The sequence below is a fragment of the Eucalyptus grandis genome, chromosome 4, assembly GCF_016545825.1.
Source record: "Eucalyptus grandis isolate ANBG69807.140 chromosome 4, ASM1654582v1, whole genome shotgun sequence".
Lineage (NCBI taxonomy): Eukaryota > Viridiplantae > Streptophyta > Magnoliopsida > Myrtales > Myrtaceae > Eucalyptus > Eucalyptus grandis.
In genome coordinates this window covers 19719823-19780770 of record NC_052615.1, presented here as the reverse complement: position 1 = coordinate 19780770, position 60948 = coordinate 19719823, and the positions used below count along the sequence as shown (strand labels likewise).

General features: G+C 39.3%; 1 protein-coding gene and 2 long non-coding RNA genes across 5 annotated transcripts; all 3 read left to right on the top strand.

Moving 5' to 3' along the window:
• Positions 1–4598: 4598 nt before the first annotated feature.
• Positions 4599–8063, top strand: LOC104429234 (ankyrin repeat-containing protein BDA1). The gene is made up of 2 exons (XM_039310793.1): positions 4599–5117; positions 7263–8063. The coding sequence occupies exons 1-2, from the start codon at positions 4599–4601 to the stop codon at positions 8001–8003; spliced, it is 1260 nt and encodes a 419-aa protein (XP_039166727.1). The 3' UTR covers positions 8004–8063.
• Positions 8064–8702: 639 nt separating this feature from the next.
• LOC120292835 lies at positions 8703–11217 on the top strand. 3 transcript variants are annotated; one of them, XR_005550441.1, is made up of 6 exons: positions 8703–8852; positions 9032–9094; positions 9241–9339; positions 9952–9992; positions 10064–10132; positions 10808–11217. It is a non-coding gene; the product is annotated as an uncharacterized LOC120292835 (long non-coding RNA). The 3 variants fall into 3 exon arrangements; XR_005550442.1 differs by having other exon boundaries at positions 8714–8892; XR_005550440.1 differs by lacking the exons at positions 8703–8852; positions 9032–9094 and having other exon boundaries at positions 9111–9339.
• Positions 11218–15606: 4389 nt separating this feature from the next.
• LOC120292748 lies at positions 15607–16116 on the top strand. Its single transcript, XR_005550342.1, has 3 exons — positions 15607–15667; positions 15770–15970; positions 16053–16116. It is a non-coding gene; the product is annotated as an uncharacterized LOC120292748 (long non-coding RNA).
• The last annotated feature ends 44832 nt before the right edge of the window (positions 16117–60948 follow it).

Below are 60948 nucleotides of genomic sequence, written 5' to 3'. Positions count from 1 at the left end.
AATGTGATGCATGAGTTTTTTATTTGTTCGATGTCGTCCTAAAATTCATGTAATACAGGAACCAGTTTAAATAGGTTCCAAAAGTTCATTAACGATATTGAACAAATTAAAAGTTCATGAACCGTATTACACACTGAGTTAAAGTTTAAAGATATATCGAATAAATTAAAAATTTATAAACCACATTGCATATTGAACCAAAATTTCAGGATCATTTGTGTTATTTTCCTTTGTTGTTTATGATATGCATGACAGTCCTCTCATGCACTCGCCTGTTAATTTTAAGTCGGTGAAGTTGGTACCCGGAGCATTTCGTTCACTTTGAGTCGTTGAAGTTGGTGCCCGGAGCATTTCGTTCACTGGAGCGGAACCACCATCTCCATGGAAGTGTTCGCTGAGTGAGGTTATTATGCAGTTCATTTCTATTCTTGAGCACCCTGTCTGTCCCTCTGGCTGAGCATTAAAAACCATCCTTTCACTATCACTTCCCATCATGCGTCTTTTACTCATATTAAGACAATCTTTTCGTTCTCAGCTTGTAATATTTGTATCATCCCTTGGCAAATTTTCATCGACATGCATCCCGAGTGCAAGGAGGCCATTACCAAAATTTTAAAATGAGCGATTGAGCGTGTGGCCCCAATGGCATTAATACACCTTAATCAAGGATTGTTTTAAATAAGAAATCAGACGCTGAGTCTGTTCGAAATATTTAATTGGTAAAATTTTGTCAGTGGTCCCTGTGATAAGGTGGTTTTGGCATTGACTCTCTTTTGTACCTAATCCACTCGTACATCAACATCTGCCGGCCAGGAGAGGGAATTTTTTAAATCAGATAAAAAATGTTATCATAGTAACCTTCATTAATTTAATTAAACATTATTAAATTTCTATAAATTTTCTATCAATCGTTATTTTGTTTGGCTATGCCGACTTTCCTCCAATTCGTCCTTCGCCCCTTGCGAAAGCTAAGTAAGGATCGTTGTGTTCGTATGTATGTGAGAAATGATCTTGGCAAATCTGGCCAAGAGGAATCAATGCTCTCTTCCAAGTTTCGCTTTAGTTCGATGTTGCTTCTTTGTCTTCATTGTGAAGAAAGAGACCAGGTACAGAAATTAGCCGGTAGCTATGTTATAAATCTGTGATAAATCCGTTGCCTTTATTAAGATAAATGTGATCATCTTTCTCGTTTCACAGCTACATTACATGAATAACCCATCCCCAAAATTAGCTGGTAGCCATGTTATCTAATTTTGCAGTGTGGTTTTATTCTGATTTTCTAAAACAATATGTAATTATAATTCACGAGAGCATTCCTGAAATTTTTGGGTTAAAAGCTTTGAGATTGATAGTAAGTGGACTATTATAGCAGTCGTGTGATTTATTATAATGGAAAACTAAATTGCCAATTCATTAAAGAGGAACGAGTGACGAAAAACTACCGATAACTCATTGGTTTATTGATGTTGGATTTTAACAGGGATAAGTGTAGAAACAAGAGTTTTGGACAGTCGATTAATTGTGGTCTGAAATTATTATTTTCCAATATTGTTGGGAGTCATTTCTCCCCAACTACTTGAAGTCGGGTCATTGTTTATGATTTATCCGGTAGGATCAATGACGTTGGCTGGTGGGTCTTTCTCTGTCAGACAACCTACATGCAAACTTTCGCAATGCGTGAGCCAAGTCGTCGAGATAATTTAAATTAATTGAAGAAGTCTAATTAATCCTAAGCACATAATTTGTGGTTTGAACTTTAGCATCTTGGGTGTCATTCCTCCTAGGAAAATTATCAAAAAAATCTAAAACCTATTATACGTAGAGATGGCAACTCAATTATAAATTTTTTATTTTGTCAATAATTATAAACCTTTTAATTTTACTAATTTAGTCCTAAATTTATTGACAATTTACAAATTTAGTCATTTGGCTAATTTTGCCTAATTTGCTGAAGTAGACGCCAGATGTCCTATAAGGCACACAATTGGTGAACAACCGGCATTGACATGGACAATTTTTTTATGATGTATAATAATTTAAGATTTTTTGGATAATTTTCTCCATTTCTCTTTTAATACATGAAATTGTGAGGAGTAGCAGATGAGGTTGGCTTAATAAATCACAACTACACCCACCTGGTATGCAAAGGCGGTAATTAATTTAAATGTGAGGACGATAAGAATTCCAATGCTAGAATTCAATCGATCGATAGTTTTCCCCCCCTAAATTTTAAGTCTTCGAGTGGCCAAAACAAAACCTTAGTGACTTTGGATAATTTAGACTTCTTCAATCAATGTAAATTATCGTGGCTTACGAGTTGGGAATTTTCGCATTTAAGTTGTGTGACAGAGAAAGACCCACTAACCAGTTTAATTGTTCCTACGGGATAGATCATAAACAATGACCCACTTTCAAAAGAAAAGCCATTTTGGTGGCCATTTTGTTTTGCTTTTTTGGGTAAGAAAAGCCCTATTTTCACTCCTTAAAAGTCATTCTCTTCATCTTTAAGAATTCTTCAATGATTTTGTGGACGTTGCTGTCGATTTCCTCCACAAAAGAGGAGAGTTTTGTCCTTGTGAGCTCTAAAGATCGAAGTGTAAGCGTCTTGGAAGAATCTGCGCTCTCCAGATCTACTTGCTTGCTTTGACTCTAGGTGTTTGCTCTAGAAAGTTGAGCGCTCTGCAAGTCTACTTCTCTCCTGTAGCACAATGGGCTTATCTAAATGTGTTTTTATGATCAATTAATATCTATTTTGCAACTCTTCTTTCCCAATTTAGAGTTAGATTTGGATTTTGCTGTTATTCTATCCCAATCTAGATATAGATCTGGGATTTACAAGGCGTTATTTGTGCTCTTTCAATTTATCGGCGTTATTGTTATCTCTATACGGTAATAGTGTTGGGGACCCTAAATAATCTAGACACGTATTGCATTTTAGCATGTAGCTACTAGAAAGTGAAATCTTGGCATATGTTTATCAGTGATGATGATGTGAGTTTCAGTGATCGGCCGTCGATTGTGCTATGATGCCATGACAAATCCGTTCTTAAGGAAGGAGTGAGTCTCTGCAGGTGGTATCAAGTTAATTCATTTTTCAGATTTGCACTAGACGGCAACTCTCTGGATATGATTTTGTCTTGAAGTCATGTATCCCTCTTTCACGTGAAATGAACATTTTCCTTTCCACCAAAAAAACAGTGGCAAGAGTTCTTCAGCTTTAATGCTATAACCCAAAAAACCCTCGGGCATATGACATCACCACTGACAGAATAAAATCTTGACCTTACCCCGACCACACTAGTGCTCCTCACATGGATTCAGGGGATTATCCCGAAGATGGCTGAGGAAATTTAGCTCAGATGTCATTCCACGAAGAAATCGAAAACGAAACCCAACGTAGAGAGTGCCTCGGAGTAGAGAGGAGAGTGGCGAATTGCGAACGAAGTCGAGATCGAGGAGAGCGGGTAACTGAGAAGGAAAAATAAGAGAGGGAGAAATGGGAGAGAGAGGGGGGGAAGGCATCTGACACAAGAGTACGAGATCAACTTGAGATTAACAGTGAATCGGTTGAAAGCGGTTCAACCCTAGAACTAAGCCTTGGAAGGCCGGTTTTTCAGTAAAATCGATTGGTTCAGGGTATGGAATTGGAAATCGAATTAATCAAGACCAATTCCCAATATTTTTATCCGAAAATCAAACCGATTCTCATGTATGTGACTAGCTATTTCTCGGATTGAACTAATCCGATTGCTCTCTCCTAATAGCATCCATCTAATTTATGATTATGGGAAACTCAATTGCCAATTGTGTTAAAGAGGAACAAGTTACGAAGAACCCACTAATGAGTCACCAGTTTATAGATATTGATATAATCTTTGTGACCATAGAGGGGATAAGAGCAGAAACATGGCTTAAATTTGGGTATTTAGTCAATTGAACAGTCAAAGTTTTATTAAGCTCTAATCAGATTATTGAGTTTGCTGTAAGTGAAATTCAAGCAATGAAATCGGTATGCTTCACACAGTTTTAAGTAGATACCATCTTTGCAATGCGGGTGGGTGTAGTTGTGATTTATGGGGATGCCTCAGTTGCTACTCCTCACTACTTCATGACTTCAGTGTAGTTGCGGAGAAATGACACCGAACGACATAAAAATCGAAAAGATCAGACCGCAAATACTGGGCTAGGATTAATTAGAGTTCTTCGATTAATTTAAATTATCTTGCTGACTGAGCTCCCACATTGCGAAACTTCGCATATAATTTCTCCAATAGAGAAAGATCCCCAACTAGTTGCGTTGTCCCTACTTTATAAATCATAAACAATGACTCGCCTTATTAAATTGCGTTGACGATGGCGCTATTTATGATTATGCAAGTTCGCTACTCCTACTTCCATCCATCATCATCACCGAGCAAATCCCTCTCCTGCTACATTTCCCTCCTCAAACAATAACCCTTCAAGAAGCAATAAGAGTTGATAATGTTGATGAGCTATACAGCTTAATTGAGAGGGACAAAAATCTCTTAGATGATGGAGGCCCCTTCACAAATACTCCACTACATGATGCCGCAGAGCTGGGGAAAACTAAAGTGGCCATGGAGATAGCCACCTTGAAGCCGTCATTCACTCGAAAGCTGAATTGCAGGGGTTATAGCCCCATGCACTTGGCTTTGGAAAAAAAGCATTATGGCACTGCGAGGGCACTGATGACCCTCGACCCTGAAGTGATCCGAGTCCGAGGACGAGAGGGGTACACCCCTTTACATTTTGTAGCTGGGGAAATAATGGAGGCTCAAGAGGAGCTCCAAGAACTCCTGGCAGAATTCCTGTCTACTTGCAAATCATCCATTGAAGACTTGACAAACCAATGTGAGACTGCAGTTCACATTGCTGTCAAGAAGGGCAACACCAAAGCACTTGAGATTTTGCTTGGATGGCTTAAGCGAGTTCATCTAACAAAAATCTTGAACTGGAAAGACCAAAACGGTAACACTGTCTTACATATTGCTGTATCTGGACAGCAGCAACTACCCACGGCAGTATTCCGACAGCGGCAACTTCAGGCTGGACAGCAGCAACTTCCTATGCCTGTATCCGGACAGCAGCAACTTGAGGTATAGTTCATGCTAATATACTTCATCAATTTCGTTGTTGTACGTGCTTTTATTGTTCCAGCTTGAATTCGACATAATCTAATCCAAGAACAATTGTTATGGTAATGACATGGTAGGGACTGAAAATACATGGTTTTAGAAACATTCGAAGAGAAGAGACTTGAACGGAACCCCCTTGTTTGGTTTGTTTCGTAGGAGAGAAGAAAAGGAATTATGGAAGGGATGGATATCACTCCTTCCCTCCCAATTTTCTAATTCCAATTCCCTTCTTGACAATTTTCCCGTGCACAAGGTCATGGCAGGGTGGGCTCCACCCTTAAATTCAGTACGATTTTTACAGGTTGATCCATTCGTTTATCTTCATTTGTTTATCTTCGTTTGTTTCCATAGTGATTAATCATTTCATGTGTCTCCAAACCCCACCATCAATACATATATAGTTGACTTTATGCCATTCAGATGGGTTGTGAAAATTAGGTCAACAAGCAGTGTTTTTCTTTTGCTTTATAAATAAATCAAATACTAATATTGAGAAGTTGATCGTATTCAGTGATGTACTTTTCATGGTCATCTTATATTTTAATCGTTTTACTTTTCGGTTTTAGCACAACAAGCCCATAGTTTCATTTCAAGGCTGCCAGTGCGAAAACCAATTTCAGCTCTTGATGCTTCTATTATGAGTTCTTTTTTTAATTGGCCCAACAATGTTTTCGGTTGGAGCGATACAGAGAGATCGTATTGTTTAAAGTTTATTTAGTGGAGAAAAGATATTATTTAAATTGTTTCCCTTCGAACCCTATGAAACTTCGTTTTTAGTGAGCTCTAAGTAACTCCCAAGTCAGATTGTTTTGGATGAATAATTTCCTTTCAACTTTTTTCATCGTAATCATTCGTAGCTAACAAAACATTAACTTACTCCATTCAATCCAAATTATTGTGTTTCTCCTATTGATTAGCAAAATCTCTTTTCTTCTTTCTTAATCAGTCCATGTACGAAATAGAAGCTAACGACATGAAAGCTAACATGGACAACCCGACATGACCATAAAATAATGCCTTCATGGATGTTTTTTTTTTTTTTTTCATTTTCATAGTGGATATAGTTTTTGTCAAGCCAATTTCTACCTTAGCTATTCAGTTGAATCTCATGCATAAAGGGATATAAATAAACCTATCTAACGTTGTCTTTCTCTTCATAGCAACAAAAAAAAAAAACTCATTTAATTCAATCATTTTAATTGACCTGACAATGTTTTGGTTGGAGGATATACAGAAAAAGGAAGGAAAGAAATTGAGTGATATAGAGAGATCACCTGTACAGTTAGGGAAGTGGAGAGAAAAGTTTTGATTAAAATTGTTTCCTTCGAACCCCCATGAAACTCAATTTTCAGTGTGCTCTAAATCTCTAATTTTGATGGTTTTGGTCCTTTGGATGAATAATTTCCTCCAACTCTTGCCATCATAATCACTCCTACGTAAACAACAATAACTTAATTCATTCTTCACTATTATTTCATTTTTCCTATGGATTAGCAAAATCTTTTCCTTCTTTCAAAATGAGTCCATCGAAACATTGTACAGTCTAGAAGCCAGTGAAATGGAAGCCAACAAGGAACATTTGACACAACCATAAAATAATCACTTTGTAGATTGGAAAATTACTCCCAAATCAGTTGAATCCTATGCATCAAGGATATAAATATACGTGTCTTAGGAAGTCTTTCTCTTCATAACAAGAGACCTAATATAAAAATGTGATTGAATCCTAAAAGCCTTTCTGATGGGTTAATTAAGGCCTATGCTTTTATGAAAGATCATAGTTATTAGGGCCATCATTTTTGTGGATTCACCTATGTTAAAGTTCACCAAGAATATTCCTACCATGTAAATAATTTTGAGTGAAAGGACCAAATCGTACTTTCCAAAAACATTCAGGACTTCACTATATTGGTTGAAATAATTGAACTTAATAAATCGGATTTAGTGAAAAAATTTCCCTTTGTTCATGGATCGTTGCATCATTTGCATCATTCAAACTTATATGGCACGAGCTCACTTTGTGCACACTAGTAAATTCTACAAGAAAGCAATAATTGAAATTGAAGGGATATATACTTCATTTTGTTCTATTTTCAATACTTTCAGATCATCAAGCTATTAGTTGGGTATACGAATGTAAATGCGAAGAACTTCCTGAATAGGACAGCTTTGGACATCTTCCAAAAGAGTGTTCATTTTGATGAAGACGTTGCGAAGAGGCTATGCCAAAGATCTGCTTCCACCCTCTCTCTGTCACAGTTTTTTAGCAAGGAATTAACTGCTTTTGAGAAGTACACATATTTTTTCCGCATCCAAGATGAAGCCACTCGCAACATTATCCTCGTTGTGGCTACCTTAATTGCAACTGCCACGTACCAAGCCGTTCTCAGTCCTCCGGGGGGATATTGGCAGGACTCCTCTTTAAATCCCCCGAATAATTCCTCTGTCGTTACTGCCAATTCCAGCGGCATTGCTGTTGAAAAGCCACATCAAGCCGGAAACACTATATTGAGTGGCTTCCGTCTATATAAGTTCGTATATCTCAACAGCACGGCTTTTTTTGTCTCCATCGCCTCAATCGGGGTCGCTGCTCTTTCACTATGGCCCCACACTCACATCGTTTCCTTCTCTTTGCTTATTATAAGCGGTGCCTACTGTGTTTTCCTTGTAATTGAATTCCCCAAATCCGATAGGACCATAGGACTTATCCTGGGGGAGTTTTTTTGGATCTTGCTGGCCACCACGTTGTGGCTCCCCTTTCTCCTGTGGCCAATGCACATTCGAGTTTTACACCGAGTTGACGCCACAAGGAGACGGCTCAGCAGCATCCTAGGATCAAAGGAATAATTCGCATGTAATGTTTACTTTAACTACTCTTGTCGCGTGTGCATATAGTCTATGTTTGTAGTCTTGAGGTTTGTAATAGACAGTCGTCTTATTAGTTGCATGCAATGGACTTATCTATTAATTCCTTAAAGCCCATAAAGACCTTTAAGAGAGCTTTTTCCCTTACACAACTTCATTAAAATGACGGAAGCAGAAACGAAACGCACTAAGTAACGAATTAGAAATATGAATGCCCGAAACTAGGTGCACCTTTTTTTTTTTTAACTAGGTGCACCTTAAGCAAAGAGAGAAATACCTTGATTTTCTGTATTTCTTAAAAGAGGCGAATTGTGTGATTCTATAAAACATAACAAATATTCAAGATTGCAACCCTTTTTTTTTTTTCTAGAATTTACTACTTGACAAAGTAACAAAAAAAAAAAAAGAAATAGGAATATTATAGAAGCCCAGCAAAACCTTTAGAAACTACTAGATCATGTGGGATTTCCAATCAAAGACAAGATATGTTCGCGCATTTTGAAAATTAACAGATAAAAACATTAAGTTCAGCTACTATATGCTAAATGAACATAAAAAACTAACTTGATTAAAGAAGAAAATATCAAAATTCAAAATCCTAGATATCATCCAATAAAAGGCATAATTCCAAACTTGAGGTGCCCCACATCATTCTCACTTTATTGATTAAAAAAAAAAAAAGCCAGACCATGAGTTTCCTTGAAGTTTTTAAAATTTTCGATCGTCTGACAAAGCAAATCTACTTCGCTACTCTTGGAATTCAGAGCCATCTCTGCAAAATCAATTGAAGATGCCAACCAAAACTTCAACATCGATTCATCAAGTGATTCTGTAAATTTTCTTGTTTATTGAAATCAATTCTACATCTATGGTAATTCTTTCGATTTTCTATTGCTTCAAATTTCTCAGTCGAAATCTCACATGTATCCTAACTCATATCAACATGAGAGGGGTTCGCTCCATTTTCCTTGCGGTGATGTTTCTTTGATGTGGGTGGCTATTTTGCACAGGTCTGGGGGATGGAATTTTCGGGTTCTCATCCAGCGGCAAAGCAGACAGCTTGTTAAGTAAATGTCCGTCTCCGAATTCATCGTTTTCAGGCTGTTTCTGTGGATTTATTGCTTGGCAGTTCCATGTGGCTTCGGTTGCTTGCAATGTGTTATTTGCTACTTACTGCGTGATGATTATTTTGTCCTGGCAATCTGTGTATTTTCCTTAGTGAATTTGGGCAAAGGAGGGAAAGGAGATAAGACTGGCAGTGCTGCCAAAAGTTCCGCTCCCAAAGAACTGCCTCCTCTGGAGCTCAGAGTTGAGCAGGGTAGGTGTTTAGCTATACTGCTCCTTTTTTTTTTAGCGGCGCAGATTGAATATCTTACTTATGGTTTGCTTCAACCTCTGACTGTCGGGTATAACTACACGGGCGGAGCTTCGCTTGAATTGGTTTGTTTTAGGTATGAAAATCCACGACGAAATGAGATCAATAATTGACCTAAATTTTTTTATTTGAAATATTTGGGTTCAAGCGAGATGGGCTTGGCAAGAAGGTGGCAAGAAGGCATTTAATGCCAATGGAGAGACAGATGCCTTACAAATTATGTCTACCTTTAGCAGTTAATAAACTTACCCAATCATTGACTCATGCTTGTAAGCATAGGTCTGCATGTTGGCAACCTCTATGATTGATTCGTTTCTGACTTACTAGAGTCATACCGATTGGACTTCAGCAGGTTCATTTTGGACTGTGGAATCGTGGTTTTTCTTCTTCTGGCCAATGAGCAGAGTTGTATTGAATTTTTCAATTTATTGGGTATATTGGTGATGATGCTACGTGTGAATAATACTTTACCTTTTCGTCAATTTAAAGGTTTGGTTTAGACTAGTTACTGTGTTGAGTATGCTCCCTGATCTTGTCAATTTATTGAATTTATAGAACTCCCAAAACATGCCAAATATGGTGTCACTGAGGGCGAGGTACTAATCTCAACTTTTTGGGTAACATTTCTTAAGAAGACGCAGTGCCATTAGTCTCAGATTTGGTGCAGATATGTGTCATTGGGAATGTCTGTCCAGAAACTCCAGATGAAGTTTTTGCTCTTGTTCCATCCTTGAAGGTACTCTATGACCATACTTTAAGATCTTTCGCTTGCCATGGACAATTTTTGTAATGGCTGGTAACCTGCATTAGTAGAGACAATTTGGGCATCTCTGTTCAAAGCTGTTTTCATTCCCTGAAAGGCTTTTCTTTTTGTATGCTCCATGAGTGGAAAATTTGGCCTGTGCTGGATAATTGTGAGAATCAAGCATGACGAAACATGCTAATATCATTTTAAATAGAAGAATTGAATGCAAGTTCCAAGTTTTGAGTCAACATTTCATGCTGTGGATTCATAGGGTTCTTTTCACAACAGAGATTTTCATTTTGACTCACCAGTTAAAAGAAATTTAGATGATATCCAACTGGGGTCATTGAAGTTTAAGCTTTTTGTTTACAGTTCATGTAGGGGTAATATGTGTATAAATATTCCTGCATGCTGAAAACTAGAGACGTCATAAAAGTCTCTGTATATGTCATTCTGTCTCCTTATGGCATGTTTGCTATTCGGCTTTGCAAGCCATTTTTGTCAACTCATTGATTCCTTATTTAAGTGTTTAGAAAAGGAAATTCGTCTGTACAACTAAGATACCATTTGGAATCGATTCTGGTTGTATAATCCCTCCGGCTGCCTCCTTGTCATCATTACTGATACCTTGTCTTAGACAAAGTTTTGACCCCAAGTTTTGTGCAGTCTAAGAAGAGCAAGCTCGCTGAGCCTCTCAAAGATGTTTTGGCTGAACTAGTTAAGCTCAGAAAGGCAACGTGACACCCAGCAGAGATCTGCAGTAAGATACTGCAGTTGCTGATCGACTGACATGGCTTCTTCTCCGCTCTTGCTTTTCCTTGGTGCTGATTACCGACTGGTCTTTAATGTTAACTGCAGGTTTTTTTGTTTATAATATTTACTGTATTTCTGCTCTCGGAATTCAGGGTAGAGTTGTTCGGTGGGTTAGATTGTGTGTATAGCTTCACCTAGCAGAAAATGAAGCAGTATCCTCAGGACTTTCCTGCATCGTTTTGTCACTTGTTGGATTCAGTTTTGTACTTGAATCTAGAGATGTAAGGTTTATTCTTAAGGAAAGTGTTACTAATACTTTTGAAGTGTACTGTGCAATTTGTTGACTCCCCGAACACGATAGTGTCTTTTCATATGATATGCATGACGATCATCTCATGTACTCACCTCATCTTCACGTTGTGGAGCCAGTGAATTTGGTGCTTCCATTAGCATTTCGTTGTACCCAGACTGTCGTCTCAATGGTAGAGTTCACCGAGTGCGGTTTCTATGCAGTTCATTTCTGATCTTTAGCTCTCTCTCTCTCTCTCTCTCTCCTGCTGAACATAAAAGTCTATTCTTTCACTATTAGTTTTCCAATCATGGGTCTTTTATTACTAAAGGTCGAGTTTTAATAGTCACAGCATATAACCTCGTCTTTTGTTTCTATATCATTATGTAGTTATAATTCACAGAGTATTCCTGAAACTTTTGGGTTAAAAGCTTTCAGATCAAAAGCTGAGTGAACTGTTATAGCAGCCATCTTGACTTATGATTATGGAAAACTCAATTGCCAATGACTCGCCAGTTATGGACATCGATCTAATCTTTTTGACAGTAATAAGGATAAGTATAGAAGCAGGATTTAAGATTTGTGAAGTTGGTCAATTGACTATTCAACGTCTTGTTTTGGCCACTTGAGGATTTAAAATTAACAAAACTTAGTTCGCCATAGCTGTGATTTATCAAGAAAGCCTCAGCTGCTACCTCCCACTACTTCAAGTGATTGGGGAGACATCGGCTTCAGCAAGCAATAGAACATGACAATGTTGATGAGCTACATGGGTTAATAAAAGGATGAGCCAAATCCTGTATCTTAGGGCCTCTTCTCAGAGACTCCCTTTGCCACACATCACCACGGCCACCAGGAAAACCCCAATGGCCATGGTGATGGCCATGTTGAAGCCGTGATTTGCTCGGAAGGTGAATCAAGAGGGTTACGGCCCCATGCACTTGGCTTTGCAAACAAGCATGGGCACTAATGGCCCTCACCCTCAAGTTGATCCAAGTCCACGAACTACACAGGTTAAACCCCACTTTGCATTGTGTTGCCGAGAGAAATAGAGAGACATTGAGCCGGAGCTCCAAGCCGAGTTCCAATCTGTCTGCAAATTGTCCACTGAAAACTTGATGAGCTAGTGTGAAACTATAGTTCACATTGCCATCAAGAACCGCAACCTCCAAGCATTCAATGTGCAGTTTGAATAGGTTTGAGAGAGTCAATCTAACAGTCAATTTTGGATTGGAAAGACCAAGAGGGTAACACTATCTTACATATCGCTGCATTCGTAGGTTAGTTCATCAATTGCGTGGTTGTTTGTGCTTTTACTGTTCAATCCTTGAATTGACATAATCCAACTCCGGAACAAATGTAATGGTAACAAAGATAACGGGATCACCTTATTTGGTTCTTTTGATGAAGAGAAGAAACGAAACGGGAGGGATTACCATCACCCCTCCCAATCTTCTACTTCCTATTTTCTTTTCGTATTGAATACAGTTTTTACAGCTTGATCCATTCTTTTATCTTCTTTTTGTTTCCTTAGTGATAATCATTTGATTTCTCTCCAAATCACTCTATCCAAACTTGTAATAGACTTTTTATGCCATTCAATTGGATTGTGACAGTGAGGTCAAGAAGTAGCGTTTCTTCAAAATAGGAAAATTTAGGAACTCATATTAGGATAGTGAAAAGATGCGTATGTAGATTATTTTTTAAATGTATTCATTTAAGTTACTAGATACACATTGGCCTGTTTCAAAATCCAATTAGCAGATGGAAATTACAAAATGAATGAGATTAAATTTGCATGATAATCCTGACTAATATTCGGTTTAGAAGACTCAATTCGATCAAAACATTCACTTTGTTTTAGTCAGAAAACGTACTTCTCATTGCTAGGCTAAAGATTGTCGGTACAAAAACAAAGAAGAGCCCATTGGGCTTCAGAGGGTTTGGACAACCAATAAAGGCCAGGTATCTATTTTTATAGGCTTTAAATATAGATTATGTTTAGTAATCCGGATTTGAATCTAGGACAATTTATTATCATACTCAGTATTTGAGACTGCCACTTGGATCGAATAAACTAGGATATGTCCGGATAAAATGATGGATTAGAAATTCGAGATGAGGGTGAGATAGATCCGGATTGGATAAGAAAAATTTAAAAGAATTTTAAGAGGAACAACAACAACTTGCTTTCTCCTATGACGACCGGGGCCAATCATTGCAACACAATTTCTCCGGAGAGCGAGTTGCGCCGGTGGAAGAGTTCGTCAGAATAGCGCGATCCTCTGTAGTCCATGATTTCTCCGGGGATCCACGCTTTCACTGCAGATTGAGGGAACAAGGAAAGCGAAAAAGGTTATCTCTTTTCCTCAGTCGCTTCACGAAGTTAAGCGCCGCTGTTCATCGTTCCTGCGGCTGCTTCATCTTGCTCGTTATTTGATGGTTCGTTTGCTGCTACGCCATCGACACAAGTCTGTGCTAGAACTTCCTGATGCGTACGCTCCTGCCAACGACAATCCTTTCCCGTCGGCAACTGTTGACCCTAATTCCTCTTGCCTACATATTTTTAGTTTTTTTACGCATTACAATTTTTGCTTTATAATTTTCATATCTTTAGTTTTATTTAATTTTTACGTGTTTTCAGATCTTATGTTGAGTGTATCAAACACTTGATAGGATAAGATGTGTCCATCTTTACTATTCGGAGAATTTTATATCTTACTTTATCCTATCCTATTTAGATCCTTCTCCTAACGACAAAATGCAGAGGATAAGTGAGGAAAACATAATAGTGACATAGAGATCGCCTTGTTTATTGTCTATTAAGTGAATTGTAAAGGTATGATTAAAATTGTTTCCCTTCCAACCCCTTTAAAACTCATGTTTAGTGAGCTCTAAATTTCTCTAAGTTGGATGGTTTTGGATACATGATTTCCTTCCAACTCTTTCCATCATGAGCGGTAACATCTCTTTTGTTCTTCCAAAATTGATTTTTTTTTTTGACGAGAAACAAAGCTGATTATATTAAATAGTAGGTAAAGGTAATACAGCAAAAGCATCAGTACAAAGAAGATCCAGAGATCGAAGGGGACTAGTCGCCCGCATACTAGGAAGAAAATCAAAACGCCGGGCTTTTGCAACCCAAATAAGCAACCCGATTAGAATTCCTACTGCAGTGAGCAAAAGAAAGGCCGAGACATAGTCTTCAATTTGTGCTTGGCCCGGTCCACGAGGGGTTGCACTGACCAATTTAAGGTAGATGACGACAATAGACTGTCCACCATCAACCGACAATCAGATAAAAGAAGTATTTCTTTTTCTGGGGAATTGGGGATTAGGTTTTCAGAGATAAAATTTAGGGTTTCAACCAAAGCGACGGCCTCCGCTTGTTCAGGCGAACTAACCTCGATATTCTTTGCAAACCCATCGCGAATTTTACCAAAGGAATCTCTCGCAGACGCAAGCAATAGCCGCCCGAGGTCTTTTTCTTGGATGCCGAGGACCAAAAGAAGAAGGCCTTGTCTCGGTAGCCGAAGACGCTTCATTCGTCTCTCAGTGGAGTGATTGTGGCCAAATGCTGAAGAAAAAGCCGGATGATGGATGAGATCGGATCCGGGAAGAGAGGCTTCTTTTCTTCACCAGCACAACAAAGGTGGGTTGTTAATATCCTCTTCCCTCTCTTCGAACTCGCAATGCCTTCCCCGGTGGGTGTCGGTGATGATGTTGAGTTGCTGCCGCTGATTTGGGAGATCGATCTCGTAGATCCGATGTTTCTTTCTTTGGTTTTAGGGCCGAAATCATAGCTATGTCATTGCCAATGCCGGAGCCGAGAGGAAGGTCTTCTACCTCTTCCGAACCGCAAAGCTTGCCATGGTGGGCGTTATTTGTGGTCTTGCGATCTGCAATGTTTCGGAATTATAGATCCGGTGAAACCGAGCCTCCGTTCGTCCATTGCGGGGGGTGTCTTCTTCGCCGGCGTTGATTTCACAGTCATGGGAGCACGATTGGTGAGATCTGGTCTGGATTTCGGGCCTTCTTCCACAAAGACATGTACGATGGTTCCTTGTTTCTTCATCTCTTTCTTCCAGGTCGCAATGTGAACTGCGTTGAGCAGCGATTATAACTTTGAGATTTTGATGTATTCCTGGGAAATCAGATCTGGTAGATCTGAGGGTTCTTTCCTCCGTTTCAGAGGCAAAAGATCTTCGTTCTCTATGATCCGAGGTGCGAGGGTTGCCATGGTGAGCGGCTTTGGCTGGTCGTTTGTGCTGCAATATTGCAGGGTATAGATGTCCGGTTGATCTAAGGTCTCTGTATTCAGCTGCAGATGTTGGAAGATGGGTGTGTTGATCTTCCGATGCAGGAAGAGGGTGCAAGCAGCGTTGATTCGTCGGGTCGAGTGAAGGCAACCATTTTGCACAAATCTCAAAGGTGTGAAGCGTTGATTCCTCTCGGATGTGTTGGACTTCTTGACTCACGACCTGGTGAGATAGGTCTATGTTCTTTCTGTGGATAGCGTTCCGACGGCATGTTGTTATCACAACTAATTTCAAATGAGGCATCTATATTAACAATGAGAGTTCCAGGTGCTGGAGGATGCCATTTTTCAACTTCTCTTCGGCTGTGATTCTTTTTTGGGGCTTTTCTATTCCAAGCTGAGAAAGAGTCCTGTGAAGCCGTGGCTTTGAGCAGGGTTCGGTGTGGGTTTAAGGGCTGATGATTGAAGATGAATTGATTCCGATCCTTCCAAATGCACCAAAGAACTGTGGCAACCAGTTCAAACTTCTGTGAGTCTCCTTGCGTCACAAAATATTTAGATAACCAGTCATCAAACCTTGTTAAGCCAACACGATTTGTACATGTTTTCAGGTTTGGGTCTTTCCAAATGTGGGCTCTCCAGGGGCAGAGCAATAAAGTATGCTCAATCGTCTCAGTTCCAACTTGCATAATGGGCATATCGATTCAGGTGCTATCTTTCCCTATAAAGATTATCCAGGGTAGGAAGCGCATTTTGGCATGCACTCCATAGGAAGAATTTTATTTTCGGTTGTAGCAATGTAGTTCCGTATAAGCTTCCAAATGAGTGGTCGAACTGTGTGATGTCGTTGGCGTAGATTGTCTATGCATATGTGGTTTCCTCGTTTGAAAAGTAACCACTCTTTACCGTATATTTTTCCCGATTTGTTATCTGTCCAAACCAACATATCTTCACTAGTTGGGAGTCCGAAAGGTGTTTCCATAATTTCTGATGTTAAGGATTCATCAAATAGGGATAGCAATATGTCTTCCTTCCAAATACCAGCTTCAAAGTCAATCAAATCAGCAACTTTTGTTTGTTCATTGGACGCTGGCCTTCCTCCAATCCGTCCTGATTTGAGCCACTTATCCTCTCTAATGGAAATTTTTTGTCCATTACCCACTGCCCATATCATCTGAGGAGCAATCGCATTTCTGCCAGCCAATAAACTTTGCCATCCCCACGATGGGCGAGAGCCTTTCCCTGCTTGCCAGAAGTTACAGTTTGGGAAGTAAAGTCCTTTCATGAATTTGTTTAAGAGTGTGCTCGGACATTGAGAAATCCTCCAGGCTTGTTTACCTAACATAGCCGTATTAAAATCTTGTAGATCCTTGAAGCCAAGCCCGCCTTCATTCTTACGTAGTTTTAACGTATCCCATTTACGCCCGATTATTATAGCAGAATTCTTGTTAGAACTTCGCCACCAGAAGGTAGCGATTTTCCTCTCAATTGCTTTAATAATAGAGATTGGGATTATGAAGATTGACATAGCATATTGAGGTATTGATTGAACTACTGCTTTGAGAAGAATCTCTTTTCCAGCTCGTGAAAGCAAATTATCCTTCCAACTTTCCAACTTTGAGTTGACCCTGCCCAATATCCATGCGAACATATCTTTTTTTGAGGACCCCCAATCTGAAAGGATTCCCAAATATTTCCCAGTTTTCGCAATTTCGGGAATTCGCAGCACCGATAACATATTTCTTCTGAGACTATTTGGACACCCTTTGCTGAAAAACAGTCCAGATTTGTTGAGATTTACGGCTTGACCAGATGCGTAGCAAAGAGTGATTAAGAATAGTTGACAAGTTTTGACATTCCTGTACTGAGCAATCTAGGAAGAAAATAGAATCATCAGCAAATAGTAAGTGGGAAAGGGTTGGGCAAGTACGGTTCAGCTTGATGCCATGAATTGTATCCTCTGCTATTGCTTTCTTCATCATGTAAGATAGAACGTTAGCTACGATAATGAACAAATAAGGCGATAATGGATCCCCGCGAATACCCCGAGATGGCTTGAAATAAGGTAGAGATTCACCGTTGAGATTGATGCTATATGATACTGTGGTAATACACTGCATAATCCACTTCACCCAATCGGCATTAAACCCCATTTTATGTAAACATTCCTGTAAGAAATCCCATTCGATTCTGTCATAGGCTTTTGCATGTCAAGTTTAAGAATAGCCTGAAACTTCTTCCTCCTGTCTCGAGTCCGTAACCGGTGGATAACCTCTTGAACAATTAGAATGTTGTCTTGTATTTGCCGATTCCCGACAAAAGCACTCTGCTCTTCAGCAATAATGGCTGGTAAGAAAGGTTTAAGTCTATTTGCAAGGATTTTAGAAATGATTTTGTAACTAAAGTTACACAGACTTATAGGCTGAAATTGCTCTAACCTTTCTGGATTTGTAATTTTAGGGATAAGAGTGATTCGGGTTCTATTCATGGCTGGGTTGATGGTTCCAGAGTCAAAGAAACGTTGTACTTCCCTGAATATATCCCCACCTATGTCTTGCCAAGTGATGATGGAAAATAGGCCATTCGTACCATCCGGTCCGGAGCTTTGGTAGCCCCCATTTGGTGAGTAGCTGTATAAACTTCTTCCATAGTCACCGCTTCTGTTAGTTTTGTGTTCATAGCTGCATTAACTGATACTGGGATCTGATCAAGAATAGGCTGAAAATTTCGCGGTCCTACCGAAGTGTATAAGTTGTTGAAGTAATCCACCGCCATATGTTGAAGATTCTCATGATTTCTCACCCACCGCCTTCGGCATTCATTAGCATCGAGATACGGTTCTGTTTCTCCGTTGAATAGTGGTTGCATGAAAAATTTTGTATTTCTATCCCCCATTTCAGCCATTTGACTCAAGATCTGATTGCCCAAAACATTTCTTCCCGACGCCACAAGGAGTCGATTTCTTTATGAATATTCTAAATTCTGCTCTGATTAGACTTCAATATAGGGTTGTTCATGTGAGCGACAAGCTCATTTTTCAATCCCTCAATTTGTTTCGAAGCATTGGGGAATCGATTTTTGCTCCAGGCCGTCAATTGCATGACAACAATAGATAGTTTATCCACCATGTTCTTCGTGGGTGAGCGTCTCCCATGCCCTCTTGACAATTATCTTGCATTCATCATCCTCCGACCAAAATGGTTCATATCTAAACCGTCGCCTTTTACGTGATAGAACAGTAATGTTGACAAGAGAAGAGGACTGGATCTGAACCAATGGCTGGTAAGGCTGTAACTTCGGCATTCAGGTACGCTATCCTCCATTCCATCGTGCATAATGCTCTGTCCAGCCTTTCTTTGACATTTTCATCACCTTCTCTTCTATTTGTCCAGGTAAATGCGCACCCTTTGGCTTCCGTGATCCATTAGGGAACTAGCATATAAAAAATCTCCCGAATGCGATCAGGCGACAAGTTCACCATCATCTTTCCTACCTTTTCCCAATGATATAATATTTCATTAAAATCTCCGATGCATATCCAAGGGCTGTGATTGGAGATATTAATTCTTTGTATTTCATCCCAGAGTATAAGACGTTCATGAAATGCATTAGGAGCATGTAGGAAAGTGATTTGCATATTCCTTCTATTTTCATGCAAAAAGCAATGCACATTAATATAGGAAGTAGAATGAGAATTGATTGAAAGAGAAACATGATCATCCCAAAAAAGAGTCAAACCTCCTGATAAACCTTCTGGATTCACAACGAAACTGTGAGGATACTTAAGCCTTCTTCTCAACCGAATAACTTTCTGCTCTTGGTTCTTTGTTTCCATAAGAAATATAATATTAGGTCTTTCCTGAGTCGCAAGGACCCTAAGTGCTTGAATTGTCAGGGGAGACCCCAATCCCTGACAATTCCAACTCAGGAGTTTCATTGATGCACCGATGGCTTATTAGGGCCAGCCACCAAAGCCCATTGAGTAGATTTCTCTTCCTCGGTAATCGGGATTTCTATGAGTTGTAAATTTTCAGCATCGATTGCTTTTGTGGATTGAGCTCCATACGGGCAGAATCTTTTTCCTTTCTTGGATGTATGAAGTTTGGTAGCCTTAGCTTTACCTTTAGCTGAACATTTTACTAATGCTCCATAGGGCTGCTTCTCTTTTCCAGCTGCTTTGAGGTTTTCATTATGGAGAGTTAGCATAGATTCAGCATCCAAGCAGCTGCTGTCACGCTTTTGTGGAGACCTGCCCTCCATAATAGTCAAAGCTCGAGAAGATACGAGTTGGCGAGGATGTTGTTCTTCCTCATAAAGAGGCTGTGATTGGGGATGCAGAATGGCCAGCTTTCCCGTGTTTGATGGTTGCTGAGTTTCTTGGTTTTCCGCTTGAAGTGGAGTTGCTGGTACCATTTCCTCTTCTTCAATGAGTTGGGATTGTTTGCCATAGAAGATTTTGCCATACGGGCTTAGAGTTCGTGTGCTTCAGCTCGCAGCCAATTCCCAAAATTACCCGGAGGTCTTCATCCAACTGGGTAGATTCATAAGGAATTTCCTTGCAAGCAATGACATAGTGGCCAATTCTACCACAAGAATAGCAATAGTGTGGTAGCCTCTCATACTTGAACTCGATCCATAATTTTTTGCATCCTAAGTTAACAACTACTCCTCGTTTTGAGGGGTGTAGCTAGGTTGAGCTTAATTTTTGCCTTCCATCTTTATAAATGCCGTTTCCTTTGCTTCCAGCTTAACTTGTAGAACTTCTCCGATCTTTGATGCAATTTCTCTAACTACCTCCATCGTAACTCTGCCAAAAGGAAGGCCAAACAGATGCACCCAAAATGGGCAGTGGGAGAAATCATAACAAATATCAGGGATATCCGGTCACACTTTGTTGCAGCACAAGGAGGTTACTGAAAAGGACCAAGGCATGGCATCAAGGATTCGCTGTTTCTCAGCTTCGAGTTAAATGTGAACGAAAAGAACCTGGTTCTAACACGGTGCAGGACACATTTTCTGTCTTCCAAGCCCATTTCATAGTCTTAAGGAACGATGGGAAGTTAACATTAGGACGGGAATAAAGTTTGCCTAATAAGGTACGTCTGCATTCCGCAAGTTTTTCAGTCGAGATTCCTTGAGTAACGTTTATTACATCATCCTCAGACCATAAGTTGCCAAGACTCTTACATAGCGCCTCAAAACGACTCGACTCTGTACTAGGGTCTACCATTCGTTCAACTGTAATAACCCAAGGAAAGATGCAAACTGAAAACCTGTTCTGGTTGAGGTGCGCTCGGAATTTTACCAGCACATAGGCGTGAACAGAGCAGCAGAGGAAACCAAGCTCGCAGCAAGGGTTGAGAGCCACCAATCACAATGGCCGCGAGGAAAAGAAAGGAGCAGAAGGAAAACCCCGCGAAGGAAACTAAGAAATCGAGGGGCCCAGACGAGAAGCGTATGTGGACCCAAAATTAGGGTTATCGGATAAAGCTCAGAGATTAGTGGATGGACAGGTCAGTCCGTTGATGGCGATCTTGTGAACGGAAGAGATGGAAGTTCAACTCCAAGAAATTAGGTGGATCAAACAGGAGAGACACCGGGACTGGCCTCCAGTCAGAGAACACTTAGCTACGAAACTGTAGAGGAAAATCCAAAGAGGATTGGAGCTGAGATGACCGCTGAACTGCAATCGGTATCCGAATCCGCTAAGGGAGGCTTAATCAGGTGGAAATAGTCCAGAATCAGCCATGGGAAAAGATTTTTAGGTTCAAGCGAGTGAGATTTTGGGGAAAGAGGGGTAACTATCACGTACTGGATAGAGAGAAAACTCAACATACGTTGAGAGAGTTTTCGATAAACTATGTACTTTAGACTGCAAAACTCTTCCAAAATTGATTAGTCTGAACAGATTATAGGAGATAGAAGCTAACAAGTACAATCCGACACAGCAATAAAATAACTAATTTGTGGACAGGAAAATTACTCCCAATCAGTTGAATCTCGTGCATATAGGCTATCGGGATACCTCTCCAAGGCTGTCTTTCTCTGCATAGCCAAAAAGCTCGTGTACAACATGTAATTGAATTTGAAACTTTTCGATTAATGTGAATTTGCCTATTATGACTCACATACTAATATAATTTCAGGTGATTTGGACTAAATTGTACTTTTTGAATAGATTCAGGAATTCATTACATTGGTCGAAGTGATTCCATTCAATAAATAAGGTCTACATGCTTCGTTTCTTCTCCCAGTGCACGTGTCCGAACGGCACATCCAAGTTCTGAACCGAATCGATGTCACCAGGGAACATTTCGGCAACTTCCTAGGATCAAAGGATCAGAAATAACTCCCAAGTATTATTAACTGTAGCTGTTCTTGTCGTGTGTCTGTATAATCTATCTTTCCAGTCTTTTAAGGTTTGCTAAAGTACTCCTTTTTATCAATTGCATTTGACGGACTCATCTTTTAATTTCTTGATTCCTTAAAGACCTCTAATCTTTCTTGAAGTCGGGCTTCAAATAGCTTTTTTCCTATTTCTATCTCATACAATGCTAAAGGGGAAACGAAAAGCGCCGAGTCGCAGCTTGCAAACATGAACACTCGCAGCTTACATGCACAAAACACGTAGAGGACGATTTCTCAATTTTCTGTACCTCTAGAAAGAGGCAAACCATGTGATCTGACAAAACACAACTAATCTGCACGATTGTAACTCTTTTTCTAGAAATTTCTACTCTATAGAGTTAACATAAAAGAAATTGAGAACATAACAGAAACCTAGATAAACCTATATTTGAAAAAAAAAAAAAAAAAGCAAAAAAACAAAACAACTAGATCCTATCGCTTCTTCCAATAAAGAATAGGGGAAAAGCCACCAAAACCCCCAACTTTGCCTCGAGTGACAGATTTACCCCAACTTTATTTTGTGATGTGAAAACCCCGAAGTTTGCTAACGTGACACATTTACCCTAAACTTTTATTTGTGACACAAAAAAACCCCGAACTTTCATTTGTGTGACACATTTACCCTAAATCATAAGGGCATTTTTACTTTAAAAACTTTTTTCTTTTTTTTTTTTCTTTTTTTTCTTCTTCTTCCTTCCCTCCGCCGGCCATGGCGGAGCCGGCGGAGGGAAGTCGCGTCCGGCGAGGGCACCTCGCCCGACGCAGGCGAGGGCCTCTCGCCTCGCCAAATCTAGCGAGGGCACCTCGCTCGACGCCGGCGAGAGCACCCTCTCCCGGATCCGGCGAGGGCACCCTGCCGACGCGAGCGAGGGAGGCCCTCGGCCGACCCAGGCTTGAGGGCCTCCCTCGCCCGACGCCGGCAAGGGCGACCTCGCCCGAGCCGCCGGCTTCCTCTCGTCGGCTCTGCCATGGCCGGCGGAGGGAAGAGAGAAGAAGAAAAAAAAAATAGAAAGAATAAGACAAAAATACCCTTAATGGGGTAAATGTGTCACAGTTAGCAAATTTCGGGATTTTTCACGTCACAAAACAAAGTTCGGGGTAAATCTATCACTCGAGGGAAAGTTTGGGGTTTTTGGTGGCTTTTTCCCTAAAGAATATGATATCTCAACACTTTTAAGAAGTTAATCTAATAAAAAACAATAAATTGAAGTATTATATGCGAAGTGAATATTCTAAATCAAGCTAATTGAAGAAGGAAATAGCAAAGTTCAAAATCCTAAATTTATCAAATAAAAGACGTAAATGGGCCTGAGCTGCCCCACGTCATTGTCCATTTAAAAAAAAAAGATTAATCATATCTGCAAAATCACACAAAATTTCTTGCTTTAGAAACCTAGAAAAAGATCTCAATCAAACTTCAAGATCGATCTATCAATTCATTCTTTAAATTTCTGGGTATAATGAAACCAATTTTGGATCTACTATTATCCTTTCCATTTTCTTTCACTTCAAATTTCTCCATTGGAATTTCATCGTGTTTCAAATCAGATCAACATGAGAGAGGGCTTTTCTCCGAATCATCTCTCCAATTGGGATTTGCACTAAAGATAGGGGATCTTGTTTAGGGAATTAGGTCTCAGCAAGTGAAGTATCATGGCAACCTTGTAGTGGCAACCTTAATTGCGGCTGCAACTTAGCAAGCTGTGCTTGCTCCTCCGGGAGGATACTGGCAAAATTCCTCTTAAAATCCCACAGCTGATTCCACTGTTGATACATTTACATATAGAAGGATATCTTTTGGTCTTTGCAATGCACCTGCTACTTTTTAAATATGCATGATGGCTATTCTTTCTAACATGATAGAGAAATACATTGAAATTTTCATGGATGATTTCTCTGTTTTTATTCATGTTTGCATAACTTGGCTTTAGTATCACAAAGATGCAAAGAGACTAACATTGTGCTAAATTGGGAGAAGTGTCATTTTATGGTGCAGAATGGAATAGTGTTAAGCCATAAAATCTTTGCTAGAGGTATTGAGGTGGACCAAGCCAAAATTGAAGTTATCTCCAAATTACCACCCCCTACTTCTGTGAAATTACTTCAAGAATTTTTAGGACATGCAGAGTTTATGGGTGATTTATAAGGGATTTATCGAAGATTGTATCAATACCACTCACAGAATTGCTTAAAAAAAGATGCTAAGTTTAATTTTAACTATAATTGTTGGCAGGCATTTGAGACCTTGAAGGAGAAACTAATTTCGGCTCCTGTAATGACGTCACCAGATTGGTGCTTGCCTTTTGAATTAATGTGTGGTGCTAATAATTATGCCATTGGAGCTACGCTTGGTCAAAGAAATGATGGAATTTTTCGATCTATACATTATGCTAGCCGAATCCTTAATGGAGCCCAACTGAATTATGACACCACTGAAAAGGAGCTTTTGGTAGTCGTTTTCGCTTTTGATAAATTTCATTCTTATTTGATTGGCTCCAAAGTAATTGTCTATATTGATCATACAACTTTAAAGTACTTGTTGGCAAAGAAGGATGCGAAACCAAGGTTGATTTGTTGGGTCTTATTGCTTCAAGAGTTTCATTTAGAGATCAAGGATAAAAAAGAGACCAAGAACCTCATGGCCGATCACCTATCTAGGTTGCCAAATGCCCCTAGTGATGAGGTACCGATCTTGGATGACTTTCTTGATGAGGCACTCTTTTCATTGAAAACTGAAATTTCATGGTATGCACATATTGTAAACTATTTGGTAAGTAACATCCTTCATCTTGACTTGAATTATCAACAAAGGAAGAAGTTTTGCTCCAATGTTAAACACTACTTTTGGGAAGATCCTTACTTGTTTAAGGTATGTGCTAATCGAGTTATTAGACGTTGTGTTGCTAAGGAAGAAATCCCTAATATTCTTTTTCATTGTCATGATGGAGAGGCAGGTAGTCACTATGGTGCCATCAAGACTGCTGCTGAGATCTTACAATGTAGATTTTATTGGCCTACTATTTTTAAGGGTGCATATGCTTATATTTCTCATTGTGATAGGTGTTAAAGGACTGGGAACATATCTAGAAGGCATGAAATGCCCTTAAACAATATTATAGTGTATGAATTGCTTGATGTTTGGGGCACTGATTTCATGGGGCCGCTTCTACCTTCTTTCGATAACACTTACATATTGGTTGCTTGTGAGTATGTGTCTAAATGGGTAGAAGCCCTGGCTTTGCAAGCTAATGATGCTAGAGTTGTTTGTAATTTCTTGAAAAAGCACATCTTTACTCGGTTTGGTACACCTAAGGCCATTATAAGTGACCAAGGCACACACTTCATGAATAAACAATTTGAGTCACTTTTACATAAAAATGGAGTCACTCATAAGGTAGTTACTGCTTATCATCGCCAAATTAGTGGCCAAATTGAATTTTGAAAAACTATGAGCACTAATATGAAAGATTGGGCAAGAAAACTTGATGATGTTCTGTGGGCTTATAGAACTACTTTTAAAACTCCTATTGGTATGTCACCTTTTTTGGCTTTTGTATGGTAAAACATGTCATCTACCTGTTGCATTAAACATAAAGCATATTGGGCTTTGCAGAAACTTAACTTTAATATGCAGGTAGTAGGTGAGAAAATATTGCTTCAATTGGATGAGTTGTAAGAGACGCAATGATGCATATGAAAGTGCAAGAATTTACAAGGAATTTACAAGGAAAAACAAGGAGATGACATGATCGACACATCTTAAGAAGGAGTTTCATATAGGTGAAAAAGTTTAATTATATAACTCCCATCTTCGTTTATTTCTAGGTAAGTTGAAGTCTAGATGGACCGGTCCTTACGCTATCACCAAAGTATTCCCTTTTGGAGCCATTGAGATTACTGATGAGAAGGAAGGGACTTTCAAGGTGAACGGTCATAGGCTCAAGCACTACTTTGAAGGAAGTTTTGATGCCCAAACATCTTTTATCACCTTAGTTCTACCTACTTAAAAGCAAGGGAAGAGTTCGACTGCGAACTATAAAGTAAGCTCTTCTTGGGAGGCAACCCAAGTTTCTAGTCTTCTATTTCTTATGTTTGTTTGGTTTATGTGTCGTCTATAAAAAAAATTATAAAAAAAAAAAAGTTAAAAAAGAATTTTTGTGGCAACAAATTTCTATTTGGTAGGGATAGCAATGTCCATGGGCATGAGGCAAAGTGCATACTCTGTCGCCTTACCATGCACCATAGAGGTAGAAGAGGGGTTAGGGACACGACTATGCGACCTTACAAATAAGAAATTTTCTTTGAGTAGCCTCTAATCACAGACCTAAGCCAATCATCACCCTACTGGGCCTAAATCAACATGGACAATTAGCATTTTCACATATTCAAGAGAGTATCTCTAACCTTCCTCTACTCTAATTTGGTTGCCTCATTGCTCGTGTTTAATTCTTTATTCTTAAGCATTGAGGACAATGCTTCATTTTAAGTTGGGGGCAATTGATAACTCTACTCTAGATAGAGTATTTTTACTAATTTAAGCTTGGTATTTGCTAATTTTTTATGAATATTTGGTGAATTTATTTGCTACTCATGTAATTTTACTGAATTTGTAAGAAACGCGACTTTCAGATTTATAAGAGATAGTGCGTCAATTGCAGAACGTGAGGACCAATGCGTAATTTTTCCATGTGTTTGTGCTGGATTTGTAGATTAGTCCATACGCCTCAATATTTTCTAGAATATTATAATATCTCTAAGGATATTTCTTAGTTAGCTTTTATATTTTTATTTTCTTAGCGGAATTGGCACATGTCAATGAGAGAAGAATGAGGCAAACCTAAATCTATTTGCGACTCAAATTGTTGAATTTGTTTAAATTTAGCATTATGTTTTCTTCAATTTTCATTGTTAATTTAGCTTTAATTATATTCTAAATTTCTTTTGTTTAGAGCTACAATGGCTCTTAACCATGATTGATTGACTTTCAAGACTTGTTCATGCAATATAATTATTTTGATTGTGGCGTTCTCTATCATGATCTTAATGCTTTTAGAAGTTTGGCCAACTTTTAAATGATTTTTTATGTATGCATGATACCGGTGGGGATTGTATACATGAGAACTAGTGATATTGAACCATAAATTAAATCTAGGTCAATGTACACTAGATTGTTTGTGTGGTTGGGGTAGTAGATCTAGGTTGGGATTACTTAGATTAAATTTGGGAATTTCCACAAGAACTTAATGCTTTTAGGTAGTTTAAATTCACCTATGGTTAGTGTGGGTTAACAAACCTAATTAAAGGATTATTAGACCGAGATCGGCTTGTAATCTAATTTAGGGAAATTTCAGCAACACAATTGGAAATTAATTTATTGCATGACAAGTTAATAGAATTGATTATGAGTAGTTAAGTGAAGTCGGATGCTCTAACACTTTATCTCTTGGTTAAAATCTTGAAATTTATGTTGTTAATTTTTGGTTTACTTTAGATTAGGTTTATGTTGCAATTTTAATTAGCTTTCGAATTCTTTAAATTTCAACTCTTTTATAGTTCAGTCCTTTAATTGGTTTAATTCACTTTTTATTTGCCTTTTCGACTTGATTAGCTAAATATTTAGATTGATCACTTTTGATAAGTAATTGTATTATTAGAGACAATCCTCGTGAGAATGATACTCACTTATCACTTTATTACTTGTAGATATTGTGCACTTGCAATTCACTTAACAGTATTTGATGTTAAGTCGAATTGATGTTATGAGTCAAATTGATGTTACGAGGGTTTTCAATCGATATATTGAGAGTGTGTATCAACCTATAATCGAAATAGAATTACACAAACAATGACCTAATATTTGTCTCTCAAAACAAACCACATCCTATTGTAAATCCTTGGGGCTCGTTCAATTTTGAGCGAAATTTTTTTTTGATAAAAGATTTGCGCACATTGTAAAAGAAAATTACGCAAGATCTAATTTCTAAGCTTTTTCCTAATTTTTAGAAAAAATAAAATCTTTTTCTGAAATTTTGAGATTTTTAAATTTTGTTAATGCTATATTACGAATCTTTTGCATTCGACTCGAGTCGAACGGGCTCGAGGTCCATGGCTGGAATGGGCTCTGAATGAGCCTAGTTCGGTGACCGTAAAATAAAATCTATAAAAAAAAAAAAAGACAATAAGCTTGGCCTGGGACGTCAACTGTGACATCTTGATTTTTGAGTCTGATTTCGATAAGATGAAATGAGCTTTTCATCGACGTCTCTATAGCCTTTTTCTTTGAATTGGCCACTCACGAGTTAACTAGCCTATCAGGTATAGCTATTAAGAAATCTAAACGCAATAGACATAAGAATTCGACCAGAAATCGACTGCTCGACCGTGCTAATCTGTAAGGGTCATTACGACACTGTAAAAAATGATCAGAGACCGGAGATAGGTCGATTCAATAGATGTATGTGATTAATGTGTGGATGATTCCACCTAATTGCAAAATTTCTGTCAAACGGTACTAGATCGATTTTTATCATTTTCGTACCTGATGTCCGTATTTGAAATCTTGAGATTTTCACAACAACTAAGAGTCGTTAATATGTCGAAGATGCACGTTGTGGCTCGAAAATAATCGACCACGAGTCAATTGTATTAAAAATTCATAAAAGCTACCTAGTAGGTTAGGACGCACTAAAATCATGTCAAATTGAAATTAACCGCGAAATTGAACTCGATTTCATAAATTGAAAGTTTTTTCATGTCATGATTCATTTCAAAAACGTCGACTCACTTTCCAAAAAAAATTCGGAGATTCCGAGATTTTTACGGAAAAACGATTCGGAAAACAAATGGAAATTCGGACGGACCCGTTTGAAGGAAATTTGGACTTCCAAGTCGGGCTATGTGCTGATGGGAATTTATAGAATTTATGTGGACTTTTCTTCAATGAAATTGGACTTCGAATTGGAGGAATCAAAGAAGAAATTGAAGGCGAAGTTGAGTGCCAAAATGTGAAATTCGGATTTAAGCCTGGGGCTACATTTTGGCATCAATTTGATTAATTCGTGGATTATATTTGCTAAAAAGATTTTTTTTTGGGGGGGGACAAGGCTTTAGTGCCTAGCTATTTATCTTTGACCAATTCCTTTGTTCCAATCTCCTTAGCCAATCCATCCAATTACTCTCCACGGACGCAGCTTCTCTTTCAATTTCTTTCGGTTCAGCTTCTTCCACGTCGTTCCTCTCTCCTCCTTCTTCACGGTGTTGCTTCGCTTTCATTTATCTCTCGCAGTCTCTGCCCTTTTTCTTCTATTTCGTTTCTATCGAAGACTGCTGCTTCAAGGAATTTGATTAATTCATGGATTATATTTGCTAAAAAGATATTGTGTGTGTGTGTGAGGGGGAGGACAAAGCTTTAATGCCTAGATATTTATCTTTGACCAATTCTTTTGTTCAAATCTCCTTAGCCGATCCATCCAGCTGCTCTCCACGGACGCAGCTTCTCTTTCAATTTCTTTCGGTGCAGCTTCTTCCACGTCGTTCCTCTCTCCTCCTTTCTTCCACGGTGCCGCTTCGCTTTCATTTATCTCTCTTAGTCTCTACCCTTTTCTTCTATTTCGTTTCTATCGAAGACCGCTGCTTCAAGGAATTTGATTAATTCATGGATTATACTTGCTAAAAGATATTGGGGAGGGGGGACAAGACTTTAATGCCTAGATATTTATCTTTGACCAATTCCTTTGTTCCAATCTCTTTAGCCAATCCATCTAGCTGCTCTCCACAGACGTAGCTTCTCTTTCAATTTCTTTCAGTGCAACTTCTTCCACGTCGTTCCTCTCTCCTCCTTCTTCACGGTGCTACTTCGCTTTCATTTATCTCTCTCAGTCTCTGCTCTTTTTTCTTATATTTCGTTTCTGTCGAAGACTGCTACTTCAAGGAATTTGATTAATTCATGGATTATATTTGCTAAAAAGATATTGTGTGTGTGTGTGTGTGTGTGTGTGTGTGTGTGGGAGGGGGGGGACAAAGCTTTAATGCCTAGATATTTATCTTTGACTAATTCCTTTGTTCTAATCTCCTTAGCCAATCCATCCAACTGCTCTCCACAGACGCAGCTTCTCTTTCAATTTCTTTCGATGCAGCTTCTTCCATGTCGTTCCTCTCTCCTCCTTCTTCACGGTGCTGCTTCACTTTCATTTATCTCTCTTAGTCTCTACCCTTTTTCTTCTATTTTGTTTCTATCGAAGACCGCTGCTTCAAGGAATTTGATTAATTCATGGATTATACTTGCTAAAAAGATATTGGGGAGGGGGACAAGACTTTAATGCCTAGATATTTATCTTTGACCAATTCCTTTGTTCCAATCTCTTTAGCCGATCCATCTAACTACTCTCCACATACGTAGCTTCTCTTTCAATTTCTTTCGGTGCAGCTTCTTCCACGTCGTTCCTCTCTCCTCCTTCTTCACAGTGCTGCTTCGCTTTCATTTATCTCTCTCAATCTCTGCCCTATTTCTTCTAGTCCGTTTCTGTCAAAGACTGCTACTTCAAGGAATTTGATTAATTCATGGATTATATTTGCTAAAAAGATATTGTGTGTGTGTGTGTGTGTGTATGTGGGGGGGGGACAAAGCTTTAATGCCTAGATATTTATCTTTGACTAATTCCTTTGTTCCAATCTCCTTAGCCAATCCATCCAACTGCTCTCCACGGACGCAAATTCTCTTTCAATTTCTTTCGGTGCAACTTCTTCCACGTCGTTCCTCTCTCCTCCTTCTTCACGGTGCTGCTTCGCTTTCATTTATCTCTCTTAGTCTTTGCCCTTTTCTTCTATTTTGTTTCTGTCGAAGACCGCTGCTTCAAGGAATTTGATTAATTCATGGATTATACTTGCTAAAAAGATATTTGGGGGGGGATAAGGCTTTAATGCCTAGATTTTTATCTTTGACCAATTCCTTTGTTCCAATCTCCTTAGCCGATCCATCAAGCTACTCTCCACGGACGCAGCTTCTCTTTCAATTTCTTTCGGTGCAGCTTATTCCACGTCATTCCTCTCTCCTCCTTCTTCACGGTGCTGCTTCGCTTTCATTTATCTCTCTCAGTCTCCCCCAACGCAATATCTTTTAAGCAAATATAATCCATGAATTAATCAAATTCCTTGAAGTAGCGATCTTCGACGTAAAACGAAATAGAAGTCTCGCTCCCCCAACGCAATATTTCTTTGTTCCAATCTCCTTAGCCGATCCATCCAGCTGCTCTCCATGGACGCAACTTCTCTTTCAATATCTTTCGGTGCAGCTTCTTCCACATCGTTCCTCCTCCTCCTTCATGGTGCTGCTTCACTTTCATTTATCTCTCTCGGTCTCTGCCCTTTTTCTTCTATTTCGTTTTCTCGAAGACCATTGCTTCAAGGAATTTGATTAATTCATTTATTATATTTGCTAAAAGATATTGTGGGGGAGGGAGGACAAAGCTTTAATGCCTAGATATTTATCTTTGACTAATTCCTTTGTTCTAATCTCGTTAGCCAATCCATCCAACTGCTCTCCACGGACGCAGCTTCTCTTTCAATTTCTTTCGGTGCAGCTTCTTCCACGTCGTTCCTCTTTCCTCCTTCTTCATGGTGCTGCTTCGCTTTCATTTATCACTCTTAGTCTTTGCCCTTTTTCTTCTATTTTGTTTCTGTCGAAGACCGCTGTTTCAAGGAATTTGATTAATTCATGGATTATACTTGCTAAAAAGATATTTTGGGGGGCAAGGCTTTAATGCCTAGATTTTTATCTTTGACCAATTCCTTTGTTTCAATCTCCTTAGCTGATCCATCAAGCTACTCTCCACGGACGCAGCTTCTCTTTCAATTTCTTTTAGTGCAGCTTCTTCTACGTCGTTCCTCCGTCATGCTTCTTCACGATGCTGCTTCGCTTTCATTTATCTCTCTCGCCTCTGCTCTTTTCTTCTATTTTGTTTCTGTCGAAGACCGCTACTTCCTTTTGGATTCGACGCCACCGAAGCCGCTCATCCCCTCCACCGAAACCGTTTATGCTTAGCCCCTGCCACACGCCCATTTCCCCACGATTTCCCTCTGCAATGTCCAAGTCTCCACCAAAATTCTCCTCTGTGGCTTGTTGACCCAATGATTCCACGCCTACAAGCCCAGCGGAGAGGACAACACCTTGCTTTACGCCCTTATATCCCTTCTTTGTGATGCTTACCTTGTTTCTCTCACAACCCCAATTATGGGATAAACAAGTGTCATAACTTGGCACAAAGGGACACTTAAGTACCATAACTTTCGAAAGATACACTTAAGTGCCACATTTGCAGAAAAGTGAGATACCTGAGTGCCACCTCCGACGAAGCCGACCGGAAACCATACGTGGTAATTAAATACTAATATTTCTTGCTGAGATGGCTCGCCGGAGAGTTGAGTTAGCTCTAATTCACCCAAAACGACTTCTTCCACGTCGTTCCTCTCTCCTCCTTCTTCACGGTGCTGCTTCGCTTTCATTTATCTCTCTTAGTCTTTGCCCTTTTTCTTCTATTTTGTTTCGTCGAAGACCGCTGCTTCAAGGAATTTGATTAATTCATGGATTATACTTGCTAAAAGATATTTGGGGGGATAAGGCTTTAATGCCTAGATTTTTATCTTTGACCAATTCCTTTGTTCCAATCTCCTTAGCCGATCCATCAAGCTACTCTCCACGGACGCAGCTTCTCTTTCAATTTCTTTCGGTGCAGCTTATTCCACGTCATTCCTCTCTCCTCCTTCTTCACGGTGCTGCTTCGCTTTCATTTATCTCTCTCAGTCTCCCCCCCAACGCAATATCTTTTAAGCAAATATAATCCATGAATTAATCAAATTCCTTGAAGTAGCGATCTTCGACGTAAACGAAATAGAAGTCTCGTCTCCCCAACGCAATATTTCTTTGTTCCAATCTCCTTAGCCGATCCATCCAGCTGCTCTCCATGGACGCAACTTCTCTTTCAATATCTTTCGGTGCAGCTTCTTCCACATCGTTCCTCCTCCTCCTTCATGGTGCTGCTTCACTTTCATTTATCTCTCTCGGTCTCTGCCTTTTTCTTCTATTTCGTTTTCTCGAAGACCATTGCTTCAAGGAATTTGATTAATTCATTTATTATATTTGCTAAAAAGATATTGTGGGGGAGGGAGGACAAAGCTTTAATGCCTAGATATTTATCTTTGACTAATTCCTTTGTTCTAATCTCGTTAGCCAATCCATCCAACGCTCTCCACGGACGCAGCTTCTCTTTCAATTTCTTTTCGGTGCAGCTTCTTCCACGTCGTTCCTCTTTCCTCCTTCTTCATGGTGCTGCTTCGCTTTCATTTATCACTCTTAGTCTTTGCCCTTTTTCTTCTATTTTGTTTCTGTCGAAGACCGCTTTCAAGGAATTTGATTAATTCATGGATTATACTTGCTAAAAAGATATTTTGGGGGGGCAAGGCTTTAATGCCTAGATTTTTATCTTTGACCAATTCCTTTGTTTCAATCTCCTTAGCTGATCCATCAAGCTACTCTCCACGGACGCAGCTTCTCTTTCAATTTCTTTTAGTGCAGCTTCTTCTACGTCGTTCCTCTGTCATGCTTCTTCACGATGCTGCTTCGCTTTCATTTATCTCTCTCAGTCTCTGCTCTTTTTCTTCTATTTTGTTTCTGTCGAAGACCGCTACTTCCTTTTGGATTCGACGCCACCGAAGCCGCTCATCCCCTCCACCGAAACCGTTTATGCTTAGCCCCTGCCACACGCCCATTTCCCCACGATTTCCCTCTCGCAATGTCCAAGTCTCCACCAAAATTCTCCTCTCGTGGCTTGTTGACCCAATGATTCCACGCCTACAAGCCCGGGGAGAGGACAACACCTTGCTTTACGCCCTTATATCCCTTCTTTGTGATGCTTACCTTGTTTCTCTCACAACCCCAATTATGGGATAAACAAGTGTCATAACTTGGCACAAAGGGACACTTAAGTACCATAACTTTCGAAAGATACACTTAAGTGCCACATTTGCAGAAAAGTGAGATACTGAGTGCCACCTCCGACGAAGCCGACCGGAAACCATACGTGGTAATTAAATACTAATATTTCTTGCTGAGATGGCTCGCCGGAGAGTTGAGTTAGCTCTAATTCACCCAAAACGACATCATTTTGGCATAATTTGAATTTTAATATAATATAAAAATTAATTAAATTAAATTTAAAACAAAATAATAATATAATTTATATTTATTATTATTATTATTATTTTAAAAAAGAAATGAGGAGGAAGGCAGCCAGCAGCCGGAGTGGCCGAGCCCTCGCCACCGCCGCCTCCTCACCATCGCCGAAGGTGGGGGAGGGGGCCGCCGAGCCCCGGCCGAGGGCCGGTGGCCCGTGCCACGACCGACAACGAGGGCACGCGGTCCTCATCGTCGGTCAACTAGAGCCGCCGGCTCGACGGCCCCAGCCCTCACCGCCGACTACCTCCTCTTCCTCCTTCCCCCCGGCTACCGGATTTGGGCGAGGGCTGCGAGTTCAAATTTAAAAAAAAAAAAAAAAATGTAGAAAAGGCTTAACATTGAGCACTTAGTCAATTGAAGAGTCAAATGTTTATTTTGGCTACTTGATGACTTCAAATTTAAAAAAAAAAAAAAAAAGCTCTATTCAAATTATTGAATTTCCTATTAGTAGAGTTCGAGCAATGAAATTATTATGCTTCACACAGTTTTAAGTAGATATCATCTTTGCGAATGGGATTGGGTAGCTATAATTTATCAAAACTGTTGAGGCCGTTTCGATATTACACCAACCAATGTTAACAAAAAAAAATAAAAATCAGACCACAAATTATTGGCTAAGGATCAATTACATTTGTTAGATTAATTTTAATTACCTTTGACAACTTACTCCCGGCATTGTGAAATTTCGCATGCAAGTTCTTACTTTGGCTCTATTTATGATGTTTGCAAGTTCGCTACTCCTACTTCCATCCATCATCAACAAGCAAACCCACTCTTCTCCTACATTTCCCTCCTCCAACAATGGCCCTACAAGAAGCAATAGCAGCTGATGATGTTAATCAGCTATACAGATTAATTGAGGGGGACGAATATCTCATAGATCGTGGATCCGAGGGCCCCTTCCCATATACTTTTGCACTACACGATGCTGCAAACCGGGGGGAAAACTAAATTGGCTATGGAGCTAGCCACCTTGAGGCTGTTGTTCACTCGAAAGCTGAATTGTGGGGGTTATAGCCCAATGCACCTGGCTTTGCAAAATAAGCATTATCCCACTGTGAGGGCACTGATGTCCCTTGACCCCGAATTGATTTGAGTCCGAGGACGAGGTGGGATCACCCCTTTGCATTTTGTAGCTGGGAAAATAGGAGACAATGAGCAAGAGAAGGTGGAGCTCTTGGAACTCCTGGCAGAATTCTTATCTACTTGCAAATTGTCTATTGAAGACTTGACGAACCAATGCGAGACTGCAATTCATGTTGCTATCAGGACGGGCAATACGGAAGCATTCAAGGTTTTGTTCGGATGGCTTAGGCGAGTCAATCTGACACAAATCTTGGATTGGAAAGATCAAAATGGTGACACCATCTTACATATTGCTGCACTCAAAAAGCAGCCTGAGGTATATAGTTCATTGATTTCGTAGTTATTCATGCTTTAATTGTTCAATCCTTCAATTCAACACAATCTTATCTGGGAACAAATATAATGGTAATAAGTTCCTGCTTTTGGAAAACATTCAAAATGAGGAGATTTGAAAGGGACCACCCTGTTTAGTTTCTTTTGACGGAGAGAAGAAAAGGATTCAAGAGGGAGGGTTATTACTTATTAGTCCTTTCCTGCCAATCTTCTACCTCCACTTCTCTTTTGACAATTTTCTCGTGCATTTGATCCGAAGAGGGTTGGCTCTACCCTAGTATTCAATGCAGTTTTTACATAGGTGGATCCATTCTTTTTATCTTCATTTATTTCCTTAGTGATTAACCTAATCATTTCATTTCTCTCCAAATCACTCACTATCCAAACATTTAACATACTTTTTATGCCATTCAGATGGGTTGTAAAAATTAGGTCAACAAGTAGTGCTTTTATAATTTTAAAAAAAAAAGTCAAAAACTCATATTAAGATAGTGATTACATGAGTATGTAGATTGTTTTTAATTGTTTCGTTTAATTTAACATATACATTTTGGCATGTTTGAAACTTAAATTAAGTGCTTAAAATTAAAAATTTAGTAATGAATGAGATTAAACTTGTATTAGTTATTGACTTAAAAGACTGATTTAGTCAAAACATTCACTTAATCTAGTAATCAATATAATTGATAGTAATCAAACTCTTCCCAATTATATTGTTAAACCTATCAATAGTAACAACAATTCCATGTTTGGTAGAAAATAAATCAAATTTAATGATGTATTTTAAATAATCAAGAAAGAATTTTTTATTTCTATTGTCAACATTTAAGATTATCAATACTAGCACTTACTTTTCAATTTCATCAAAACAAGCCTTTCACTTCAAAAGTGGGAAAACTATTTTAAGCCCGCAATGCTTCCAATTTGTGTTTGATTTAATTGGCTTAACAATGTTTTGGTTGGAGGTTATAGAGGAAAAGGAAGAAAAGAAAGGCAGCGATATAGAGAGATCACCTTGTCTATAGTTTAGTAAATGGAGAGAAAAGTTATGGTTAAAATTGTTTCTCTTCGAACCCCAATAAAACTCAGTTTTTAGTGTGCTCTAAATCTTTCGGGTTGGATAATTTTTTATGAGTAATTTCCTTCCAACTCATTACGTCATAGTAACTCCTACCTAACACAATGATAACTTAATCATTCTTTTCCATCATTTCATATTTCCTATGGATTACCAAAATCTCTTTCCTTCTTCCAAAATCAATCCACCAGTACATATTGTATGAGATAGAAGCTAGTGAAATGGATGCTAACAAGGACAATCCGATGCAACCGTAGAATAATCACTTTGTGGACAAGGAAATTAATTCTTGATCAATTGAATTTATTCATAGAAGATATACATATATATATATATATATATATATATATATATGTATAAACACGCACTCACCTGTCTAAGGTAGCCTTTCTTTTCATAGCAAAAACCACATGTACAAAATATAATTAAATCCCAAGCCTTTTTAGTTGACGTGATTAACTCCTAAACTTTTCTGAAAAATCATAATCATTCCAGCCATCACTTTTGTGGAATTCTCTATGTCGCGACTCACATGGAAAATTCCTAGCTATCACGTGAATAATTTTTAAGTGAAAGGACTAAATTGTACTTTTTGAAAAAGACACTTCCTTATATTAGTTCATACAATTTGCATTTAATAAATAAGGTTAAATAGACTTTTCCCCTTGTACATTCGGCGTTGCATCACTAGCATAATCAAACTTATATAGTTATATGGCATGAGCTCACTTTGTGCACAATAAAAAAGCTTGTGACAAAGCAGTAATTGAAAATTAAAGGGAAGCATACCTCATTTTGTTCCATTTGCATTCTTCTAGATCATCAAGCTCTTGATTGGATATACGAATATATATGCGAAGAACTTCCAAGGTAACACAGCTTTGGAAATCTTCCAAGTGAACCCCAGTGGCGATCCAGATGTTGCAGAAAAGTTTCACCATCAAGGACATCAAGCAAGACGTTTTATTACTACACTCTCTCTATCACAGTTTTATAGCATGGAACTAACTTTCTTTGAAAAGTACATAAATTGGTTCCGCCTCCAAGATAAATCCGCTCAAGAAGTAATGCTTATAGTGTCAGCCTATGAAGCACAGACACGTTGCCCGTGCTTCCGTGTCGTGTCCGACACGTGTCGGAGCGTGTCAGACACGTCGACACGCTCGGACACGCGGTCAACGCGTGTCAGATTTTCTGACACGCGGTCAACTTTTCTCGACACGCGTGTCGACGCGTGTCCGGAAGACTCCGGGTGGAGAAGAAGGAGGGGGAAGGAGCAGAGGCCGCGAGCGACGGCGAGAGACGGCCAGAGAGAGGAAGAGAAGAGGAAGGGATCGGGGCCCGAGGGGGCGCTGAGCGGCGGCAGCGGCGGCGGCGAGAGACGGCCAGAGAGAGGAAGAGAAGAGGAAGGGATCGGGGCCCGAGGGGGCGCCAAGCGGCGGCGGCGGCGACGACGACATCTCCTCCTCCTCAGCGTCGCATCCGCTCCATCGTCGGAAGTTGAGAAACAATACGAGGTGCGAAAGAGGGGAGCGAGGTCTGCTATCTGCGTGTTTGTCTTGGTCCAGTGTTTTTGTGCGAGCAGTAGAAAGAGGAGGAAAAAGAGGTTCGCTAGGGTTTGTGATAAAGGAATAAAAAATAATAAAAAGAGGGGGACGATGGCGTGTTTTTGAGTTTTGGGGGAGGGAAGTGAGGCTGACAGCCTATCTGTCAGTGATTTTGGGGGAAAAAGTAAAATAAGTTTGGGGTGGAGGGAAATGGACAAAGGAAAGGAAGAGTGGATTTGAGAATTTTTTTTTTATAGAAAAATTAAATAAATGAAATTGAAAAATAATTTCGAAAAGTAAAAGTATTGAATTTTGAATAATGATAAATTTTGATCATTCTAAAAAATCATGAATTTATTTAAATAAATTGATTCTAATGTGCCTTAGTTATGAATATATCTTTCAAATTTCAAATGAATTGATTTATTAATATTATTAGTGTAAATTTATTATAGGCTTTATTTATTTATTTATAAATTTGAATTAAATTAATTAAAAATAAAAATATTCATTTAATATTCAACGTGTCGCAACGTGTCGGAATTCTATTTTTAGAAATGACGTGTCGACGTATCGTGTGAGTGTCGGACACTCGTGTCGTGTCGCGTGTCCGTCTTACATAGGTGTCAGCCTTAATTGCAGCTGCAACTTACCAAGCTGCGCTTGCTCCTCCAAAAGGATACTGGCAAGATTCCCCTTCAGATCCCTGGGCCGATTCCACTGTCGTTACCACTAATTCCAGCAGCATTGCCTCTGGAAAACCACATCAAGCCGGAGACCTTATCCTGAGTGGTTTGGATCTATATATGTACGCGATCTGCAATAGCCTGGCTTTTGTCTTCTCGATTGCCACAATCTTGGCCACCGCTCTTTCATTGGGGGTCGGCTCTTTCGTGTGTTCCATCTATGGGCCAATATGCCTTCTCTGCTGCCTTACCCACTTATGTTCCTTGTTAATCCAAGTTCCGAAAGCCAATGCGGCGGCAGGAAGTTTTTTAGGGGTAATTTGGATTTTATCTTGGTTCGCCGCGTCAAGTCTCAACTGGTACGTGACGATAAAGCTCCAAAGAGATCGACGACGAATCGACGCCACGTGGAGACGAGTATAGGATCGAAGGGTTCAAAGTAATTTCGCAAGTATTAGTTACTTTAATGCTTCTTGTCGTTGGGCATCTAATCTATGTTTCTCGTCTTGAGATTTGCAAGATCCAACTTTGTTGCCTGTAATGGATCCGTTGATTCCTTCGTCACTGAAGACCTTTATTCTTGCTTGAATTGAGGACTCTGAATAGCTTTTTTCCTTATCCAATTTTATGAAATGATGCAGTGAAAGTCACAACTCGCAAGATGGACACACAAAGCGTATAGGCACAAAGCGCAACGAGCAACATATCTTGATTTTCTATAATTCTGAAAAAAAAAAAAAAAAAAAAAAAAAAAAAAAAAGGAAAACTGAGTGACCCAATAAAACACAACAAATAAGTACAGTTGCAGCTCTTTTTTCTAGAAATTACGACTCAGAACAGAAATACTAAGAATGTAATTATCATCACCTAACTTTTCCGTTCGAAGAGGAAAAGACATAGGTTTTGAGGTATAATCTAAAGGCATGCCCAAGGCACTCAATTACATGTAGGCTCTCTTAAACCACGTGACGTTTGAATATTCAATATTAAGTCAAATCGATGTTATTAGGTTTTTCAATCAATATATTGAAAGTGTGTATCAAGTAATAATCAAAATAGAATTGCACAAATAATGACCTACTATTTGTCTCCAAAAACAAACCACATCCTATCATAAAACTTGAAGGGCTTGTTCATTTCGAGTGAAAAAAATTTTGATAATTTTTTTTCACATATTTTAAAAGAAAATACACAAGATCTAATTTCTAAGCTTTTTCCTAATTTTTAGAAGAAATAACATCATTTTCCGAAATTTTTCAGATTTTTAAATTTTGTTAATATTATATTACGGATCCTCCGCATCCTCCCCGAGTCAGGACCGGCTCAGGCCCATGGCTGGACTGGGCTCAGTGAATGAGCCCAGTCCAGCGACCCTAAAAAACAAATCTGAAAAGAAAAAGACATTAAGCCCGGCCTGGGACATCAACCTAGCCCAACCACTAAACATTAACAAACAACAGCCCGGCCCACAAACTAAACTAAGCTCATAAAACAAAAATTGGCCCAACCAATACAAGGCCGGCCCCCCAACTGAAGCCGAGTAATCCTCGTAGTGGCAACCTTAATTGCGGCCGCAACTTACTAAGCTGTGTTCGCTCCTCCGGGAGGATACCGGCAGGATTTCTCGTCAAATCCCACAGCCAATTCCACTGTCTTTGCCGCCAATTCCAGCAGCATTGCTCTTGAAAAGCCACGTCAAGCCAGAAACATTATCTTGGCCAGTTGGAAACTACTTTTGGTACATGTTCTGGAATAGCCTGGCGTTTTTCACCTCCATCTTCACAATCTCGGGCACCGCTTTTAATTTAGAGGACAGCACTTTGCTTTACACCCCTGTGTCCCTCCTCTGTGCTGCGTACATTGTTTCTTTCACAACTCCAATTCGTAAATCCAATGCCGGGACAGTAATTTCCGTAACAGTACTTTTTGAATTCGTTTTTCTCGCCTCTCCCCGCGTACATGAGAATAAAGCACCTAGAAGTTCGACGACAAATCGATGCTGCAGGGAGATGCGTCGCCAACTTCCTAGGATCGAAGGATTGAAAGTAATTCGCAAGTATTGCTTACTTTAACAATTCTTGTCTCCTGTGCATCTAATCTATGTTTCTTGTCTTAAGGTTCGCAAGAATCAGACTCTTTTATTTAAGAGAAAAAGCCACGAAAAATCATGAATTTTGCCCAAAGTGACACATTTATCTCAAACTTTTTTTTAGACGTGAAAAATCATAAACTTTGCCAACCGTGACACATTTACCCCCAAACTTTTATTTGTGACACCAAAAATCCTGAACTTTTGTTATGTGACACATTTACCCCAAAATTATAGGGCATTTTGGTCTTTTTCATTTTTAAAATTTTTTTCTTTTTTTATTTTTATTTTTTCCTTCTCTCTTCCCTCCGCCGGCGTCGAGCGGCCCTCGCACACACTGGCGAGGGGTGCCCTCCCAGATCGTGCAAGGGCCGTCCTCGCCCGACGCCGAGCGAGGTCGGCGAGGGTGTCCCGCCCTCGCCGGCGTCAAGTGGCCCCCTCGCCCGCATTTGGCGAGGGGTGCCCTCACCCAACGCCGGCGGGGGAACCCTCACCCGAGATCCGGCAAGGTCGCGTCCTCGCCCGACGCCCGCGAGGTCGGTGAGGGTCTCCCCGCCCTCGCCGGCGTCGAGCGCCCTCGCTGCGTGCCTGGGGAGGGGTGCCCTCGCCGGATCCGGGAGGGTCGTCCTCCCAACGCCGGCGAGGGTGTGTTAGAAGATGCCCTAAAGCTGCTAAGGATTATGTTATTTTAATTAATAATTTATCCATTTAATTAATTAATTAAAGCTTCATGCATGTGCACGAATTCGTGCACATGCACGGCGTAATGGTCAGCGGTTGCTGACCATTATGCACAAAGCATGGATGGTCAGCAACCGCTGACCATCATGCCAGATCGTGCATGAGCAACCGCTCATGCACGATCGTATAATATGGATGATCAGCAACGGTTGCTGATCGTCCATTGATTAGCAACCGTTGCTGGTCATTTTTAATATAAAAAAGGCAATTGAGGATGAGAGAAAAAAGTTGCTGTTGAAAAACAGAGAAAAAGTTAGTGTGGTTTTGGTTTTGTTCGAGAGAAACACAAGCGAGATATCAATGATGCTTTGCTGAAAATAGAAAGCAAATAGTGTGCATGTTCTTGTGTCTTTGAGACGCAAGAAAGAAGATCATTATCTCGTTCGGGCCGTGGCTATAATACATTGAAGATACGTTGGATCATTTCCACGTGATTGCTAGCACAATCGAAGTGGAGAATATCCGAAGGTTCTCTCTTCCGTTCGACGTTCGTTGTTGGTGTGTCGAACTAGAGGTCCGACGCTTGTGGGACTCGAATTGTAGAACAACCGAACCGACTCGTTTCAAAGCGCGCTTCGAGAGGTATTTCGTTTAACTCCCTTTTATGTTTAGATTTTTTATTAAAACGCACGAACAACGCCTAAGGAAAATCATGTGTAATATTTATCCTTGTTTCCGCTGCGTTTATTTTGTTGATTTTTCTTATATATGATTCATGAAAACCCAACAAAGGTGGTATCGAGCCAACCTTAGGCGTTTTCGTGCGTTTAATTGATTTGTAGTTCAAATATATTTTTGCGTTCTAATGGCCAATTTATTTTTGTTAAGAGAATTGGTTCTCTTACTCTTATGTGGCCTATAGAAGTTGATTAATTTATGTGATAAATTGAATCAACTAAGCAAAAATTAGAACTAAATCAATTTTGAATCAAAAATCTATAACTTGTTATACTTTGTGTTTATATTCTACAAGTGATATGCAGAATTTTATGCATGCCTTCCAGAGCTTTAAATTTTGAATTTATGGCTCGTAAGGAAAGGTGGTGATCATGGAAAAATCCCTAATTATTGTGATTGTTGTATGAATGAATGTATGATGATTACAGGTATTCTTTTTGGGGATGTAATTATTAAATGGAGGCTGCGTCCTTCCTTTTATATTTATTTTTATGAAATGTAATTTTAGTATAGTTTAGTATTTCAATTATTAATGTAAATACTACAAGAGAGGAGGAGCCATTGGAGGAGCCATTAAACTGGTGAGCTCTTTGGGCCCGGTCTTTGAAGAGTTCAAATATTGAAGAAAAAGTGAAGAGCATGTCCATATAATTAAAACATTAAAATGGCTAAATGGGTCTCTTTGGCTCGAGACCCATTGAACCATAATTCCATGATCACCACATAGGATAGATATTATGTGATATCTATTTATTTATTGTGTTTATGATATCGTGCATGTTAAACCGGTTAATGTGTAAAGTGAGACCGTTAATAACGACCCAAATCTCCTTACAAAGAATATTAAGTCGAAACGGGTTTCGAACTCGTGGCCTTCCATCGTCGTGGTTTGATCCAATATTATAGTGGTTAATTAACCGGTTATGGATACATAGGGGTTAATTACCATTTATAATATTGGACCACTCCATTATGCATATGATGCTGTGGGGTTGGAGCCAAATGATTTCCAATAACTGTTAGGTGAGGGAATCATTTGTGTTTTCAATACTTGCATGAGACGATGGGCTAGACTTAACTATGATCATGATGCCAATAACTGTTAGGTGAGGCTTTCATGGTCTAGAGGCCGAGTTATGATTGGGACTCGCATATGATGCGTTGAACAAGCTGGTTCACTCACTAAGTTCATAGGACACCAATAACTGTTAGGTGAGGTGGACTTTGGGCTAGTGGGACTCCAATCCCCACTAGTAATCTTTACCCAACGAAGATTACTGCTTCCCATCTTAAGAAGTATGGGATTCGAATATAAATTTAGTGGGAGGATCTATTTCATTTAAAGACCAAAATGAAATAGTTATTATGAAAAGTACAACGGCTAACAATTTATTTTCTGCAATAGATATATTATTACTCTGAAAAATGGTGACCACAAACCCACTCGATTCTATACTTGACAAGAATTGTTTGACTGGACCCAATTTCACCGACGGGTGAGGAATTTGAGAATTGTTCTCAATTCAGAAAAAATTGGGTATGTGCTTGATGAAAAGATGCCAACCTCCTTTCCGAGGGTGGGACCCAAGAGGAGCGTGTCACTTATGATAAGTGGCGTGATGATGACTTAAAAGTTAGGTCATATATGCTTGCTTCTATGAATAATGAATTACGTAAGAAGTATGAATCTATGGAAGATGCTTTGGGTCGATCATTTTGCACTTAAAGGAATACTTTGATGAGAATGGCCGAACCTCTAGATATGAGATATCTAAGGCATTGTACCGTATGAGGATGGCTGAAGGATCATCTGTTAATGATCATGCTTTGAAAATGATCGGCACATTGAAGAATTGGCTAGGCTGAATCTCATTATGGACAATGAGTTAGCTGTGGATTTGATCCTCCAATCTTTACCCGATTCCTTCTCTGGTTTTGTCCAAAACTTCCACATGCATAAGATGGAGAAAACTCTTGCTGAGTTACATAGCATGTTGGTAGTTTATGAGAAGGAAATGCATAACACGAGGCCAAATGTAGTGGCTATGGCTAAGGCTTCTTCTTCAAAGGGTAAGACCATTTTAAAGAAGAATAAATGGAAGAGGCCTGCCAAACCTGTTGTGCAACCAAAACCCATGATTGATAAAGGGAAATGTCATTACGTGGTGTCAAAGGGCACTGGAGGAGGAACCGCAAGAGGTACCTCGCGAGCTTGAAGGTCAAGCCCAAGAACCGACCTTATGAAGGTATGGTGTCTATGCTTATTGAAACCAATCTTATGGTTAGTGCTGAATCCAGCTCATGGGTTCTAGATTCTGCTGCAACTTCACATATTTGTATGTCTTTGCAGAATCTGGAAATAAGCAAGATGCTAAGGCGAAATGAGATTGTCCTGACGTTTGCCAATGGAGCAAGAGTTGCTGCATTAGCTATAGGGACTTTTCGTTTATGTTTCCCTTCTGGACATGTAATGGTTTTAAAGAACTGTTTGCATTATAAGAATGCTGTTAGGAACATCATCTCTATACCTCGTCTGGGTAAAGAGAATTATGAATTTTCTTTCGCTGATGATGTATGTTCTATTTATCATAATAGAATATGTGTTGGTTCTAGCTTATTAACCAACAATCTTTATACCATTACAATGTCCGGTAATGCGATTACCAATGTCAATAAGCAAGATAGAATTGATATAAATGCCATAACTAATAAACGCCCTAGAGACGGTCCAAATAAAAAGTATGTTTGGCATCTCCGATTAGGTCATATTGGAGAAGACAGAATTAACAAGTTGAGTAATGATGGATACATTGATCCTTTAAATTTTGAGTCATACTCGACTTGTGAGGCATGTCTTCTAGGAAAAAATGACCAAAGCGCCTTTTGTGGGACAAAGTGCGCGAGCCGACATATTAGAATTAATACATACAGATGTATGTGGACCAATTAATGAAACTGCTAGGGGTGGTTATAATTACTTCATTACCTTCACCGATGATCAGTCACGGTATGGTTATTTATACCTCATGAAGTATAAATCTGAATCCTTTGAAAAGTTCAATGAATTCAAGGCTGAAGTTGAGAAACAAACAGGAAAATGTATTAAGGCTCTTCGATCAGATCGAGGAGGTGAATACCTTAGTATTGAATTCCTGGACTTTCTTAAAGAGAATGGCATTTTATCACAATGGACACCTCCTGGAACTCCAGAACATAATGGTGTATCTGAATGAAGAAATCGTACTTTATTAGATATGGTACGGTCTATGATGAGTTACACCGATTTGCCAATATCCCTTTGGGGATATGCCCTTGAGACTGCTGTATATATATTGAATAGAGTACCGTCCAAATCTGTTTCAACTACGCCCTATGAGATATGGCATAGTAGGAAACCTAGTCTTAATCATATTAAGATTTGGGGTTGTCCAGCTTTCGTGAAAAAGCTGAAAATGGAAAAATTGGAGGCAAGATCTGAACAAGGTCGCTTCATTGGATATCCAAAGGAAACTCTTGGATATTATTTCTATTTTCATTCAAACCAAAGAATTTTGGTATGCAAGCACGCTTCTTTTTGGAGAATCGGTTCATCCAAGAAAGTGGTCTGGGCGGAAAATAGTCTTACAAGAAGAAAATAATGAAGTGCCAAACTACCGAGTTCAGATACCAATCTCTGATTCAGTGGGAGCTTCTGATACACAACCTCTTAGGAGAAGTGCGAGAACGTCTCGCCCACCTGCTCGTTATAGACACTCGGTTGATCATATTGAACCATTATTCATTGTGAATGATAGTGATCAACCCGGTGATCCTAAAACCTATGAGGAGGCGATGTTGGACATCGATTACTGGTAAATGGCTAGAGGCCATGAAATCCGAAATGGATTCAATGTATTCCAATGAGGTTTGGACCTTGACCGACCCGCCCGATGGTATTGTACCAATTGGCTGTAAATGGATCTTCAAGAGGAAGATGAATGTTGAAGGTCAAATTGGAATTTACAAAGCACGGCTGATGGCGAAAGGATATCGTCAAAAAGAAGGAATTGATTATGACGAAACTTTCTCACCGTGGCCATGCTAAAATCCATTCGGATTATGTTGGCTATAGCTGCACACCTTGATTATGAGATATTTCAAATGGATGTCAAAACGGCTTTTCTAAATGGTTTTCTCGATGAGGACATCTATATGGAACAGCCACAGGGTTTTGAATCCAATAGTGAAAAACAAAAGGTGTGTAAGCTTAAGAGATCCATTTATGGACTCAAACAAGCCTCCAGAAGTTGGAACATTCGTTTTGATGAGGTAGTCAAATCGTTTGGCTTCATCAAAAATCCGGATGAACCTTGTGTATATAAGAAGATCGGTGGGAGTGCAATTGCATTTCTGGTTTTGTATGTCGATGATATACTTTTGATTGGAAATGATGTACCAATGATATCATCGATAAAACTATTCTTGTCACAGAAATTCTCCATGAAAGATTTAGGAGAGGCAACCTACATTTTAGGTATCAAGATCTATAGAGATAGATCAAGACGATTGATTGGCCTCTCACAATCTACGTACATAGACAAAGTGTTAACACGGTTTAACATGCAATGTTCCAAGAGAGGATTATTGCCTTTTAGGCAAGGGATCCGTCTTTCTAAGGAGATGTGTCCCAACACTCCTGAAGAAAGAGAGCGGATGGCAAATATACCATATGCATCCGCTATTGGAAGCATAATGTATGCTATGCTATGTACTAGACCTGATATTGCGCATGCTGTAAGTATTACTAGCAGATATCAGTCCGATCCAGGAGAAGAGCACTGGATAGCAATCAAGAATATTCTTAAGTACTTGCGAAGGACTAAAGATTTATTCTTGATATATGGAGAAGGAGAATTTAAAGTTGTAGCTTATACGGATTCCGATTTTCAATCGGATCCTAATGATTATAAGTCTACGTCCGGGTTTGTCTTTACATTCAATGGTGGTGCGTTAGTTGGAAAAGTTCCAAACAAAGCATAACTGCCGATTCCACCACCGAGGCGAGTATGTAGCTGCTTCGAAGCAGGAAAGGAAGCCGCTTGGATGAAGAAGTTTATTTTTGAACTTGGAGTCGTTCCTTCAATTGAGCAACCGATCACATTGTTTTGTGACAACAATGGGGCGATAGCTCAAGCTAAGGAACCAAGGTCTCACCAAAAGTCAAGCATATTGAGAGACGCTTCCATCTCATCGAGAAATTGTTGAGAGATGTGATATCGTCTTGCAGAAAATTGCCTCAGCGAAAACGTGGCGAGATCCCTTCACTAAGGCCTTACCTCGCCTTCTTTTGAAAGACATATTGACAAAATGGGTTTGAGGTACCAGACAAGTTGGCTTTAGTGCAACTGGGAAATTGTTGTATGCCCTAAAGCTACTATGTAATAGTTACATATTAGGGATTTCAGTTGTACTTTCATTATTATTATTTAATTAATGGCAATGACGTATTCATTCATTTGTCCAATTATTTTATATTGATGAATGATTCCATGAGATCAGTTGCAACTAGACCTATTCTTGAGACGTCAAGAATATATGTGACGGGTTCATAGTTAGACTGAATCTTTAAATTGTTCTCGATCGATGGATTATTAAGTGGATATTAATAATCCTGTTGAGACCGGTGTGTTCTTAACTTCGCCATTAAGTATTTGATACTTAAGGGAATGATGAGTCACATGTCATTGGGTATTATGATGCCTGAGTTAGAACACAGGTGTTTGTATTAGACAAATTCACTGAACGTGACACATATGGAACGATTAGCGACATGGAAGCTTTTAGCGCGGTCAATGTCTAATTGTTCATGCTTTGGTCTTGTGTAAATAATCCTTAGACCTGAGGCACAGTGTTAACTTGTGTATTGAACAACTATGGTTCACGGGTGCACATAATGCCGGGTCGTCGATCCGTCTTTATACTTGATGGTCATAGTTTGTTCATATACGAAGTTACACGTGTGCGCAATATGGAATCTGTTTCCTTGTTATATGCAAGGTATGATAATGATGTCCTATGCGATCTAATTGTGACACTGCATTGAAATCCTCGGCCGGGGTTGTAATCGAGAATAAATTGTTTATGTCTCAAATAAAATGCATGTCAATTAGATTTGTGCATATGATCGAATTAATGACTTGACAAATATTCTATGGTCTTTGTTTGATCGGGACATAGTAAGACAGAGGATTGAATTACACCGTAGCCAAGGCGACGGGTTCATTATGTTCTTAAAGTATTCACACTATCGGGTAGCCATGACATATTACTAGATGTCAATCGTGGCTTGTAGGACCTAAAAGATTAATCGGGACAATTAATTCTTTTGGAAGTACTAATGTGTTAGTACAAGTCTTACTACCAGCTTAATGATGAACCTAGGGATGTCACACACCATAAACAACTAGGATGACGTGGAACAAGAGAGAAATATTTATTGCAAATGTGTTTGCAATTACTGCAATCGAATTGAGTCGATTTGAAATTAAATTAAATGAGATTTAATTTAATTTGTATTATAGTCACGAGCCTACTTGCATATGATGCACACGCATGCCCAAAGTGGATATATGTTAACATACCAAACAAGTTAGCTTTAGTGCAAGTGGGAGATTGTTAGAAGATGCCCTAAAGCTGCTAAGGATTATGTTATTTTAATTAATAATTTATCCATTTAATTAATTAATTAAAAGCTTCATGCATGTGCACGAATTCGTGCACATGCACTGAGCGTAATGGTCGGCGGTTGCTGACCATTATGCACGAAGCATGGATGGTCAGCAACCGCTGACCATCATGCCAAGATCGTGCATGAGCAACCGCTCATGCACGATCGTATAATATGGATGATCGGCAACGGTTGCTGATCGTCCATTGATTAGCAACCGTTGCTGGTCATTTTTAATATAAAAAAGGCAATTGAGGATGAGAGAAAAAGTTGCTGTTGAAAAACAAAGAAAAAGTTAGTGTGGTTTTGGTTTTGTTCGAGAGAAACACAAGCGAGATATCAATGATGCTTTGCTGAAAATAGAAAGCAAATAGTGTGCGTGTTCTTGTGTCTTTGAGACGCAAGAAAGAAGATCATTATCTCGTTCGGGCCGTGGCTATAATACATTGAGGATACGTTGGATCATTTCCACGTGATTGCTAGCACAATCGAAGTGGAGAATATCCGAAGGTTCTCTCTTCCGTTCGACGTTCGTTGTTGGTGTGTCCGAACTAGAGGTCCGACGCTTGTGGGACTCGGAGTTGTAGAACAACCGAACCGACTCGTTTCAAAGCGCGCTTCGAGAGGTATTTCGTTTAACTCCCTTTATGTTTAGATTTTTATTAAAACGCACGAACAACGCCTAAGGAAAATCATGTGTAATATTTATCCTTGTTTCCGCTGCGTTTATTTTGTTGATTTTTCTTATACATGATTCATGAAAACCCAACAGGGTGCCCCCGCTAGATCTGGCGAGGGCCGTCCTCACTTGACGCCGGCGAGGTCGGGCGAGGGTGTCCCCGCCCTCATGGCGTCGAGCGGCCCTCGCCCGTGTCGGCAAGGGGTGCCCTCGCCAGATCTAGCGAGGGCCGTCCTCGCCCGACGCCGACGAGGTCGAGCGAGGTGTCCACGCCCTCGCCGGCATCGGGCGGCCCTCCCGCATCCGCGAGAACGACCCTCGCCCGACGCCAGCGAGGCGACACCGCTTCCCTCCGCCGGCTCCGCCATGGCCGGCGGAGGGAAGAAGAAGAAAAAAAGAAAAGGAAAAAATAGAATGAAAAGACAAAAATGCCCTTGATGTGTCATAGTTTGAAAATTTTGGGGCTTTTCACGTCACAAAAAAAGTTTTGGGTAAATGAGTCACTTTGAGCAAAGTTGAGGGTTTTCGTGGCTTTTTCTCTTTATTTAATTGCATGTTATGGGCTCATCTATTAATTTCACTGAACGCCTTTAATCTTGCCTGAATTCGGGACTTCAAATAGCATTTTCCCTAATTCAACTTTATAAAATGTTGCAATAGAAAGGAAAAGCACTAAACCACAACTTGCAAAGATGATCGCCCTACACATATACGCACAAAACGCAAAGAGCGAAATTTCATTGATTCACTGCATTTCTGAAAAGAGGCAAATTGCCTGTGTCTAATAAAACACAACAAATAAGCACAATCGCAACCGTTTTTCTAGAAATTACAACTAAACGAAAGAAATACTAAGAATATAACAAGACCCTAGCTACACGTAAAAGAATGACTAGATCCTAAAATATCTTAACGCGTTTAAAAAGTTAAAATAATAGAAACAGTAAATTCACATATTCTATACCAAATGAATGTCGTAAATTTATTAAAAGGAAATTCTAAATCATCAAATAAAAAATGTAAAAATTGCTCGCGACACCTATACCCTTGTAGAATGGCTACTTGATTTTAGTTTCACTCGATTTAATTTCAAGAAGCTAAATTGGTCTCATATATAGGGCCACTAAAGTCTATATCCTTAAATTAGCTTATTTCTCCCATTAATGCACTAACATACTCAATAATATCATTTCAATTGGGTAGGATTGTTTTGATAACATTTACAATCAATACTTGAAATCGGACTGAGGTTTGTGGCTAGGTTCGACTAGAAATAGCCTTAGCGTGACTTACGCGAATTTGAACAGCATTGGTGGAGCTCGCGTGGCTAGACTTGAACTAAGTTCAACACCTATCCAGCGTTTTACGCATGACCTATATTTGAGTCCGATCAATCCATGGATGACCCTCGGTTATCATGTAATCAAATAGAATCGATCGACCTGCCCTGCACTCACGATCGCTCGGAATTGGATTAGGGATGGCGCATTGACCATGTGACATCACTTGCAACCAATATATACTCAAGCCAATTCGAACTATACTCGTCCATTGATCGACTCATGACAGCACATGATCGTCCACATCGACCCTTATAGTCGAACGGTCCTTTCATGGTCGAACACTCTAGTCTATCGCAACCCTGATTCTAAGTTGTCTTGCCCCTAATCAATTAGTTGGCTCGTAAGCATTCTCCAAGATCGACCCACAATTTATTCTCATCATTGATGTACCAATCCTTATTCAAAATTCCATGGTTTGAATATATGTCCAAATTGAGGATGTCACAAAAAATTTACAAAATATCTAGTGCATGGGTGGCAAGGAAGAGTATGGAATCCACTAGATTTGTGTAGAAGAGACCACAAAATTATCTCTGCAAATGGCAGAGATATGTGCCCTTGAAAGTCAGTTTACATGCTCAATAATAGCGCCGACTAAAGCTGAGAAAATCTCTGACTTGAGCAGAGAATTTTGCATGGGCAAGTCGGTGATATGCGCCTATATGGGCTTGGCGGACATCCGGTCTTACTTAGAAACTAGCATAACTCTCCTCCTTCCTTGATATTACCCACCAAATGGATAAAAACCTTCATGCTGTTCCCTGTGCTCCCCTTGCTGCGAAAGTCTGCCTTCATTTACACACTCTCTCTTGTACCCTTGCCAAGAAAAATCTCACATGCTCACCTAAAAATATCACTATTAGCTTCCACAAACCATCATACCTGAATTTAGAGATGCAAGGTTTGTTCTCGAGGTAAGTGTTGCTGATATTCTTGAAGTGTACTGGGCATATGTATTGGCTCCTTGAGCACCACAGGGGCTTTTTATGATATTCATGGCAATCGTCCCATGTATTGATGTTATAGATGAAGCCAAATATATATATATATATATATATATATATATTTAGGGGCTTTTTGTCTTTTCTATTAGATTTTCTTTTAGATTAAAAGTGATACCTTTATATTAGCGATGGTAAGATACTAGCTGTCAAGACACTAAAAAAGAAAATAGAGAGACAAGAAAAAGAGAGAAGAAAAAATTGAGTTTTTTTTCTTTACGAGGGTTCTCAATCTCTTTGTGCCTTGATCTTGAGAGAAAATCATCGTTGTATCTCAACTTTTTTTGAAGTCTAGTGGATTTGCAGAGTGCCTCTATGCAGAGACGTAGCCCAAGTTTGGGTGAGCTTCAATAACAAATTTGGTAGCGTGTTCTTCTGATTATGTTATTTTATTATTGTATTATGCTTGGTGAATTGTTTGCGAACGTTATTTTTCTGAAATAGACGTGCGATTTCGTAACAACTGGTATCAGAGCTTGGGTTGGCTAATCAAGAAAGCAAGGGTTTTTCGGTGACATTCGATTGAAAGCAAACAGGGATGGTAGAAGATAAAATCAGAATCGATAAGTTCGATGGGGAGGATTTCGAATGGTGGAAACTACAAATCGATGATTATCTTTATTAAAAAGATCTCTATGCACCACTTGAGGGTTGGAAACCCGAGATGGCGGAAGTGGATTCAACAGCAGGAGACGGATGGAAAATTTTCGATCGAAAGGCATTAGGTGCGATTCGCTAAGGTTGACGAAAAAGACAGGGTACCACATCACGAAAGCAAAGACTGTAAAAAGAAGCCATGGATATTCTAACGAATATCTATGATAAGCATCCACATCAAATCGGGTATTTTTACCGAAGAAACTGGTTAATATGAAGCTATCGATGAGGTTCTGTGGCGGAGCATATTAATAGTTTCACGCGATCACGGGTCAATTGGAATCCACAGGCATAAATTTAGATATGAAGCTTCAAGCTTTATTATTTTTATGTTCTATTCCAAAAAGCTACAGTACCGCAATGCAGGGAATTTCGAGCACTATGAAGGACGATTTAACTCTTGATGATGCTGTGAGTACTATCATGGATGAAGAGATGCGAAGGAAAGTCTTAGGTGGAGATAATTTTTCTACATCTACATCTTCAACAGCACTCACAGTGGAGAACCGTGGAAGAAGTAAAAGTATAGGAAAATTCAGCGGGCATGGCAGATCACTATCAAGAGGTAAGAGACAGGTTGCAAAAGATGAGTGTTGGTTTTGTCATGAAACCGAACACTGGAGGTTTCAATGTGAACCCTACAAAAAGAAGCAGTAGCAAGATGAGAATCAAGGAGCTAATATGGTTAGCGATGAATCTTTGCTAGATAACTTGTGTTTGTCTGCAGGATTTGACTTGACATCAAATAAAAGGTTTATTGATTCTGGTGCTTCTTTTCATTGTACATCTCAAAGAGACATATTTGATGATTATGCTAGTGGAGATTTTGGACAAGTAGTTGTAGGAAACTGCCATATGTGTCCCATTGTTGGGAAAGGAACTGTGATTGTGAACATCTCAGGTGGAGGACGTCTAGTTTTACATGAAACTAGGCATATTTCGGAATTAAAGAAAAATCTGATTTCAACCAGTAAACTTGACCAAGAAGGTTTGGTAACAACCTTTGGATGCGGAGAGTGGAAGATAACCTCAGGGGCAAGAGTAGTAGCAAAGGGAAAGCATACATGTACACTTTACATTCTCCAAGGAGACAATATCAGTGATATGGTTGCAACTACAATGGCTACAGGTAATTCATCTACTCTCTGGCATTATCGTTTGGGACATCTTGGTGAAAAATGTGTAAAGTAGTTACACTCAAAGAAATTACTTCCGGGTTTACAAAAAGTTGAGTTAGATTTTTGTGAGAGTTGCATTTATGGAAAACAGAAGGCTGTTAGTTTTCAATTGAATGGGCGACAAAATAAAGGCCAAAAACTAGAATTGATTCATACTAATGTATAGGGACCTACTCAAGAACCCTCTTATGGTGGTAAGAGATATTTTGTCACATTCATTGATGATGCAACAAGGAAGACTTGGGTTTATGCTCTTAGAGAAAAATCAGAAGTTTTCGGAATGTTCAGAATGTGGAAAACCATGATAGAAAAAGAGACAGGTTATCAGATTCAAGCTCTGAAGTCTGATAATGGTGGTGAATACACAAGTAAGGAATTTGCAGAATATTTGAGTTGAGAAGGCATACACGGGTTAAAAACTGTTCCTAGAACTCCTTAAGAGAACGGTGTAGTTGAAAGGATGAACATGACTATTCTAGAACATGCGAGATGCATGAGGCTACACGCGGGTCTCCCGCTACACTTATGGGCAGCCACAGTTGATGCAGTTGTTTATCTTATCAATAGAAGTCCATCTAGTGTGTTGGATGGAGAAATACCACAAGAGCGGTGGTCAGGTAAAAATATTAATTATTCGCATCTAAAAGTGTTTGGTTGTATTGCATATGCTTTGATTGATAAGGAGGATAGAAAAAAGCTTGATGCTAAGTCCTAGAAGTGCATCTTTATCGAATACGGTGGTGACGAGTATGGCTATAGGCTTTGGGATTATGAGAATAACAAAGTCATCCGCAGTTGGAATGTGGTATTCCTTGAAGAAAATATGTACAAGGATCATCAGATAGAGCATGAGAATGCAGTACAACCAGAATATGTTGAATTAGACACAATGTCCGTGAAGATGTTTCTAGTAGATCAAAGTGCACTTGAAAGAGAGGTTCAAGATGAGCCTATTATCAGTGAAGAGATAGTTCAAGAGAAACGCAGTGATTCAGAGCAAACTAACGACCCTGAAGTACCTGTATTGTGGAGGTCTACACGTGTGAGAAAGCCAAAGGTAATTTTTTATCCATCAACTAATACTGTTCTAAGTCATGTCTTATATACAAATTCGGGGGAGCCGAAGACTTACAATGAGGCAAAGGTAGACACGTCTCACTTGCAGTGGGAGTGTGCTATGAAAGACAAGATGAGCTCATTACTTCAGAACAAAACTTGGGAGTTGACCAAGTTGCCCACATGTAAAAAAGCTTTATTAAATAAATGGGTGTAAAGGATTAAGAATGAAGCAGATGGTAGTATTAGATACAAGGCGGGGCTTGTAGTCAAGGGCTTTTCTCAAAAAGAAGGGATTGACTACTCTGAGATATTTTCACCTGTAGTGAAAATGACATCAATTAAAGTTCTACTGAGTATAGTTGCAGTGGAGGATCTTCATCTTGAGTAGTTAGACGTAAAAACAACATTTTTACACGGTGACTTAGATGAAGAATTATACATGGCACAACCTAAGGGTTTTGAAGTCAAAGGTAAAGAACACATGGTATGTCGCTTGAAGAAAAGCTTGTATGGCTTGAAACAAGTTCCGCGGCAATGGTACCTAAAATTTGATGGTTTCATGAAAGAAAAATGATTTGCACATTGTGAGTTTGATCACTGTGTTTATTTTCGCAAGTATGATGATGGTGACATTGTGTATCTCTTTTTATATGTGGATGACATGCTGATGGCTAGTTCCAATATGAAAAGAATCGTAGAAGTGAAGAAGATGTTATCATCATAGTTTGCTATAAAAGACTTGTGAAATGCCAAGAATATTTTAGGCATGAAAATCATCAAGGACAGGAAAAATAAGAAATTATGATTGTCGCAGGAAGACTATGTGAAAAAGGCGTTAAAGAGATTTAACATGGACAAGGCAAAACCAGTTGCAACTCCTCTAGCAAATCACTTCAAACTTTCAAAGGATATGTGTCCGAGTACTCAGGCTTTGAAAGATGAGATGGCGGTAGTTTCATATGCATCAGCAGTGGGGAGTTTGATGTATGTCATGGTGAGCACGAGACCAGACATTGCACAGGCAGTGAGAGTTGTGAGTCGATATATGCAAAACCCAAGTAGAGAGCATTGGAATGCAGTGAAATGAATATTGAGACATCTAGCAGGTACTTCCAATTACTCACTTTGTTATGGTGGTACATCTCTAGAGTTGCAGGGTTATGTAGATACAGATCATTCGGGTGATCGAGATAGTGGTAAGAGTACCACTGGATGTGTCTTTACAGTTGCAAGTACATCAGTGAGTTGGGTATCTCAACTACAAAAAGTAGTGCTTTATCGACGACAGAGGCTGAATACGTGGCGATCACAGAAGCCTCCAAGGAAATCATGTGGTTACAAGATTATATGAAGGAGCTACATCGAAAACAACCAGCCAGTACATTATGGAGTGATAGTCAAAGTGCTGTGCACTTAGCAAAGAATGCTGCTTATCACTCAAGGACTAAACATATCAAGAAGCGTTATCACTTTATCAAAGCAGCTTTAAAAGATAATGAATTAAAGCTACAGAAGATTGATGGCTCTAAGAATCCAGCTGACATGTTGACCAAGGTAGTAAACAGAGAGAAGCATATTTTCTATACTACTACTATTGGTATTACTCCATGTTGATTGATGAGGAGTATCACAGAGGCATAAATTTTTCAACTACTATTTTTTGAAGAAGATGGATGCAAAGTTGCTTGGTGCTTAGATATATTTGTCTTCAAGTGGGAGATTGTTATAAATGAAGCCAAATATATTTTTTTTAGGGGCTTTTTTATCTTTTCTATTAGATTTGCTTTTAGGTTAAAAGTGATACCTTTATATTAGCGATGGTAAGATGCTAGCCGTCAAGACGCTGAAAAAGAAAATAGAGAGACAAGAAAAAGAGAGAAGAAAGAAGTGAGTTATTTTCTTTATGAGGGTTCTCAATCTCTTTGTGCCATGATCTTGAGAGAAGATCATCATTGTATTCCAACTTTTTTTGAAATCTAGTGGATTTGCAGAGTGCCTCTGCACGGAGACGTAGCCCAAGTTTGGGTGAACTTCGATAACAAATTTGCTGGCATGTTCTTCTGATTCTGTTAATTTATTATTATATTATGTTTGGTGAATTGTTTGCGAGCGTTATTTTTCTGGAATCGACATGCGATTTCGTAACACTTGCCTCATCGACTTGAGCCAATGAAGTTGGTGCGACAAGCATTTCATTCACTCTACCTGAACTGCCATCTCAATGGAAGGGTTCACTAAATGAGGTTTCCATTCAGTTCATTTCCATTCTTTAGTGCTCTCTCCGTCCATTCCGCTGAATTTTAAAATCCCATCCATTTCACCATCATTTTCCTATCATGGCTCTTTTACAACTAAAGGTCGAGTTTCAATAGTGAGTATTTAGATTTAAATGTACAAGCCATCTCCAAAATTAGCTAGTAGCTAAGTTAACAAAATTCACATCACGGTTTTTATTTTATTTTTCCCGAAACAATATGTAGTTCGTGAGAATTCCTCAAAATATTGGGTTAAAAGCCTTGAGATGAAAAACAAGTAATCTATTATAGCATTGTGGAGTGATTGGTACCAAAGTAGGAATTTGAAACCTATACTATTATAGCTGATTTTCAGCTCGTGGAACTAGAAAACAAACCGATGAAAGCTTGAAAGTGGCTTGTAATCGAACCAACCAATTTCAAGGTACACTTGAGAAGCGGCCTACATTTTCTTTTTTTCAGTTTTACTTAGTTTTGGGGAAGACAGTATGTGGACACGGATATGTTTTTCTTTTATGAGAGATCCAAGTATTACCCTCCAGAAAGGAATCACATAGGTCCAGAAGGTTTGAGAATGCTGTAAATGATTGTTCTCCGTAGCTATCGGTTTATCCCATGAATCTCAAGATGTCAAGATATCCAGAAACATTCCATTCGCCTCAAGTATACGATCATGAAATGATTTTATGAAAAAATAGATCCAAAGTCCAGAGGCGAGGGGTTCAAAAAAGTAATTAGATACATTGGTATAAGTGCAATGACAAGTTCCTTGATTATCAAATGACGGCATCTAAACCACAGGTGAAAGCATTCAAGATCCCAAACTGTTCAGATACCCAAAGAGATTGTACTTGATGCTGAATGCAAAGGGAAACCTTTGTGAATCTTTTCTTAGCAAAAAAATAGAACGAATCTATTCACCGTAACAGCCAAAGAACAAACACATCCAACTCACAAACAATACTAAGTTTCCTAAAGGACACATTGCTTCCACTAGGGAAGATCACATATTTGAATTTCACACAAGGAAATCGGATTTCCATTCCTCCTAATTAGACAAGAACCTCTACCAAGTCTACCACGCGCACACACATGGAGTTTTCACATTGGAAGAACACCAAATTCCAATTTGCCCACCCCTATCCGTGACCCACCTCACATTAAAAAATCCAAAAATAGAAAAGCAAAAGAGGAATGAGAGCGCAGTGAGAGGTACGAAAAGCCTCTCTTATTTTCATTCCCCAAAAGTCGCTCTCTTGAAAAGCGACAAGAGTCCTTCCACTTTCCAAGAAACCTTTCGGCACATGACAGACACTAAATGAATAAAATCTTGACCTTTCCCCACCATGCCAGTCACCCTCACACAGAGTCAAAGGATTATCCCTTAGATGATGCGCAGACCCCTGGAGTGCCTTAACTTTGGCCAAAGGGACACTTAAGTGCCATAACTTAAGAAATGTACACTTAAGTGCCAAAATTGGAGTAAAATGGATCACTTGAGTGCCAATCCGGCTAAAGACGTGGCACTTTTCCGGCAAACCGAGACCAAAACGACGCCGTTTTGCACGCCGACATGGCTAAAACATCGTTGTTTTGGTTGACGTGGCAAAAAAAAAATAAAATAAAATAATTAATTAAATTTATTTAAAATATTTAATAATAATAATTTTAAAATTAAATTTAGTTAAAATATTTAAATTAATAATTTTAAAATTAAATTCAGTTGAAATATTAAAAAATTAATAATTTAAAAAAAAAAAAGGAAAGGGGGAGGCGACGAGGATTAGCCCTCGGTCGTTGCCGCCCGCCGGGAAGGGCCGACAACGGTGGGGGAGGGTCGGCCGAGGTCGTTGGGCCCGGCCGGGGGCAACCCCGGTCAACCGGCCGAGGGCTCACGAGCCTCGCCCTAGATCGGGGCGAGGGTCGCAGTCCTCGCCCGACTGTGGCGACGGCCCTTGGCCTAGGGCTGGCGAGCCCTCGCCGCCGCTCGGGTCGGGGGTCGGGCCTGGCCGGCTGCCGGCGACCCCGGCCGACCCTCACCCCGCCGTCACCGGCCCTTCCCGACAATAGTAGGGCGGCGGCTAATCCTCGCCCGCCTCCCCCTCTTTCCTTTTTTTTAATTTTTTAATTTTTAATTATTAATTTTTTAATATTTCAACTAAATTTAATTTTAAAATTATTATATTTTTTAATATTTCAACTAAATTTAATTTTAAAATTATTATTTTAAAATATTTTAACTAAATTTAATTTTAAATTTAATTTAATTAATTTTTAATTTTTTTTTGTTACCACATCGGCCCAAAACGACGCTTTGCAAAATGACGTCGTTTTGGGCGCTTCGTCGGAAAAACGCCACGTTGGCGTTTTGGCCGAACTTTGGCTGGAGTGGCACTCAAGAAATCTTTTTACTTCGAATGTGGCACTTAAGTGTACATTTCGTAAGTTATTACACTTAAGTGTCCCTTTGGCCAAAGTTATGGAACTTGAAGCGTTCTTTTGCCCTTAGATGGCGTAGGAAATTCACCACACATACCATTCCACGAGGCCACGGGGTAGACCGGAGAACTATCCTAAATCTTTTTTTGTTTTTTTTTTTTCTAATACTTAGTTTGAGGAAGATAGTATACGCACGCAGCTATGTTTCGTCCTTCATAAGAGATCCAAGTATTCCCTCTAGCAAGCTGATTCCATGTGCCCAATAAGGCTTAGAATGCCGTTGTGATTGTTCTCCACAGCTATCAATTAATCCATGAATCCCAAGATGTCATGATATCCAAAGAAGTATGTAATTCCATTCGCCTCAAGTATTGGATCATGCAATAACTTTGAACGAAATCGATCCAAAGCCCACTTAAAGGTTCTAAGAAGTGATTAGATGCATTGATAGAAGTACAAGAACAAGTTCCCGAAACAATACGTAGTTCGTGAGAATTCCTCAAAATATTGGGTTAAAAGCCTTGAGATGAAAAGCAAGTAATCTATTATAGCATTATGAAGTGATTGGTTTGAAAGTAGAAATTTGAAACTTAACTATTATAGCTGATTTTTAGTTTGTGGAATCGGAAAACAAACCGATGAAAATTTGGGAGTGGCTTGTAATCAAATCAACCAATTTCAGGGTACACTGAGAAGTGGCCTACATTTTCTTTTTCCAAGTTTTACTTAGTTTTAGGGAAGACAGTATGTAGACACAGCTATGTTTTTTCTTTTATGATATATCCAAGTATTACCCTCCAGCAAGCAATGACATAGGTCCATTAAGGTTTTAGAATGCTGTAGATGATTGTTCTCCATAGCTATCGGTTTATCCCTATGAATCTCAAGATGTCAAGAAATCTAGAAACGTTTCATTAACCTCAAGTATACGATCATCAAATGATCTTTTCAGAAAATAGATCCAAAGCCCATAGGCCGAAGGGTTAGAAAAAGTGATTAGATACATTGGTATGAGTGCAATCACAAGTTCCTTGGTTATCAAATCACAATATCTAAATTACAGGTGAAAGCATTCAAGATCCCAAACTATTCGGATAGCCAAAGAGATTTCACTTGATGCTGAATGCAAAGAGAAACCTCTGTGAATCTTGTCTTGGCAAAAAAAAAAAAACGAACGAATCTATTCACCATAATAGCCAAAGAACAAACAAATCCAATTTACAAACACGACTAACAACTAAGTTTCATAATGGACACATTGCTTCCACTAGGGAAGATCATAGATTTGAATGTCACACAAGGAAATCGGAATTCC

Bases quoted from the DNA above. Each gene is read 5' to 3' on its own strand.
- LOC104429234 (XM_039310793.1), top strand. From the start codon at position 4,599: ATGGAGATAGCCACCTTGAAGCCGTCATTCACTCGAAAGCTGAATTGC. The intron at 5,118-7,262 runs GTATAGTTCATG...CAATACTTTCAG, and splicing joins CCGGACAGCAGCAACTTGAG to ATCATCAAGCTATTAGTTGG.